Source organism: Pinus tabuliformis, chromosome J, assembly GCF_031772625.1.
Source record: "Pinus tabuliformis cultivar Carrire ecotype Pingquan chromosome J, CPIR1, whole genome shotgun sequence".
Classification (NCBI taxonomy): domain Eukaryota; kingdom Viridiplantae; phylum Streptophyta; class Pinopsida; order Pinales; family Pinaceae; genus Pinus; species Pinus tabuliformis.
The window spans coordinates 316,230,854-316,302,942 of record NC_142295.1 but is presented as its reverse complement, the minus strand read 5'-3'; positions in this window follow the sequence as shown (position 1 = coordinate 316,302,942).

Genomic DNA, 72,089 nt, shown 5'->3' with positions numbered 1-72,089 from the left:
ATTTTTTTCTCAATTTGATAACCTATTTCCATACAACATTCCTTTTGAAATGCTAGACTAATATTTGTCTTATCCCCGCCACATTTTTCTTCAAATTCATTATGAATGAATCTAACCCTTTGGATGAAAGTCATAGACACCCAATACTCATTATCTATATTATGATCCCATGCCAATAATTTTTCTTCTGTATTTGATAAACCAACATAAATGATACATTTCATTGTTTCAAAACGTGGGTTATTAAGATATTCCTCCATCAATTGCCTTTGAGCGTTTATGGAATGGTTCCTCCCAAGTACATAATATTTGTATTCAAAATATTTTGACTTATCAAATGTTTATTTGTTGGGAACTTGAATTGGATCAACAAGAAGCACATGATCAACCACATGAGCATATGGATTATACCTCGTAATGGCTTCAAGTTGTGAATATGTAGGTGGTGTGGCTTTCTAATTTGATATTTAAATTCTCTTTCATTTGACTTATAGATTTAGCTAACATTAAGTTGAAATGTACGACCACCCTCAATTAAATTTGTATTTGTCAAGTGATGTCAAATGGAATTTTGTTTTGTTTTAATAATATCATCCTCTAAATCAGCTCCTCGTGTAATGATTTTAGTGCTTCCTTTTGCGTTTTAACTAGGATCTTCACTGTTGGTCATGAATTTTTGAGAATGATCAACTTTTAGTTTCTTCTTCCTCTTGGTTATCATATTTTCTTCTACATAAGTAACTTCCACATCATCAACTAGAACATAGAAATTCTTGGACATTTTTCCTTTTAGTATTTTATGACTCTTCTCCTTTCTAACATCAGTTCTAATCTCATCTTCAATAATGCCAACATATTCTTCGGCTTTAACTTCAGTTTCAACTTGCTCATCTTAGAAAGTAACATGTCTAGCTTTGCTAGATTTATCCACTATAGGCATTCTTTGTTGATCCCTTGAATGTAGTCTTGTAGCATCATGAAGTGATTTTTTTTGTTTGTTTGCCATATCTTCTTTGACCCTGAGTAGAAACTACTGAAAACATTCATAATATCTCACTCTATAAAATAAATTCCTCCCAAAATAATTGAAAGACTTTCAATACAATTCTGTCAAACAAAATATCATATGTCAATAAAAACTAAGTTATAAAAAATATAATGATACAGTTGCAATAACGAAAAACACATACATATAAATAACAATACTTTCGATATCTTGTGCAATGTCACTTATGATTTGTTTACACATTTTTGTAGAATCATTCGTCATGTCATACATTGATAATGCAAATTGATATCTGATATTGTCATGTGACTTGAGTGGTTTTATAAGTACATAAACAACTTCAGTATCTAGTATCAAACACATGTCTAGTACTTTTCCCAGCACCTCATAACTTCCACCATCGTTAGGGATATTAGAATATAAATATATCTACAGATCTTGTTCGCCTTCTCTATCTTTCACAAACCATACAAGTTTTGTACACTTCACTTCTTGTGATTTCTTCCAATAAGAAACCAACTTCTTATCCTTAGAGGCACTTTCTAGATTTGTAGTTATTAGTTCTAGTCGGGTTTGTTCAACAATATTTTTTTAGGATCCGCCTCCAACTTTAGTTGTCTTTGGTCTAGAAAGATTCGCAGAAATCTTCCTTGATGCCATTTTCTGCATAATATATATATCAGTAAATTACAACAAAACCAATAACATAAGTAAGCAAACAAAACAAAACAAAATTTAAAAACAAAAAAAGACCAGAAACATGCACATCGACCCCCATGACAAGTTTGTTTTTAGGTTCATAAAGATTACCCAAAAAAATGCATTCCTTAGAATATTTTATTTTTTTTATTTTTTATTTTTATTTATTTATATATTTTTTTACATTTGTCCCCGGTCCCTTGGCAGACTAGGGGTTGATTTTGAGAATCAAGCCCCTGGCAGGTAGGGAGCTGATTCTCAGAATTGACCCCCTGCCTACTAGGGGTTGTTGTACCTTAGGCGAGTGGGTCCGCCTGCGGCACAGCGGGTTGCGTCACGGGAAGGCATGCTTATGCCTGGGCACCCCTGCCCATAAGCATAGGATCCTACACGCCTGTTGTGTTGTGGGTAGGCACACCCACAGCTGGGCGCACATGCCCACAAGCACAAGATCTTGCATGCCTGTTGTGCCGCGGGAGGGCATGGCGAAGGCCGAGCGCGCCCGCCCACATGTTGGGTTGTGTTATATTCTTTCCACGGCTAGCCCACATAGTTAACCGGGGGGTTAGAGGGGGGGCGGAACACCCCCTTGGTTGCATTGATTGTGTAGCGGGGGGGTGGGTCACAAGGGGTTTGAGGTGTACCCGTAACCCCACTTTATGGGGTCCGGGGTAGTGCCCCAGAAAATTTTGGTTTTGGACCCTATGTTAGGTTGGACGGACCCACCTATGGTTTTGTGCATGATTTTCGCACATGTTTTTTGGACGCGATGGTTTTCAGTCCATGGTATTGGACGCAATGGTTTTCGGTCCATGGTATTGGATGCTTCGACATGTATAAATATGCATTATAACATTGAAAGGAACATAATGAAAAATCAAGCTGGTAGTCCCAGTTTTAGGATCCAGGGGAAAATCTCTGTGTATATGTGTTTTATGTGTTATGCTCTCGCATTGTTTATTTTCTGTGTTTTAGAATTCGTATGCGGGTAATTTCTATATGGGGTTAAAACCTACATTTGGTATCAGAGAAGATTTGGCTTCAAGGGGATGCCTTTGTTGCTGAGGGGTTTTGCTCAGGCCTGTGGTAGACCATGTTCAGTGGGAGATCTGCAAGATCGATTCTGGTGGTGAAAGAAGATGGCAAGTAGTGGAAAGATAGAGATCGAGAAATTTAATTGTCAGAGTTTTGAGTTGTGGAAACTCAAGATGGAGGATCTGTTGGTGGATAAAGATTAGTGGATCGCGGTAGATCTGGGTACTAAACCAACGAGAGTGTTCGATTAAGAATGGAAGAAGTTGGATCGGAAGGCAAAGAGCACAATACGATTGTGTGTCTTAGATTCAGTATTGATAAATGTATCAGGGGAAGCTATAGCGAAGGCTTTGTGGGACAAGTTAGGGACTTTGTACCAATCTAAGTCTCTGGTGAATAAACTGTTCCTGCAGAATAAAGTTGTATAACCTAAGGATGAAAGATGAAGACTCGGTGACAGAGTATTTGAATGCATTTAATACTGTGGTAAGTCATTTAGCACCTATTGATATTAAAATTTCAGATGAAGAAAAGTGCATCAGTTTGTTGTGTTCTCTACTAGATTCGTGGGATAGTTTGGTTATTGTAATAGGTAGCAATGCAACTGCCTTGCAGTTTGATGAAATAGTCTCAGCCTTGCTGACGGAGGAGATGAGATGGAAAAATATGGAGAGCCGGAATGGTGATGCCTTGTCTGTACGAGGACGGTCCCAAAACAGAAACAAAAATAAGTCATTGAGTGGGAGATCTAAATCTAGAGGGAGATCTAAATCTCCAGGAAAACATGTAAAGGTGGTGTGCTAGAAATGCAGAAAGGAAGGCCACTTTAAAAGGGACTGTAAATCTAAAGCTCCTGGCAAAGGAAAGGGATCTGATGAGGCTCCTTCTGCAGAGGCGAAAACCACCTCAGATGAAGTTGGGGATGTGTACTTGGCTTCTTCAAGTACACATGTAGTTCATGAGGCAAGGTTGATTGACTCAGGTGCATCCTTTCACTTCACTCCCCATAGAGAGTGGTTTTACGAGTATGAGAAATATGATGGTGGTGATGTATTCTTGGGGGATGATAGGAAGGCTAGAATCATTGGTCGCAGAAAAGTAAAGTTGAAGTTGCAAGGTGGAAGGGTTAGAACGCTTCCAGGTGTTCTACATATTCCTGCATTAGCCAGAAATCTGATTTCTGTAAGCAAGTTGGATGATGCAGGTGTAAAAAAAGTGTTCGAGAAGGATACCTGCAAAATGGTTCGGGGAGCACTGATATTGATGTGGGGAGTTCAGATTGGAACTCTGTACAAGCTGCAAGGTAGCACTGTTATTGATGGGTGCAATAATTCTAAGGTTCCTGAAAGTGGAGCAGAAAATCTAGTGGTCTTTGGAGAGAAGGCCATGTTGTGGCATCAAAGGCTTGGACATATTGGAGAGAAGGGCCTTCGAATACTTCAAGGTAAAGGCATGGTAGAAGGTATGAGTAATGGCTCTCTGGATTTTTATTTATATGAAAATTGTGTATATGGGAAGCAGAATCGGGTGAGTTTCCCCTCTGGTGGTAAGAGGGCGAAACAAATATTAGAGCTTGTGCACGGTGATGTGTTTGGACCTGTGAAGGTTCCATCACTGGGTAAGTCTGTGTACTATGTATCATTTATCGATAACTTCTCAAGGAATACATGGATATATTTCCTTAAGAAGAAATCTGAAGTCTTTGACAGGTTTAAAGAATTTAAGGCTCTGGTGGAAAACTAGACAGAGAAGAAGATAAAGGTGCTGAGGACAGATAATGGTGGAGAGTTTTACAGCAAGGAATTTGAAGAATTCTGTAGGAAGTGTGGTATATCACAGTAGAAGACTACTCCTTATACACCTCAACAAAATGGAGTTGCAGAAAGAATGAACAAGATGTTGATGGAAAGGGCAAGAAGCATGCTCAGTGGTGCCGGGTTAGGACAGGAATTCTGGGCAGAGGTGGTGGACACTGCATGTTACCTAGTCAATAGGCCACCTTCATCAGCGTTGGAGGATAAGGCTCCACAGGAGCTATGGACTGGTAAGAAACCCTCTCTTTCACATCTAAGGGTATTTGGATGTGATGCATATGTACATGTTCCAAAGGAGAAACAAACCAAGTTGGATAGTAAATATAAAAAGTGCATCTTTATTGGGTATAAGGATGGTTTAAAGGGTTATAAGCTTTGGAACCCAGTAACAAGGAAGGTTGTGTACAACCGAGATGTGGTTTTCAGAGAGGTGAAAGATGTTATTAAACATGAAGTCCAACCAAAGGAACCTGAGAAGATAGAGTTTGAGCTAGAGGAGGAAGAATCCGACTCTATAGCAGAGGAGGAATCAGAAGATGAAGAGCCACAAACTCCAGCTGTGAGATCAGTTCAAGAAAGAAGGCAGCCAGAAAGGTATAATCCATCTACTTTCTGTTCAAATTTTGCTTTGTCTGTTACTGATGATGACCCAAGAACTGTGAAGGAAGTAGTGGATTCAGAGGATGGAAAACTCTGGAAAGAGGCCATGGTTGATGAAATGGCATCTTTGCACAAAAATGAGGCTTGAGATCTATTGGAGTTGTCGGTTGGAAGGAAACCCATTGGCAGCAAATGGGTGTTCAAGAAGAAGACAAATGCAGAAGGAAAGGTGGAGAAATACAAAGCTTGGTTGGTAGCAAAAGGTTATTCCCAGGTGCCGGGAATTGATTTTGGTGATATTTTTTCTCCTGTTGCCAAGGTAACTTCTATTAGATTACTTTTATCTGTTGCTGCTGCTTTTGATTTTGAGGTAGAACAGATGGATGTGAAGACAACATTTTTTCATGGGGATCTGGAAGAGGAAATATAAATGAAGCAACCTGAAGGCTTTGCGGTGAAGGGTAAGAAAGAACTGGTATGCAAGTTAAAGAAGTCTCTGTATGGGTTAAAACAGTCACTAAGGATGTGGTATCAGAAATTTGACACATTTATAAGGGGACTTGGCTTCACCAGAAGCAAAGCAGATCACTGTGTGTATTTTAAATTAATTGGTAACCGTGTTATTTATCTGGTCTTGTATGTGGATGATATGTTGCTGGTTGGAAATGATAAAGAAATTATCTAGGATTTGAAGACCCAATTGTCCTCCAAATTCGACATGAAAGATCTTGGTGCTGCAAACTATATTTTGGGCATGGAAATTAAAAGAGATCATACAAAGAGGAAGCTCTGGTTAAACCAGAGGAAGTATGCCGAGACAATACTGTAGAGGTTTAATATGCAGGATAGTAAACCGGTGAAGGCTCCTATTCCTGTAGGTGTGAGGTTATCTGCTGAACAGTGTCCCAAGACACAAGAAGAGGAATAGGACATGTCCCGTATTCCATATGTAAGTGCAGTCGATAACCTGATGTATGCAATGGTCTGTACTAGACCAGACATTGCACATGCAGTGGGAGTATTGAGCAGGTTTATGTCAAAACCAGGGAAGGAGCACTGGACAATAGTGAAGCGGGTTTTCAGGTATTTGCGTGGCATTAGTGATTATGGTTTGTGCTACCAAGGAAGACCGGGATTAGACAGAGTGTTGGATATTCATGGCTTTGTTGATGCAGACTGGGCTGGAGATCTGGATCAGAGAAGATCTACAAGTGGGTATGTGTTTAACCTATTTGGAGGTGCAGTCAGTTGGATGAGTAAGAAACAATTTGTAGTGGCACTATCAACTACAGAGGCAGAATACATGGTAGCCACTCATGCAAGCAAGGAAGTAGTTTGGTTGCAGAGATTGTGTTTAAGTATGGGGTTAGTACAAGAAGCTATAAGGATAGACTGTGACAGCCAAAGGGTAATTTTCTTGGCAAAGAACCCTGCATATCATTCAAAGACAAAGCATATTGATGTTCAGTATCACTTTGTAAGGGATATGATAGAAGACAAAAAGGTGTTGCTGGTAAAGGTGGACACTTTGAAGAATATTGCAGATGCATTGACAATATATGTGAGCTCTGAGAAGTTCTCTTGGTGTAGAGAAACAATGGGCATTTCAGGGCTGGAAAAATGACTAAGCTCTCTTGTGGCCCCCTGTGGAAAGAAAACAACAAGTGGCAGAATGTTGGGTTGTGTTATATTCTTTCCACGACTAGCCCACATAGTTAACCGGGGGGTTAGAGGGGGGTCAGAGCACCCCCTTCATTGCATCGATTGTGTAGCGAGGGGGGGTCACAGGGGGTTTGAGGTGTACCCGTAACCCCACTTTATGGGGTCCGGGGCAGCGCCCTGGAAAATTTTTGTTTTGGACCCTATGTTAGGTTGGGCGGACCCACCTATGGTTTTGTGCATGATTTTCGCACATGTTTTTTGGACGCGATGGTTTTCGGTCCATGGTATTGGACGCAATGGTTTTCTGTCCATGGTATTGGATGCTTCAGCATGTATAAATATGTATTATAACAATGAAAGGAACATAATGAAAAATCACGTTGGTAGTCCTGGTTTTGGGATCAAGGGGAAAATCTCTGTGTATATGTGTTATGCTCTCGCATTGTTTATTTTTTGTGTTTTAGAATTTGTATGCAGGTAATTTTTGTACGGGGTTAAAACCTACACCACAAGCACATGAACCTACACGTCCGATTTTGTCGTGGGTTTTCCTGCTTGCGGCACAACAAACATGCAGGTGCTTATGCCTGTGGGTGGACGCACTTGCTTGGGGCAAAGCACCCCCCTAACAGGCCAAGGGTCCGATTCTAGGAATCGGCCCCCGGCAGGCTAATTAATTGTCAGAATCGACCCTTGGCAGGCCACGGGGGCACTTTGACCCAGGCTGGCATGCCAGTCCACAGGCACAGGTCGTGCCCAACCAAGCGTGCTCGCGTACCTGTGCTTATGGACTAGTGTGCCGGATTGTGGGCATGCCCACCGGCGACATAGCGGGCGTGTTACAGAATCAACCTGTGCCTATGGGAGGGCACGCTTAGCCGTCAGTGTGCCAGCCCGGGGCCTGGCCAATTTCTGTGGGCAGGCGCACTCATCCATGGGCATGCTCGCTCGGGGAAGAACGACCCCTTGGCTTGCCTAGGTCAAAGCGGCCCACTAGCAATTTTTCCCACGACCGGGCTCACTATACCCAATGGTGACATAGTGGCCCCCTACCTGCCAGGGGGCTGTTGAGTAAGCTTGACTCATGTGAATTTTTAATTTTTAAAAGGAATCTATATTTTGTTAATTAAATGTTAATTTTTTTTTTTTTACTAGATTGTGTTTTTTGTCATGTATCCTGCATGAACATAACAACCCAACTGACACATAACTACTAGTAAATCTTTTAAAGAAACCTTGAGAAATATTGTTGAATGTGTTGTCGATGACAATGTAGCTACTCCACAAAATCGATCCAAATCTTTTAACGAAACCTAGAGAAATCTTGATGTGATGTGAGGAATAGTGATAACGAAATTTATTATATAACGAAGATTATGGAATTGTTTTATCGCTTCTTGAATGTGGTATTAATTTTTTTTTTATAAAAACTTAATATATAAATCATTTTATAGCAATATAGTAATTTATGTTACATGTGGGATAAAAAAAGAAAAAAAAGAAAAAGAAAAAAAAGAAAAAGAAAAAAGAAAATCAATTGTCTAGTAAATGCTATATAGTTTAAGTAAAATATTAATTTAGGTAAAATATTTAGGTCAAAATTTTAGTTTAAAAGATTAATTTCAAGAGAAATCTTTTGTAGAAATTTTTTAATAAATTGTAAAAGAAAATTTTGGAGGGAAATACTTCAAACAAATTTTTTGGAGGGAAAATTTTCGGCGAAATTTTTTGGAGGGAAACTTTGGAGGGAAATTTCCATTCTTTAAGCTATATATTATCATTAGGAGAGAGTGCATTTTTATCGTTCAACCTTTTCTATTTGAAAGACATGGATTCTTCTAATAGTGAAGTTTCTCTTTATGAAGCATCAACATCTTCATCGCGTAACAACTCTATTCATATTGATTAATATAACGAAAATTCTTTCATTATGAATAGAGAGTCAAATCTTCCACTTAGTCGTAATCCTAAGGACTATGAGAGCAGTAGTGACAAAGGACATGATGAAGAATTTCAAATAAATAGAGAGTCACGATTTCCACTTAGTCCTAGTCCTATGGACTATGAGAGCAGCAGTGATGAAGGCTAGGATGAAGAATTTCCAATAAATCAACAACCACTTAGTCCTAATCCTATGGACTATGAGAGCAGCAGTGATAAAGGTCAGGATGAAGAATTTCCAATAAATCAAGTGTCACATTTTCCACTTAGTCTTAATCCTAAGGACTATGAGAGCAGTACTGATGAAGGGTAGGATGATGAATTTCTAGTAAATAGAGAGACACATTTTCCACTTAGTCCTAATCCCAAGGACTATGAGATCAGTAGCGACGAAGGGAAGGATGAAGAATTTCCAGTAAATAGAGAGTCACATTTTCCACTTAGTCCTAATCCTAAGGGCTATGAGAGTAGCAGTGATGAAGGGTAGGATGAAGAATTTCCAATAAACAGAGAGTCAAATTTTCCGCGTAGTCCTAATCCTAAGGACTATGAGAGCAGCACTGACAATGCACATGATGAAGAATATCCAATAAACAGAGAGTCACATTTTCCAGTTAGTCCTAATTCTAAGGACTATGAGCGTAGCACTGACGAAGCACAAGATGAAGATGATGAAGAATATCCTCCAAGTTAGTATTTCAAAATCACAGATGATGGTAATGAAAAATTTCCTGCAACTAAGGATGGTAATGAATATTTTTCAAACAACGATGGTGATGAATTTCCTAACTATGTTCAAAATTATCATAGTGAGGATAATATTCCTCCTAATGATGATGAAAATGCTTATACATATGATGATGATGAAAATGTTGGAGACATTTCCAACAAATATTATATCAAGGAGTAGGAGCAGACATTTTCATATAAATCCAAGATGTTCTAGTTATACAAGGGGTAGAGCAGAATATCTCACGAGAATAAATTATATTAGTGCTCTTATTTTAAGTGAATGTTGTCAAAAGGATTGCTTGAAACATATGGATTTCAAGTTTGCATTGGAGAAAAGGAAGAGATATTTGTCAATGAATAAAAGCATGAAAATTTCATATTTAGTGGGGTGCATGCAATCTACATTGTCAGGTTATGATTATCGTATTGGGTCTTTATTTATCTGTAGAAAGGCTTTCAAAATGTTTCATTCAATTGGTATTTTTTGTCTGTTAAGAATCCAAGGAAATTTGGAAAAGGATCCCACATTTTATTCAAAAATACATCATAAATGGGAGTTTGGGCCATTATCAAATGCTGCAATGTCATGGATGATAGACTTCTTTTCAAATCATGGAGAGTGTATTCCAAATATAGACACAATACATATTCCAGATAATTTCTCAAGATGAGAAATCTACAACTTATAAAAAGAATATGCAGAAGGTGTTGAAGGAAATGGTCGATTTATTACATATCAATATTTTGTGAAGATATGGAAGAAATAATTCAACAATGTTTGTATTCATAAGAAGAAAAGGATGGGGGTTTGCAATACATGTGCTTCTCTTAAATAAAAAGGGATAAATGTCAAGGGGCAGAAAGAGGTAAGCATTCATAACATTATTTTTTTTAAATGTATAGTCATCAACTAGGAAAATGTATTTATTAATGGTGTTCTTTGATGTTATGTGTAGATTCCATTGTCAAAGCGCTTCAAGAGCATCACGATCAACAAACAAGTGAAAGGAAAAAGTTGTACAAGCATCGAAAGAAGTGTTATGATAATCCAAAATAAATATTTAGGTTTTATAATTGATGGTATGGGCTAGAAGAAAAAACTTCTACCACATTTTGTTCGCACACCCAAAAATTTACAGGAGGAAAATTTTATTCAGTTTCACTTGGTTGGTTGTATGGTCTTCAATGGGAAAATGTTTCCAATGGCATACTTCATAGCTCTAAAAATTCATAATGATGCAAGTCTGACAATAACCATAATTCATGATGTGCTTTCTCATTGGTCTGGTAATCTTCCTGAAGTTTTGTATTTACAATTGGACAACATTTGTCGTGAAAACAAAAATTAGTTTGTTTTTGGATATCTAAACATTCTTATTGAATTGAGAAATTTTCAGAAGGTAAAGGTTGGTTTCCTTCTTGTTGGGCACACTCATGACCATATTGATCAGATGTTCAACCGTTTTTCAATCACATTAAGGAGGAAGGATTTTGGGAGCTTGCCATCATTATTAAGAAATCATACACACTAGAGCCTATTTTTCATGTGTTGGAAGAGACTGTTGACATGCGAAGGTTTATTCTGGGATCACATGGTGAGAAGAAATGCATTGGACAACTTAATGATGTTAGCTTCCAACATCAATTTCGTATAAAAAAAATTGATGGGAAAACACTAATATGGGGCAAGAAGTATTCAAGTGTTGCAGAATGGGCATCGTCATCAGGTTTGGAATTTTTGAAGTTCATTCCAGATCATCCAATATTTGCGTCAAATATATTAATATTACAATCATTTGTTGAAGTTCATAATGCACGCAGGCAGAAGAGAGATATAAATTATTCTGATTGCATGGAAGAAATTAAAAAATGTATTAGATATATTTATGAGTACTTTGATATTGTTGATTCAGTTTGGTGGGAGTCTTTTTTCAATAATTAGGGTGAATCATTTCAAGAACAACTAATGAAGATATACTTTTGAAAACTCCATTTATTTGGCCACAAAATTTGTCAAATGAACATGAGGAAAGAATCATTGTTGAACAACAACAATCTCAAGGTATTATTAATTATTCATAAGTAGAGGAAAGAGAAATGTATATTGGTTCCAAAATATCTCTTGTACAACGTGAAGCCATGGAAGGCCTTTACAGGGGTTTTGTATAGGATATTAAGGAGAGTTGCTTGATTGCAGTGCTAATAGATGGAGGTGCTAATGGCTATCCATTCTGGGTTGCCAAGGTTATAAAGGTAATTACAGAAAATGAAGATGTTGCAGGTGTTGAAGTACATTGGTATGCCACAAATACACACCCATCCAATGGCATGTACAAGACAGAGATGGTAATTGATAAAAAAATTGGCAGAAAGAGAAAAATAAAGGGTACAAATATAAATCATCGTCGCACAGACCTCTTAAAATTGGAGAATGTCGACATAATTGTTTATGACTTCAATTTAACAAAGAGAGGAACTATTCGCTTCAGGACGATAAATTCTGAAGAGACCACTACCATACGAAACAATGTTGAGATGAGAGTCTATTGAACCCAATCGTAGATCTAGAAGAATTTTGAAACCTAAAATGGTGGGCATGCATGTTGATTCAGATGGGGCACTACTTGATGAAAGAGAAGAATATGGAAGATCTTCATGTGCATCTTGTCATTCATCTGAAGATGTGAATCTGATGGTGTGCAAGAAGATATGAGTGATTTTGAATAATTGAAGACAATTTATATAACTAATGTTTGCATGGTATCTGGAAATAAAATTTTGATTTCCATATGCTGTTACATGAAGTTACGAGTCATTTTTATGTTTTTTGGATTATATGTTTTAATGATGATGAATTTATTTGTTTAGAATATCCACAATGCAATAATAACTTAGAGATATAATTTCTGTTTCATTCAATCTACAAGTATTGATATTTTGATTAATTTAGTCATGTAATTTGTTCATAATGTCATGGTTTAAATGTGTTGAAAACTTAGAGTTTTTAATTCTTTGGTTGAAAAGTTTCCAATTTTTATTTTTATTTTTTTATTTTTTTATTTTTTATTTTTATTTATTTATTTTTTTTTTTTTTTTTATTTTTATTATTTTTTTTTATGTTATGATTGAAAACAATTAGAATTTTAGTTATCTTTAGTGTCATGTTATTATATGTTTAACGACATGGATGAAAAATATTGGAATTTTAATGTGTTTTGGATACCATTATTTTATCTTTAACTCTATTACTAAAAAATGTTGAAATTATACCTAGGAAAGAAAAACGTTATTCTACCAAAAACATTAGTGTGTTTTTTTCATTTATTTTTTGCAAAAAAATTGTTTTACTACCACTTTTTAAATATGTTGAAAATTAACCCTAGAAAAATAAAAATCGTTCTAGAATACACACTTTTCATTTTTTGGACTGCTTTTCATGTTTTTTTTTGGGTTTTTTGGCTAGAGTTCCCGTTTTGAGTTTACAGTTCCCGTTTCAAAGTTTACATTGTTCACATTTTAAAGAGAATGTAACCATAAGATGCATATACATAAACGAAATGGAAATAAACAACAACCATGAGAAGAAAAGACACAACAAGTTGATAATGGAGGTCACCCAGTGTGGGCTACGTCTTTAGGCCCTGCTCAATGTGGGGAGGCCTCTTTCATTAATATTCAGCGAAAACCAAATTAAATGCATATACAAAAGACACCTTATACCTCCACTTCTGAGGATGGCCTAAAAATGCACACCTCTGATGAAGAAATAAATTGCACCATTGAATTCCTTGCAAACAATCATGAAAAATGACCGTAAACTTGACCCCTTTATGCTTTGTGTTCGAAAATTATATATTACAGAGCAATGGAACACATAGAATATTGCATAAATATAAACACAGAAAACGCATAAAACTAGAGAGACACAAATATATGGGGTTCACCCAGTTTGGGATATGTCCACCCCGAACAGCCAGTCCTTCCTTTCTATTATCCAGCAAAATGAAGAGACACAACCTACAACAGATCCGTTGTAATATCTATTGTTTTCTCTCACAGTCTCACCTCTCTGTTTCTCGCTCGGAGAATACACAACTATATCACAACCTCAATGCAATGCCCTCATACAGAGAGAGGGGTTTCCTTCTAGGGCAAAAAAGCCTAAACTAAACATAAGTTCTACCGTTAGAGCATCTGCCTAATGAACGGCCCAGATTGACTAGAAATTACTATACTTTTACAAGGCAATTTTACATCTGTTTTTAGCTTCAGGGGCACTGCCCCCGAAACCCCTGTCGGGGGACCGCTGGCCCCAGGACCCCCCAGCCAGGGGGGGACCGGCCCCCCCGAACCCCCGCGTGGGGGACAAGTCCCCTCCACACCCCCTGCGTGGAGGGGTGTACAAACTTCCTGGGGTATACATCTGGTTGAAACAAAGACCTCTAAATAATCATGCTCCACACCCAACACTTTGATCAAAATTTGGACCTTTGGGAATCTCAAAGATTCCCTAAAGATTCCTTCTCACTGGTTGACTGGAATTCTGCTTCTTAGATGACTTATCTGACTTCACCACTATGCTCCTTGCGAAAAAATGAGTAAAATGAGTATAAAATCGACATGGTTCCAAAACTGTCAAAATTTGGCCCTTAGGGAATCTTTTAGATTCCTCATGATTCCACAAAGATTCTTGTCTGCAAGTTGACTGGAGATCTGCTACTCAGATGGTAAATATGACTTCACCACTGCGCTCCTTGTGAAAAACTAAGTAAAATGAGTATAAATTCGGCTTGGTTTTGAAACTGTCAAAATTTGGCCCTTGGGGAGTCTTTTAGATTCCTGGCATATTACCCTGCGTAAGGGTTCCACCTCTACATTGGGTTTCGTGCCCCTATTCCCTTGTGGCAAATATGAGTTTAAATATAAAAAACTTGCTGTTAATTTTTAACCCTGCCTTCCTGACGTAATGGTTGGTAGTATTAATTTGTTGGGCCATTGGCCAATTTTAATTTTTTTGGTTATATTTTTAAAAAATATGGACAAAATTCATTGGCCAAAATTTTGGGCTCACTAGAAAAATTAAGTGGGCAACAATTTCACCAGTTCCGGACTCCGGAAACTAACACCATAAAGTGCCAAACTATTGCCTCATTAATTTCCACCAAATTTAGCAGCTTAGCCAGATTTAGCCGAGCTTCCAAATTTAGTTGGTGCTTCGCTAACTTTAGCCAAGGGCCCTAGTTGACCAAAACTTTGGGTGGGCATAACATTTGCATACGACGTCGGATTGAGGTTTCGTTTGCACTGTTGGAAAGCTTGTAATGAGATCCTTGACTAGACTCTAGTTTCATGGTAATCCAAGAAATTTTATTTTTGAGTCTTTCATGAGCCCTCTTTGATCACTAATTCTTTTGGGAGCCACCTCGATCAACTGGATACACAGAGAACACAACTTAAATTTGTCATTACAATAGATATGGAAAGGATAAATATAAGAGAGGAACCTAGTGTAGAGGTCTGAATAAGCACAAAATCCTATGTAACAAATCCCAGTAGAATCATGAAAAGATAAAGGAATGGAGTGTAGAAATTATGGAGCACATTTTAAGGCTTTCAATTCAATATCTCATAGGTATTCATTGTTGTTTCATAACATAGGTAACTCCACGATTTCACATGTACCATCTGCTATTACATAACATAGATAAATCTACAATCTCACAGGTTCCTTCTGTTAATATCACATAACATTGGTAAATCAGTGACTCAAGAGTGAATCTAACAACTGCAATTACATAATTTCTGAAGAGGAAAATACACGTATGAAATGACATACAGAGAAATAACACATATTGCATATCCCAAATGCTTGGAATCACCAAAAATTCCTCATTAATCTTCATATAAATAATAACAACCTCAAGAACAAGAAATTAGAACCAAACTTGGAACCTCCTCTGAAAATAGAGTTCAGAACTCTTGAACACAAACTTCGGAACCTATGAGAGAAGAATTTGGGAACCTTTACTACTGAGTTCCTCTTCCCTTTTATAGAGAGAGAGAGATATCAAACAATAGTTACAAAATATCTTCAAAGTGCTACAACTGTCTGAACTACTAGTTGTTTGAGCATGCAAATGTTCTAGTTTTCCTAAGGATTAGATAAAATATCCTATTCTTTTCTTGAAAATGCAAAAATTAACAAAATAACAAAACATGAGAAATGGGAGGTGTCATGATTGACACAACAAAATATCTCCATGTCGATTCCTTTGATTTCCTTAGGCAGAATCAAGCTCTAGTGTTTGGATTAGTGGTGGGTTGATGATCTAGCCACACTTTTGTTATGATATTCCTCCATAATTATCGACCAATTCACCTTTCATTTTCTTTCTCTAACTGTTTAATTTCCCATTTTCGAGATGGTTGTGATCAGGTGTGGTGGCGTTGAAGGTGCCCCATGACCTATTTCTGACCCATCCGCCTCTTTATTACTTTTGTGGTACATTATCGGAGCCTAATACATCTCTTAACATTTTCATAGTGCAATTTCGAAGCTGAAGCGCATTGTAACTTTATTTAAAGTGACATTACGAAAACACAAAGTTTTGATGCCTTTAGCCCTTCTGTGCTTAGCTCCTGATTTTTTATTCACCATAGAACCACTACCTGAGACCGTTGGTATAATATTTATGCTCTACAATATCAGAGCCTTTATCGATCATAACTCTCTTTAGAAAGTTCTTACGAATTCACAGAGTTCTGATGACTTCACCCCCCTTTGAGCTTAGGCCCTTTATCATTTATCAATCATATGACCGCTTTCTGTGACCACTGCTATAACACTTAGAGGCTTCGGTATTAGAGCCTTCGTCCATCGTAACTCTATTTAAAATAAATGTTACAAAATAAAAAAATTTGATGCCCATAGCTCCATTTTTCTTAGCCCTCGTATTGTGATTTCGCCATAGAACTAGGTGTTGTGACCAACGGCTTTGCACATGGGTACTAAAGCCTTTGGGATCCTATCGGGGACCTATCTCCCTTTATATTTTCTCTTCTACCCTTGGTTCCTTTAAGTCTCCCACAACCACGAGCCATCAACACATCAAAGCTCATTTCATCAGAAGTTCTTCGAATTGAAATTAAAAAAAAGTTACGATGTCTTCCTCTTCTAATGATATTTATAGCACTTAGGTGCTTATCCCTAGTCCACGCCCTTGGTCTTCTAAGTCCTCGTAACCAAACGCCAACAACACATTGAAATCCCTTCTCATTAGGACTTTTTCAAAATGCAATTTCAAAGGGGTTCTGAAAACTCCAACATATGATATTCTCCATAGCACCTGGGTGCTCCACCCTTTCTACGCGCTTGGTCCTCTAAGTCCTCATGACCAAATTCCACTTAAGATTGGAGCCCCTTCTTCAGATTGACACTTTTGATAAAGCAACTTAACATGTGTTACGAAAAATCCATCCTCCAAAAAACTAACCTCTGAAATGACATCACGCTAACATCATCATCTCCACATCTCCACATGGTGCCTTGTTAGTGGTGACATGTGTCACCTATATTTTCCCCAAAATGCTGAAACTGATTGCCACATGTCCACCACATGGCCACGTCTTGCTTATGTCATCTACCTCATCATCTTCTCAAGACCAATCACCAGCTTCCATGTGTCTTCTCGGAGGAGAGAGAAAGGGTCCTTGGGGTCCTTGTTTTTGCGATGATTTCCTTTGTATTTATATTCTCCTCACACTTTGACGCTTATAACAGAATTCCAATGTTTAAAGTGTTATGAGGTTTCGATTCCTGAAGCTCTGAAATGACCGACCCTCTAAAATTCGGGTTCTGATGTACTTTCCTTCCGACTACCTACTCTGACATTCACGTTCGGGTCTACATTTGAAATAAACCGCTGAGGTCCCTTATGCTATGACCTCTGATATCCCAAAGTACCAATATGCTACCTAACTGTCCTTTCGGTATCGAGTTCTGATATGATCAACTCCCTAATTTCATCCCTACCATTTGATTTTGGCTCCCAATTAAATATCGCCCCCCCTTCTGATTTCGACCTTCGATATTTCTGCCTTCCTTTTCATTTCCCTTTAGCATATTTAGATAAAATTTGTCCTTCTCTGCACCAGGGATGAAAAATAGGACCAATTAACACAAATATAAGATGGTATGATAGGTGACAACATTGAATCCAATTAGGGACAATGCCTTATTGGAAAGGTGCTGAGAACCTGTAGACTAGTAGCCTTCACCATTGGGCATGGAGTAAAAAATATATTGAACCTGTAAAACCAGAAAATCTCCCTGGAACTTTATTTTTTAGGAGTCCTCTCCTCATAATACTTGAAATGCAGAACTACAAATTCTAAAAACTGGAAATTAAACACTCACATAGTGAGCTTATTTATGTACAACTCCTACTTATGTCCAAGGCTCAATTCACCCAAGTGAAGTCAACCTTCCAATGATACCAGCCCAACATCTGAGTACTAGACCTTATTCCATTGTTCTCTAGAAAGTTAGCAATTAAAACATGCATGCACCATGTGGAATTTTCAGGTAAAACATTTAATACATACCCCATAATTGAGACCTATTTCTGGCCAAAGAAATATGCCATATAGTCAGCTACTAGATCATAGAACTGATGAGAAAAATTTACAACAACCTCTCTTTCTTGAACAATTTCCAGGTAGGAATCTTTCTACAAAAGGTAGCCACAGACATTGCTTGGCTCTTCAACTTTGGGCTCTTATTGAAGAAGTTGTTGATGGTAATCTTCTCCCCAATTTCTGGTAAGCAAATCCATTTGAAAATTTGCAACAATCTCATCCTCCTCTAAATCATATGAATCATAAATCGGAGAATCTTCATCAACTTTATTGCTAGCTTCTTGAACTTCAAAAACACAGGTAGGTATAAACATGGGCCAGTAAAACTAGTCAACAACCGTTGATATATGCTCAGAAGAAGAGTTTGTTTATTTGTCGAGAATCATTTTATTCTTGTGGTTGTCTTGGGAATATTCTTAGACCTTGTTTTCCATCTAAAGGATGTAAATCATCAACTGGAGCCTCTTTGTTAATCCTATTTTCAGCTTCCTATTTTTGCACAAGTTCCCATGACTGGAGTTGTTTTGGTTCTGCAGCAGCTAACTCTCATCTAAGTCATACAAATCATATAAAGGAGAATCATCAAGTTCATCAAAATACGATCTCTAAGGGTTTATTTGCAACTTAACAATGTCTCCTTCTTCCTTTTCTTGATTGTTGGGTAGTGCTTCTTGATGCAAGTATATGTTTTCTTGGTGTTGAGCTCCACAAATATATTCAACAACATCATTATTCTTGGAACGATTTTCAACATTAAAATATTCATAACAATCTTTAAACAGAGACGTTGGCGGATATAATCTTTTGTAAAAATCATTATACACTATGTGAAAGCTCTTAAAAAAAGATATGTTTCCATGAGGTAGCGTTCTGTACCAAACCCTAGCATCTATATCCAAAGAATACATGAACAATTTCATTTTCACATCTTCATGAACAATATCCTATTGGTTCATGCATTCATGAACGTCCTTAAGGTGTTGATTTGGGCTTCCACTTGTGCTTCCATTGAATCTAGGAAAATAGGAAAACCATTCTTTAAATGGAGGAACATAATGGGGTAACTAATGATGGAAGAAAAATCTAATGGGGAAAATTTGTTAGCCAAGAATGCAGGAAGAACCATTTTGAAAACCCCTTTAGATCTCAAGGTCAAATTCAGGGGGGTTTTTCCGTTAAGAAGTGTCAAAGCGAGTATGAGTACTTTTGAAAGATAGGATGATCAGACGAATATTTAAACAGTGGAGTTGCTAAGGTGAAATATATTCAACCCACACCCCCTCTTTCTCACCTAACCGAGGGGTGTACAATTGTCGTACCCAGGCAAAAATATTTTGATTCGTTCCCTGACAATGGTGCCAGAAGATGTTGTAGCTCCTAGAGACAACCCCCAAGTTGAGGAGGGGCCAGTGCCTAGGAAAACTTGGTGTCTCTTGAAGATAACTCAATGTTTCTCAATAGATAAATAGAAAATGACTTAAATCTAGTTCAATTTCCTTTCTTAGAGACAGATACAATATGCATATAAACAATACATCATCCCCCAAAATAAATGTCTCAGGTCTAGTGGCCAACACACAGAGAACAAAACTTAAATTTTTCGTTGCAATAGAGATGGAAAGGAGAAATATAATAGAGGGACCTAGTGTAGAGGGATGGATAAACACATAATATTCTGTAACAAATCCTAGTAGAATCATGAAAAGATAAAGGAATGGAGTGCAGAAATTATGGAGTGCATTTTAAGGCTTTCAACTTAATATCTCACATGTACTGTCTGTTATTTCATAACATATGCGATTTCATAGGTACCATATGCTATTACATAACATAGATAAATCTACAGTCTCACAGGTACCTTCTGCTATTACATAACATAAGTAAATCTATGACTTAAGAGTGAATCCAACAACTACAATTACATAATTCCCGAAGAGGAAAATACACCTATGAAATGACATACAGAGAAAGAACACATACTGTATATCCAAAATTCTTGGAATGACCATAACTTCTTCATTAATATTCCAGAATGAAAATAGATCACAGGCCCAGACTGGAAAAATTTTCAAAAATAATAACAACCTCAAGAATAAGAAATTACAACAAAAATTGGAACCTCCTCTGAAAACAGAGTTCAGAACTATTGAACACAAAATTCAGAACATTTGAGAGAAGAATTTGGGAACCTTTACTACTAATTTCCTCTTCCCTTTTATAGAGAGAGAGATCAAAAAATAGTTAGAAAATATATTCAAAGTGCTACAACTATCTAAACTACTAGTTGTCTAAGCATGTATATGTTCTATTTGTCCTAATGATTACATAACAGATTCGATTCTTTTCTTGAAAATGAAAAAATTAACAAAATAAAAAAACATGAGAAACATGAGGTGTCATGATTAACACAACAAAATATCTCCATGTTGATTCCTTTGATTTCCTTAGGTAGAATCAAGCTCCAGCGTCTGGATTAGTGGTGGGTTGATGATCTAGCCACACTTCTGTTATGATATTCCTCCATGATTACTGACCAATTCTCATGTCACTTTATTTCTCTAATTGTTTAATTTCCCCTTTCGGAGTTGGTTGTGATCAGGTGTGGTGGTGATGAAGGTGCCCCGTGACCTAGTTTCTAACCCATATACCCCTTTATTACCTATGTGGTACATTATAAGATCCCAATACATCTCTTAACATTTTCATAGTGCAATTTCAAAGTTGAAACACATTGTAACTTTATTTAAAATGACGTTATGAGAACCCAAATTTTTTATGCCTTTAGCTCTTCTCTACTTAGCTCCTTATTTTTATTCACCATAGAACCATTGCCTCTGATCGTTGATATAGTACTTAAGCCCTATAGTATCAGGTCCTTTATCTATCGTAACTCTCTTTAGAAAGGTCTTACGAATTCATAGAGTTTCGATGACTTCAACCCCCCTTTGAGCTTAGCCCCTTTATTGTTTATCGACCATAGGACCATTTCCTGTGACCACCGGTATAGTGCTTAGGGGCTAAGATATCGGAACCTTCGTCCATCATAACTCTATTTAAAATAAATGTTTCGAAATAAAAAAGTTTCAATGCCCCTAGCTCCTTTTTCCTTATCCCTCTTATTGTGATTCCACCATAGAACTAGGTGTTGTGACCAACGGCTTGGCACTTGGGTGCTAAAGCCTTCGAGCTCCTATTGGGAGTCTATCTCCCTTTATATTTCTCTTCCATCCTTGATTCCTTTAAGTCTCCCACAACCATGATCCATCAACACATCAAATCTCTTTTCATTGGAAGTTCTTCGAATTGAAATTAAAACAAAGTTACAATGTCTCCCTCTCTCAATGATATTTATAGCACTTAGGTGCTCGGCCTTGGTCCATGCCCTTGGTCTTCTGATTCCTCATAACCAAACACCAATAACACATTGGAAGCCCTTCTCATAGGGACCTTTTCAAAATTAAATTTCAAAGGTGTTCTAAAAGCTTCGACCTCCGATATTCTCCATAGCACTTGGGTGCTCTACCCTTTCCACGCCCTTGGTTCTTTGAGTCCTCATGACCAAACGCCACTTAACATCAGAGCCCATTCTTTGGATTGACACTTTTGATAAAACAAATTGCCAGGAGTTACGAAAACTACATCCTCTGAAAAACCAACCTCTGAAATGATGTCACGTTGATGTCATCATCTCCAAGTGGTGCCTCATTAGTTGTGACACGTGTCAGCTATATTTTCCCCATTGGCCACATCATGTTGACATCATCTGCATCACGAGCTTCTCATGACCAATCACCAGCTGCCATGTGTCTTCTCAGAGGAGAGAGAAAGGGTCCTTGGTTTTGTGATGATTTCCTTTGTATTTCTATTCTCCTCGCACTTTGGCGCTTATGACAGAATTCCAATTTTGAAAGAGTTATGATGTTCTAATCCCCGAAGCTCAGAAATGATCAACCCTCTGAAATTCAGGTTCGATGTGCCTTCATTCCGACTACTTACTCTAAAATTCACTTTTAGGTTCTCCTTTTAAATAGACCGTCGAGGTCCCTATGTTGCAACCTTCGATATCTCGAAGTCCTGTTATGTTGCCTACCGGTCCTTTTGATATCGGGTTCTAATATGATCGACTCCTAAATTTTGGCCCTACCATTTGATTTTGGTTTCGAATTAAATATCGATGTCCCTTCTAATTTTGACCTTCCTTTTCATCTTCCTTTAGCATATTTAGATAGCACGTCTCCTTCTAATAGAACCTGTCCTTCTCTGCACCAGGGATGAAAAATAAGACCATTTAACACTAATATAAGATGGCATGATAGGTGAATTTTTTTTTCTTGAAGCATGTTTGCGGTTGGAAACCAAAACCCTAAACACATGTGCAAGCTTCAGGCCCTGCAATATTGGACCTATATGAACTAAACTTCGTGACCCAGCCTCAGACTTGTGCGAGCCAAACCAAAAGAAAGAAGAATGATCATAATGATGATGATGTTCAAATGAGGGTCACTTGACTTATATTTATAGCCATCCATGTCTAATTCCTCTTTTGGGTTGACCCGTCCTTTTGTGCACATGTGGGATTTTATTCAAAAATACACTTTCCCTTGTCCAAATTGAGCACTTCAATAGACAAAATTTGTCCTCTCGAAAAGAGGAATCTAGTACCATGATTGGAATTTGTCATTGAGTTGACAAATTAACACTCCCTCTCAACTAGGAAGAAATTCCAACTGCATCATGTAGTTATCACAAGTATCCTATCATGAAATCATATCCTATCTCAAGTCACTCGTCATCAAATGTCAACACTATTCATCTGCTCATCTAAGCTCATTTCAACTTATCCCTACTTATCTCTTAATTGTCTCTTCTCATATGCTAAACATTCTCAAATCTAAAAGAAGAATAGTTGTCATTGGAGGGGATTCCAAGCTACCACCCTCTATTCATTGGGGAGCCACTGCTACCACCCAGAACCATCTGTCAGCGGGGAGCTCAATGCTACAACCCAAGAATCATCAGAGAGATTAATATCAGGGAGCACATCTCAACTTGAAACCATATCAGGGAGCTTAGACTCAACCCGAAATCTAATAACAACGAGGAAGGTCCTATTGGATACTCTCACCCTAGGTCATCTCATAGGGTAGAAAACATCTTCCACCCTATGTTGAGCAATAGAAGTCATAGCATAGGGGAGCAAACATCTTCCACCCTATGTCGTTCAACAATATCTCATCCATCCTAGTGTCCACTGATCTTACCAACAATGACCCTCAAGAGTCATGTGGTAGAACACCTACATCATAATGAGCTTGGGTTGCAAACCTCCAAGTACTCTCTCAACTCATTGGTGAGATAGGGAGTGGTATTCCCAATAAGCCCAACTTGTGGGTATGATGCCAGCTAGGGTATACTATTCATAGACCAAGATAGAGGAGAAACATCTTCAACCCTATGGGTAACGGATAGGGTTGATACCCTATTTTCTAGAGATCCATCAACCCCAGGAGCCCTACATCTCAATTCCTCACCCTAGGAGCTCAAAAATGAGGGAAGAGCTTCCTTAGTGTCTTCGATCAGTGCTACTCTATGTATATTAGAAATATATCAATGTTCTCATATTCGATACTTGCTTAAACATCATATATTATCAAGAGAAGTAGTATCTGTCTTCATGTTCATGCAGGTCATCAAATCAAATATCATATTAAAACAAAATACATATCATAAAAATGATACCTTATTCATCCTCCCTCTCACGGAGGCAGCAACCACAAGCCTAAGCTTGTATCATATATCAACATTGTCTCAATGCATGATTTTAGCTTAGTCCCATCAATACATGGGATTTTCTACCAATTGGATCCCACACTTTATTGTCTCAATGTATCACTATCATATCCAGAATCTACTCGAACATCTCTCCAGGTAGCTTCCTTAACCAAACTGTCCCACAATTGTCCTTGCTAGAAACAATGTACTCAACCTCGGTCGTGCTTAAAGCTACGAACTTCTATTTCCTGCTTGTCCAAAATATCATGGAAGATATAATATTAAAGTAGCACCCAGTTGTGCTCATCTTATCAATAGTGATCCCAAACAATATCAGTGCATCTATGTAGTCATATATCACGGGAATAATATCTCAGATCAAAATTTATCGTCTCATGAAAATATCCAAAAAGTGTTTGTCGACAACCTAATGTGGATGAAGCGACTTAATCATGAATTGAATTAGGTTCATAGCAAAACATATAACCGGACATGTGTTCCCATGGAACATCAATGTTTCAATCAACTGTTGCTTTCCAAGGCAGGTTCAACAATATTTTTGCATAATTTCTTGAAATTCCATTCCATTGGAGTGTCCAAGGATTTGCTTATCCATTTTCCAATATCTCTCCAATAGCTTCACGATATATTTCCCTTAATTGAACTTCAGAGGCCAACTCCCTCTTACTTTGATCATTAGATGCTTATTAGCTATCAAGAAAAGACCATCAACATATAAAACCAAAATCAAAGGCATACCTTGGACCGTTTTGAAGTATATGAATGGATCGACACATCTTTCAAGCTTCACCAGGTAACTGTCAATGCAGACATACCAGGCTCTAGAAGCTTTCTTCATACCATACAATGCCATCTATAAAAATTATACTAATCAAACCAATATACTCAACCTCACACAAATCAATACTGTGCAACCAAATCAACTAAGTCAACTTATCAAGCCTTAGATGCCAAATCAAACCTAATATCAAAGTCATAAATGTTTATGCTAATATCAATGTGATAAAATATTCAAACCAAGTGTCAGGTAGAGCTTACATCCAAATACCAAGTTACAACCTTATCTATTGTCATGTCAACTATTTTTATTTACCAAGCAATATCAAGCCATCCTCGTGATCATAATATAAATATTTTATGTCACTAGATACAAATGCATACACCAAGGATAAGTCATATAAGTTTCATCCATTGATTGTGATATCATTGCATACTGAATTACAATTGTTTATACTGCAATTAATGTGCCAAATTCCAAAGGTGCCAATACAAAATCAATTATGAATGTTGAGAGTCGCTATGCCCACTAGGTCAAGCAAGTCATAACACTGTCATATCAAAGTAAATTTCCATTTTCAAGTACCAAATCTTATGATAATCATTATTTGTTATCATTTTGAATTCAATCAACCCAAAACATATTTATGAACTATCAAAAATCATGTCAAAGTTATAAGGCTCTCATCAACTATCCAAGCCAATATTGCTCATCTATATTAAATCAAGCCAATAATCTAGATCTTGTTAAGCCCTTGCAATTGTTACCAAATAATGTCATATACTAGCTCAAGTGATCAATTCAAGGCAAAAGACATATTGATATGCATATTTCAGTTCCCTTCAAACACAAGATTAGCTAGGAAATTCACATTCTCTATAATAAGTCAAACATTATGTAAAACTTCCCTGCTCATAGAACATTCTATCATCTGCTCCATGTCTGTAAGATTTTCACACACCAAGTACATTCTTAGCCTCATGCATAAGTATTTAGATTTTGTATCCTACAGACTCAACTACACCCATAAGCCTTCTTCCATGTGGTTGAGAGGCTTATAACCACATGTTGACGGTGTTGGACCCGCCAACATGTCAAGGGGATCTCCCCGGTAAGAAGTCCCACTTAGACCTCAGACCGTTTGGTGCAGGAGTCCCAACAATGGGTTGTAAGGTAATGCCTTGACTGCGATGTCGCACAGAGGCAAGTAAGATAACTCTGTCAATAACAAGGGTGTGACTGATGCAGAGAGTCAAGGAATGTGTACGAGAGGTTCCAACACATTGAAGGGAGAGGAAGGTGAAGGTGAGTTCCAGGTTGAAAGGGATTAGTCCCAACTCGGCTAGGAACACACCACACGAAGGACATGCACAGCTTCCGGTGGAGCAGTCCTCTTGGATGCAACAGTCACAACATACAAGGTAAGATAACACAAACAACACTCATGGATTGGTCTTAGACGAGTGTGATGGTTGATATAACAAGGTTCATGAGAAAGGTCTGTCTGATATTTGGCACAGCAGTCGACACGGACGGTGACAACATTAACAACATATGCAACACATTAATAACAAGATTCATATAATTTCATGCTAATCAATTCATATACAAGTACTTAAGTTGAAAAACATATATCATTAAGGCAACCAGAACAGTCCAACTACAATAACAACATATGCATGAAAATGTGTTGGCTCTTATTATTAAATAAGTGTAAGTCACAATCATACAATACACCATGTAAACCTGCTAGCCCCAACAGTGGAACGTTACAGCCACATCTGCCTGCTCCTCCAAAGAGATGTACTAGCTCCGTGCAGTGGAGAAGCCAAGGCACGTTACAATACTGTCCAAGCCTTCTTCAAGATAGTCTTAGTAGAAGCTTGGATGACCAAAAGCCTCTACAATGAGTTATGAGGGACTATTTATAGCAAAGGGTGGGGTGACCCTTGACATTCCCCTTTGTGACAATTCAACTACCTTCATGACTCTTCACCTACTCTATGACTGTTACATCCAACTGTTGACACTTGACTTACACTTGACATGACTCAACATTACAATGCACATGTACTCATGTGAGACAGCATGGCTTGAGAAAGCCTTGCAAGACATCATTGACACTCAGTCCACTGTGGTGAGACCAACTCTTTGACATGCTTATGATGGTGAAGCTAGTGAGCTGATGCCAAGCTTGGTCGTTCGTGATGGTGTGCATGCACCTCATGGTGATATCTTGCTGAAGCGAACTCTTTCTTTCATTGCAACCGGTGCATTGGTTAGGCCCATTCATCCAACTCGTCTACTAACATGCACATGGTCTTCTTGGGTGCGGTTGAACCGGCAGCACACTGATGCATAGTGTCCGTGTTGATCTTCAAGTGTGTGCTGGTGGTCATGCACATCAACTTGCCGAAGTACCTATTTGGCTCTAGTTGGACTTGCTTCTTGTATTTACCTTGGTGAGTGTGTTGAATGGGTTGAATTGCATGCGTGCGCACAATGACATGCATGATGTTGAATCCCTTGCATGCGATCAACCACACTTCTCACCATGTCTGCTCTGTGTTAGTTGCTGGGATGGATCTTTAACTTGTCCGGGCGTAGTTTCATCCGTGAGCGCACATTGCGGCCACTGTTGTTCCTGATCCTATTGAGTGTGTTGAATGGGTTGGATTGCATGCGTGCGCGCAATGACATGCATGATGTTGAATCCCTTGCATGCGATCAACCACACTGCTCACCATGTCTGCTCTGTGTTAGTTGCTGGGATGGATCTTTAACTTGTCCGGGTGTAGTTTCATCCGTAAGCGCACGTTGCGGCCACCCTTGTTCCTGATCCTGTTGCAATTCATTCATCTGTCTGCACAGCTTCATGTTCTTCCTGAGTTTCTGCTTCAACACATGCAACTCCTTCTTTGTTACATCTTCTACCTTTGCGTGATCTTCATGTCGTGCCGTCACTCCATAGCCGAAGTCTCCAAAGTTGATTTCATCATCAATGGACCTGCTTGAGCTTGCAACCTTGTTCTGCCTCCGTGTTGTCAACAACCCTCCTCGTGTATTCGTTGCATTTGGTATGCTGTCTTCAGATGTTGTTCATGATGCTGCTCGTTGTGATGCTACCACTGGATGTCCTTGTCTATGAACAACTTGATGTCTTCGTGAGTAGGCAAGCTCATAGACACTTGATTGATTGCATTGCCAAGCTTGCTCTAAATTATGTCCTTGTCTCTACTCTCCTAGAAACCATTGTACCTATACTACTGAGAGGCAGATGAACAGCTGCGATACCTGGAGACATGGAAACACTCATAGCAAGCAATCTGTCAGTCGAAAACCAAAATGAACATGATAACTAACTTGCAACATACCTGGTGAATGATCTTGAGGGTTACACAATTTCGGTCGGGAGGTTGGGAGACCGACTGTCTGGGCTGTTGGGAGACTGGCTGACTGTTGGAACTGCGCAATGCACAATCCATTCTGGTTGTTGACTGCTGGGATTTTGCAATGCACAATTCCAATTGGGAAGGACTGCTAGCCTAGGGACAGATCTGCGCAATTTCTTGGGCCAAGCAGCCACTGTCCTCCAGAAATGTGCAAAACAGTCCTAGAGGCCAGTGTCGGGAAGGAATGCGCAATTCTAGAGAGGAAGGTGAGCCTTCCTTTCCTAGATTGCGCAATGCAGCCTTGGTGAAGGCAAAACCCGAGCCAAGGTTGACCCGACTCGCCGACGAGCGACTGAAAGAAAGTAAGTCAGTGAATGCATGGTGACACTAAGTGATAACAGAAGTGATTGACAGTGCATGCAACATATGAATGAATGATTCAACAAATAGATCAACATGCATGTGGGTGAGGCAATTCGCTGGTTGGTTGAACATCTGTGCAATACAGTTTCATGCATGCGACAGCAGTGAGATAGCAACGAAAACTGAAACAGAGCTAGGACAAGCTAGAATATATGTAAATGACAAGCAACGTTCAAAGAAATCAAGAAAACAATACTCCTACAAACGAAAACACAAAAAGCAACAAAAATGCAGCACAAAGCATGGGAAGCGGGCTTACCCCAAAACAGCTAAGTTGAATGTGCTGGGTGCTCCTAGATGTGATGTGGGATGTTAGAGCTGCAAGGTTGATGTGAGGAATGAGCTTTGCAACGTTCCATTGATGAGTTTTGATAAAATCGAGGTTGTGACGCACATGCCATTAATCTAGGGGAAGCGACACTTGGTGGGAGGTTTCAGAATTTCTCCTTGCATGTAACCTCCAACTGCTAAACATAGATCCCTGAAACAAGGGATGCCTTTGCATGCTGCCTTGGGAGAAGAAACCCATGCATGCAAGCCTATTTTGCTCAATCCCAGAGCGAACCGGTCAACTCAGTTGCACATGCAAGAGACTGCTCGAATGTTGGAGAAAAATGCGCATTTCTGGATGGGAGTTGGGCTGACTGCCCAAGAGGTTTGTGCAATTTCTAGATTTGCGCAAATACTGGGCTGAACAACTTGCTACCTGGAAAATTTGCACAAATCTTGCTAGGAGGGTTGACTGGTAGGATTGCGTAATTCCTGGAGGGAAGGATTATTTCCCTCCAGAAATGCACAATTTTCAAGGGGAAGCTGCTCAGCCTGCAGCTATGTTATGCTCTTAACCTGCAAAATGATACCCAATACAGAATATGCGAAGAAAAGATACCCAGAACACAGAATAACAATGATTTTATTATTCAGAGAGTAATGTTCACTTGCCTCTTCGAGGGGGCAACCTCCAATAGAGCAGAGCTCGACTACAATATAAGACACGATGCTCCTCGCAGGGAGTCTCTATCCTTTATATATGACTCATACATGCAATACCATGGGCCAATACCGTGGGTTTTATTAATACCATCTATCTAATACTACGGCCCATTTGCAACTAACTGTGGTTCCGTCATTAATTGCAGATTAACCACTTACAATTATTAATATGGGCTTTATTGACACTTGACTATGACGTGATCCCATTACATAAATATGGGGGTTAGGGTGGGACCCTAACATGCCCTCCCCCTTAAGACGATCCTTGTCCTCAAGGCTGAAGCTGCGGAAACTACTGAAGAATAGTGGCTGGTTCCCAAGTTGCATCTTCCGGAGAGGTGTCTTTCCATTTGATGAGGACTTCCTTAATCATGCGGCCGCGCAGTTGCCTGTCTCGTGTGTCTAGGACCTGTTTGGGTTGAAGCCAGATGGACCCTTCTTCGTCCAATTCAGGTAGACTGGTCTGAATTCTACAATTGTTCCCAATCACTTTCTTGAGGCATGAGACATGGAAAACTGGATGGATTTTTGCAGTAGGTGGCAAGGCCAACTTGTAGGCCACTTCTCCAATGCGCTGAAGTACTTGATATGGTCCGTAGAATTTGGGAGAGAGTTTCTGACACCCCTTGTCCTTGAGTGATGTTTGCTTATATGGTTGTAGCCGTAAAAAGACCTGATCCCGTTCTTGAAATTGGCGCTCTGAGCGATGTTGGTCTACCTGTTGCTTCATGCGGTTCTGAGCTTGATGAAGATTCTCTCGAAGATGGGCGAGCATGGTTGCGCGGTGTTGTAGGAGTTGATCCACTGCTTGTACTTTTGAGCGTCCCTTGAGATACGAAGTAGGTGAAGGTGGGAGTTGACAATATACTGCTTCATAGGGAGTCATTTTGGTGGTGGCATGATAGTTGGTGTTATACCACCATTCAGCCAGAGGTAACCACTGTACCCAAAGGTGTTGCTTTTCTGAAGTGAAACACCTAAGGTAGGTTTCTATACATTTGTTGACGGCTTCGGTTTGACCATCTGTTTGCGGATGATAGGAAGTACTGAGTTTGAGTTGAGTGCCTTGTATTCTGAAGAGTTCTTGCCAAAAATTACTGGTGAAGATCGGGTCGCGGTCAGACACAATAGAAGTGGGCATGCCATGCAATTTGAAGATCTGATCCATGAAAGATTGAGCAACCAAAGTTGGTGTAAACGGGTGGGGTAGGGCGCAGAAATGAGCATACTTCGACAGTCGGTCCACAACCACCATGATGACTGACTTTTTCCCTGACTTTGGAAGACCTGTAATGAAATCCATAGAAACCTCCGTCCAAATTGAGGCCGGAATGGGCAATGGTTGTAATGTGCCTGGTGTGTTGACGGTTTCCCCTTTGTGGCGTTGACATACATCACATTCTGCTACGAAAGTAAGGATGTCCTTTTTCATGCCTGTCCAAAAAAATGATCTTCTGGTGCGAGCATACGTCTTCTGAAAGCCCGAATGTCCTGCAATGGGAGATGAGTGCAATTCTGCCAAAATGCGACTTTTGAGGGTGGATGTTGGTGATATTACGACTCTGTCCTTGTAGTGAAGAATATCATCCTGCCACGAGTAGCCCTTGGTGGAATTTGGATCTACCTGCAATTGAGAAATGAGTTGGGAGAGCCCGGGGTGTGAAAACCATTCCCTGCGAGCCTCTTCAATCCATTCTGGAATGGGGAGGGAAATTGCTAGCAGAGTGCTTTCCTCCTCAAATTGGCGAGATAATGCATCTGCTACACTATTGTCTTTCCCTTTCTTGTAAATGATCTCATAATCATATCCCAGCATTTTGGCTAACCATTTATTTTTTTGTGGGGAGGATAGGTGTTGCTCCAAAAAAAATTTAAGACTGTGATGATCTGTGCGGATTTGGAAACGTCGCCCCAATAAGTAAGGTCGCCAGGTCTCGACTGCATGTAAGATGGCCATCATTTCCTTCTCGTAGGTAGATTGGCCTAGATTCCTCCCACTGAGTTGTTGGCTTGTGAAGGCCAACGGTCGCCCTTCCTGCATTAAGACCGCCCCAATACCTGTACCCGAAGCATCACATTCAATGATAAAAGATTTGGTGAAGTCAGGGAGTGCTAAGACTGGAGTGGAACACATGGAATTTTTGAGAGATGTAAAGGCCTGTTGTGCTTCCTCATTCCAGAAGAATGAATTTTTCTTTAGGAGTTGGGTGAGGGGCTTCGCTATGCGACCATAGTTGCGAACAAATTTACGATAATAGCCTGTGAGACCCAAAAATCCTCTCAAGCTCTTCAAAGTCTTAGGTTGAGGCCATTCCTGCATTGCCTGGATCTTTTTGGGGTCCACCTTGACACCTTCACGCCCCACAATGTGGCCCAAATACTCTACTTCTGCCATGCCAAACGAACACTTGGACATCTTGACAAATAATTTATGCTTGCGGAGCAGTTGCAAGAGTATATCTACATGCTGAAGATGTGCGGCCCAAGTGCAACTATAGATGAGGATGTCATCGAAGAAGACAAGGAAAAATTTCCTAAGATATGGTTTGAGAATGTGGTTCATAAGGCTCTGAAAAGTAGAGGGGGCATTACAAAGACCAAATGGCATGACCAGGAATTCATAATGGCCTTCATGAGTTCTGAAAGCAGTCTTGGGGATGTCGACTACCTTCATGCGAATTTGGTGGTAGCCTGAGCGAAGATCTAGCTTAATGAAGAATTGAGCCCCATTGAGTTCATCTAGCAAATCATCAACCAGCGGGATGGGAAATTTATCTTTGACTGTCAACTTATTGAGGGCCCTGAAGTCGGGACACATCCGCCACTCCCCATCTTTCTTGAGCACCATGACCACTGGGGATGAATAAGGACTAATGCTGGGACGAATTTGGGCTCCTTGCATTTATGACATCGGGAGTATTTTTCATCACAGTAGTAACATAGTCCTTGCTTTCTTCTTTCGGCCATTTCCGCAGGTGACACCTTTTGGACCTTGAGTGTTTGAGTCGTGTTGTGAGCCTGTGGGGGGCGACCTTTAGCGGACAATTTTGGGCGACTGTATTGGGCTGCTAATGCACGTTCCACGTTACGAGCTACCTTGCAAGCCTCCGTCCATGTGGGAGGGTGGTGTAGTAGGACTTGAGCTTTGATGGCTTCTTTAAGACCGCTGATAAAACATTCCGTGTAGAATGCATCTGAGAGACCCCAAGTGCGAAAGGCTAAGGCTTCAAAAGCTGTAATATATTCATCCACTGTACCAGTCTGTCGGAGCTTAGTAAGACGACCCAAAAAAGAGTCCTCCTGTTCAAAGCGGCCTTGAAGAGCTTTTGTAAATTGGGTCCAAGTCCTAAAAGGTCCATTGCAACGTTGATGCCATTCCCACCATTGCCACCTTTCATTGTCCAAGTACATGCTCCCCAACATAAGTTGAGTCGCATCATCTAAGATACGATTTAGTTTGAAATACTGGTCCATTTGTGTTATCCATGCCGACGGGTGAGAACCGTCAAATTTATGCATATCCAACTTGGGAGGTCGCTGACTGGGTGGTTGGTGGGTGTGCCAGACGTCAGGAGAGTGGCTAGACTCACCCTCATTATATCCATTTCCATTATACGACTCCTTGTGGGCTTGCTCCTTGTCCTTCGGGATGAGTTGCACGACCTGGTTACTTAGTCCGTTAAGCTGAAGGGTGAGGGTGTACATGGATTCTTCAAGTTTGTCGATCCTTTCATTGGCCATCGCTTGAGCTCTATTTTCTACCATACACCAACCTGATGAAAAGTTGGGACCGCCTAAAAATTTTCACTAATAACTGAATGGTACCACCGTGCTCAGCTCGTCGTCCAAATTCTGATGGGCTAGATCACCAATAAGCGCCCCGGAAGATCTCAGACTCAACTAACTGTGGTTCCGTCATTAATTGCGGATTAACCACTTACAATTATTAATATGGGCTTTATTGACTCTTGACTATGACGTGATCCCATTACATAAATAAGGGGGTTAGGGTGGGACCCTAACAAGCTAGACCAAGTCCAGGTGAGCAGCCTGTGAGGGGAATGGATCAACTGTGATCGACAGGCTACCTTTGTGCGAGGAAAACACTTAAAGCTTGAGTACTTGACGAAGCAAGACAAAGTGTTGTGTAAGGTTGGTAGGGAGGCTCCAAAATAGGCTAAGGAAAAATTTTGGAGGGTGTTTGTAGCCGTTACAACACCACATCCTTAATCCTTTCTCCTAGCAGTTGGGGCTTGGACTAGAAGAAACCTTCTTTGTTCATATCAGAACTTGCCAAAACCTTTTCAACAACATCAGATGGTTATTTATGTCCAGAATCCTTCCTTTAATAGTTGAGTGTCTTCTATTCAGTTTATGTAATTAATAGTAGGTGTAGATATCTCATGGAGAGTTTCTCCCTCTAAATGGGAAGCCACATTAGTCATCATCATTCAAGACATCAACCTATCTATCATAATGTTGTCATGCATCAACAAAAACTATTAGATCATAAAGTCAAACTACATCAGTTTTTCAATCATATATGAATCATATTCGTAGCATATCAACCTCAGCTACTTCATCATCACATTACTCAACCATCAAGTCAGGGTATCCAAATTTACAACATCGTCAAATTTACTAGTCATATCAAACCTAACCAAGATAAAAAAGAATATCTTGAATATCAATCTTATTGTTCTACTTTTATCATCAAGGTTACCATGTTTATCATAAGTGTTAACAATAAAGTCAAGACACCATATATCAAAGTATCTAACTTAAGGAATCCATATAATACTTGGAAAATATAAAATGCACCAATATATCACATGTACCATAAATCAAACTTACTTTCATATGCATATATGAATCATTGAGGAAGGTGATATTGTCATCATACCTTAGGGATTAATGTTATTCATTAAGATTACTCATGGTTATATACATGAGGGAGTGACTATTGGGTTTCACCTCCCGATGACTCTTTATTTTCCATTATTTACTATTTATATAATTTACAAGTATTCACCCAATCCCAATGATTAGGTGTCAACATTCCCCCCATTAATATGAAGGGATGTTGGTGAGTCCAAGCATCATTCTGAATCTTTCAAACTTTTATCTTCCAAGCGCTTTGGTGAAGATGTCTGCAATCTTCTCATTAGTGGAACAATGGCATAGATGGATTGCCTTGGCCTCAACATGATGTCGAATCAGATGGTATTTTGTATTGATGTGCTTCAGTCAATCATGGAACTTTGGGTTCTTGGCAAATTTTATTGCAAAGGTGTTGTCATTCATGAGTGGATTTGAATGTACTTGTTTTACCTACAAATATTCCAGAATTTTCCTGAGCCGCACAATTTATTTTGTTGCCTCCGCTGCTGCCACATATTCTGCCTCTGTTGTGGATTTTCTGGAACTGATTGTTTGTGTGATCTAAGATAGCTCTTGATCCAAGACTCATAGAATAACCTGAAGTAGATATCCCAGTTTATTTGTCATCAGGATCATAATGTTTGAAGTTGAGTTTCAGAAGATGCTCAGTTAACTTTTCATACCAAGCTCGTGGTGCTTACTTGAGGCCATACAAGGATTTCCCAAGTTTGCATACTTTATGTTCATGTCCCTTCATAATGAATCCTTCTAGCTGTGACATAAAAACATTTTCTTTCATATCTCCATTCAAGAAAGTTGTTTTTACATCCATTTGATGGACTTTCTAACCGTTCTGAGCTGATAAGGCAAAGAGTGTCCGGATGGTAGCCCATTTTGTTGTGGGGAAAAAGGTTTCCTCATAATCGACCCCTTCCTTCTATGCAAAACATTTTTCCACAAGCCTGGCTTTGTGCTTTTCAAGTGAGCCATCAACTTTATACTTGTTCTTGTAGACTCAGTTGCAACCAATTGGTTTGGTTCCCAATGGAGGATCAACTAGCTTCCAAGTGCCATTCTTTATCAATGCATCATACTCTTGCATCACTTCTTTCCATTCATCATGAGATGTGACTTCTTTGAAGGAAGTTGGTTCAAAATCTATAGACAATTTCAGTTCATAATCATAAGAAACATCCATATCAACGGGTGAATTAGAATCATCTACATCACCTCCATTTTTCCTGGCTGAATTTCTTGTTCCTGTCTTTCCAACCTCATCAGGATGAACACTTTCAGGTGTCTTTGTTAGCCACTTTGGGGGACCTTTCTGAGATGGTCCAGACTGCTCAGTTGATTGAGTTGGGACTGAATCAAGATTGAGTATCCCAATTCTGTCAATCACATCACTCAAAGTATCATCAATGGTTGGAGTTTCATGTGGGGGAGAGAGTGCTTTATAAGAAGATTCCATAGATTGATCCAGTATAGGAATCCACCCTTCAAGATGTGGAATCTGATTATCAAATTCCTGAAATGATTTTGTTTGCCCGAATCTATCCAAGCAATCAAGTTGTCGCTCAACAACATTGTCAGCTTTGGAAGATTCAAGAAAGATTACATCTATAGATACAACAAACTTTTTATTAACTTCATCATAAAAACGGTATGCTTTGGAGGTGTTTGAATACCCCAAGAAGATACAATTATGACTCTTTGCACCAATTTTGTTTCTATGTACCTTTGGTATCAAGGCATAATAGGTGGAACCAAAGACCCGGAGATGCTTTATCGAAGGAATGTGGCCACACCACATTTCATAAGGAGTCTTGTTTCTAATAGAATTAGATGGACATCTATTCTTTACATATACAACACATAGAACTGCATCAGCCCAAAACATCAATTTTACATTCTTGAAAAACATCATGGAACGTACCATATTTAAGATTATCATATTCATTCTTTTAGCTACTCCGTTCTTTTGGGGATTATAGGCACAGGTGTTTGATGTTTGATCCCATGCTGGCAGAGATAGTTTTCAAATTCATTTGAAGTGTATTATTTTCCATTATCAGTGCGAATAGAGCCAATATGAGATTGTGCATCATTTTCAATCCATGTATGAAAGTTCTTGAATGTTTGAAAAGCATCAAATTTAATCTTCTATAAATAAACCCAACACATTTTGGTGTGGTCATCAATAAATTTCATCATATATTCATTTCCATTTGCAGAAGGAATAGGCATTGGAACACATAAATCTGAATGAATGAGTTCAAGTTTTCTATGTGCTCTAGAATGTGAATCATGAAAATATGGTTTGTTATGCTTTCCTAGAATACAAGCATCACTTGCTTAAGTTTCCTAGGAATTGTAGGCAAACCAGTAACACCATTTTTCTTCAACAAGTGAAGACTGTCATAGTTCAAGTGTCCAAGTCTAGCATGCCATAAAAGACTTGATAGAAATGTACCTTCATCATAATGAGAAATTTATGAGAAATTTTGTGCACGAGCAGAGGTACCTTGCAGCTTAAAAATTATTTCTTCTTCTATCCCCATCATGACAAGTGAGTGATCTGATTCTTTTCTCACCTCAACATTTCCATCAATCATATGAATGGAGTGTCCTTTTTGGAGGATGTGAACCAAGGACAACAAGATTCTCCTCAATTGTGGGAGATATAAAACTTCATGCAGAAAAAAGTCAGGAATACCAGGAAATTTGAGCCTGATTATGCCAAGCCCTAATGGTTTGAGTTTTGATTTGTCTGTAAAGTATAATGCTCCATCAACACTGTTAGTAAATTCTTCAAAAAATCTCTTCTAAAATTCATGTGGAAAATTGCTCCTGAATCAAGCAACCAATCATTTTTCCAAGAAGAAAGTGAAGCATTAAACAAGTCTTCATTTACTCCAATATTACAATGTGCCACTACATAGTGAGCGAATTTAGGTGCTTTACCTTTCTCCTTGTCATTGATTTTACCTTTTCCTTGATTTCTTTCCTACTCAATTGTGTCCCAAGGAACCTTGCATGTGGATGCATCATGTGATCCATCTCTATTGCAACGTATGCAATGAAGATCAGACTTTTCTCCTTGAGAGTGTCTGCCCCCCCTGCCTTTGAAATTTCTTCTTCCTCTTCCTCTTCGACCACCTCTTCCTCTGGAAGAATCTTGAGCATGATTCTTCTCTCTATGTGCAAGACACACAACTTCTTCAGAAGACTAAGGAGCTGTCTTCTTCCCAAAATATTTCTCTCTCAGCAAATTTATTCACAAGGGAGTCAAAGGTAATCTCTTTGAGGTTTCCATTTGCTTGCAATGACTCAAGATAATTTGAATAAGTGGGATAAAGTGCCTTGACAAAAGATATAAGAGGAATGTCTAGTTCAACATTAGTGACTTTGATATCATGCATAATAGATTTTACTTCTAATGCAAGAGAAAGAGGACATCATTTTTTAATTCAAGACTGGACAATTTAATCATCAATTGGACCACTTCAAGCGCAAAGTGTGAGTCATAGAGTTCCTTCAACTTCTGTAAGGATTCAAAAGAATTTGAAAATGATGAAATATGGTGACTCACCTCTTCATTTACAAATGCTGCAATCAAGTCATAAGCCTTGCTATTCTTATTTTCCCAAATGGAGAATTCCTTGTCTGAGGTAGGCTTTGCAGGTTCATTATCTCCTTCTCCTACATAGAATCCTTTCCACAACTCATTGAAAATGAAAGTGTGTTTGATCTTCCGAGACCACTCAGGATAGTTCTCCTTCCCGGTGAGAACCACTCCCATAATAGATATCAATGAATGAACTTTAAAAAATTACTTTGCTGCCAATATATAAAAAATTTGCAGTTATGGTGGTAAAAAATGCAGTTCTGGTGGCAAAAAATGCACTTCTGGTGTAAAAAATTACAATCTCCTTCCTCTTCCCCCCCTGCCTCTGAAATTTCTTCTTCCTTTTCCTCTTCGACTGCCTCTTCCTCTAGAAGAACCTTGAGCATGATTCTTGTTTGTATGTGCAATACACACAACTTCTTCAGAAGACTGAGGAGTTGTCTTCTTCCCAAAAGTCTTCTCTCTCTAAGAAAATTTATTCAGAAGGGAGTCAAAGGTAATCTCTTTGAGGTTTCCATTTGCTTGCAATGACTCAAGATAATTTGAATAAGTGGGATAAAGTGCCTTTACGAAAGCTATCAAAGGAATGCCTAGTTCAACATTAGTGACTTTCATAGCATGCATATTAGATTTTACTTTTGATGCAAGAGTAAGAGGATCATCATTTTGTAATTCAAGACTAAACAATTTAATCATCAATTAGACAACTTCAAGCGTAGTGTGTGAGTCATAGAGTTCCTTAAACTTCTGTAAGGCTTCAAAAGCATTTGAAAATGGTGAAATATGGCAAATCACCTCTTCATTTACAAATGTTGCAATCAAGGCATAGGCCTTGCTGTTCTTGTTTTCCCAAATGGTGAATTCCTTATCTGAGGTAGGATTTGTAGGTTCATTATCTCCTTCTCCTACACAAACTCCTTTCCACAACTCATTGAAAATGAGAGTGTGTTTGATCTTTTGAGACGACTCAGGATAGTTATCCTTCCTGGTGAGAACCACTCCCAGAATAGATATCAATGAATGCATTTTAAAAATGTACTCTGCTGCCAATATATAAAAAAATTGCACTTATGGTGGTAAAAAATGTAGTTATGGTGGCAACAATTAACTTGCCTTCCAATCTTGCAACTAAATCATAACATTGAAATAATACACTATACATACCTCATCGTATTCAGATACCTTGTAACTCTTATTTTTCATTAGCAGTTGTTACACTTATAATTTCCGGATGCTACTTTCAAAACCTTTTCATCAAGTACGACCAACTCTTTTCTACTTGCACTAGCTCTCTTTTCCTGCACCTTAGGTGATCCTCAAGAAGTATATACTTATCACAACTCATCTAAAGGTTATCAGTATACATATATTCAAATATTCATGTAGGAAGTATAAGCAACAATCAAATCAATAAATCTAAACAAGAATAGAGTAATAAAGAAGTAACATAAATCTAAAATATACTTATCTTCAATGAGAGGTGATCATCTCCCTCTTGGACCAGCCTTTAAGATTCATGACCATCCATTATCCATATAAAAATGTTACCTTCAATATAGACATTGACTTCATCAGTAACAAAGGCCTAATTGAGACTGACCCAACTAGGGTTATGATGAATCTGTCATAAGTGCTAGAACAACTCCTCATTGATCATGTTATGGTTTCTAGACTATAAAACTCAAGACTTTATCATATTCCAGGGTTTATTCCAAACCCTAACCTCATGATATCCATCAAACTCTAATAATAAAATTTCATAGGGTTTCCTTCAAACCCTAGCATTTTTTTATGTCTCCTCCACCTTCTCTTGTTTCCATTAATGGTGTCATCATAAGGGTGATCTTCAATGACTTTTCTTCAATCCGACTATGATACCGTGTTATTTTTTCTTAGGGATATATATATATATATTTATTTAGATAATTGCATTTCATTATTTACATATTAAGTTCACCCCATAACATAATAACATTTTTAGTTTTACAACATTATTGAGAAACATATGCAATTATATAGAAAGAACAATATCATAATCAATGCAGTGAAACATAAAGGAATAATGAAAGAAAATAATTCACACATAGAGACACTAGTATTGGTCGGAGACCAGGGAAAAAACCACTACAAGGAAAACCATTTCAAATTCTTCTTCTTATTATATTGTCATTGAATGATTCAACAAAAGAGAGTACAATGATCCATATCTTCAACCATAATCCTATCCAGAAAAATCAACTAAAAACATCCATGAGATAAATCTAACAATGCTAATAATAAAAACCTTTTTTTGAATAATGTGATCAACTGTCACTGTCTACAGTAAACTATCGAACTCTACAATCAACTGACAAAATTTGTGGTCAACTATAAAACTCAAACCTTAACTTCCAAAGGCACGCAAAGAGAGATGTGTGTGTAACTGAAACCCTCCAAAAACATGCATGAGCATAGAAAATTTTAGGGGCAAATGTTCGCCCTTTGGCGAAATTAAAGGGTTTTAAATTTTTAGTGGGCGAATATTTTGTATCATAGTACATTTTTACAAATCACCTCAAATAGCCCACCTTATTTTAAGGGAGAGGGTAAAAAAGGTAAATTTAGCCCTTGAAATTAGGAGTTACAACCTTCCATTCACCCATTTTCAAGAATAGGTTTTATTTAAGTGAATCAATTCGCCCATTTTCAAGAATAGGGTTTATTTAAGTGAATCCTATGGGCCAAAGGCCCAAATACCATATTTATAAAAGAGGTATGGTAAATTAATAAAAATATAAATAAATGAGAGGTATGGTAAATAAATAAAACATTTTTTATATTTACTCCATAAGTCACCTTATATACATGCAAGGGTGTAAACAAATAAAAATATAAGTAAAGTGGAGGTATGGTAAATAAATAAAACATCTTTTTATACTTACTCAAAAGGTATGGTAAATAAATAAAAATATAAATAAACTAGACGCATGGTAAATAAATAAAATCTCTTTTTATATTTAGTCCATAACCCTCGTTCTATTTATGAAGGCTCAAAAAAGAGGTTTTATTTAAGTGAATCCTATGGGCCAAATACCATATTTGTAAAAGAGGTATGGTAAATTAATAAAAATATAAATAAACGAGAGGTATGGTAAACAAATAAAACATTTTTTTATATTTACTCCATAAGTCACCTTATATTTACGAACACTCAAAAAATGCTTTATATTTAGGTGAAACCTATGGGAAAAATACTATGGGACAAATACCATGGACTAGATTGTTATTAATACCATGCAAAAAAACATTATTAACCCTAATATTAGTATTAATAAAAATAAAAATGGCACATGGTATTGACCTATGGTATTCACCAAAATGGCACATGGTATTGACCCATGGTATTCACCTGGAATGTGGCCTATTTAAATGGGGGAATTAAACCAGCATATATCCATCTTTACTTTGGATCTACTAACCCTGAGAGGTATCAAGATCTCATCAAGAGTAAAAATGGATGTTGTAATTTAATGTATGTTAAAGATTTTAGCTTGGATAAAATAAAAAATAAAATAAAAATCAACTATTAATTTTATTAATTTTTATAAATTACTAATAGTAATTTTTAAGCTCCAGGTTTATGATAACCCATGGTATTGACCCATGGTAATACCATGGTATTCGTGTGAGCATAGACTATTTAAAGGGGAAATTCTATCATCTTAGATCCATCTTAATTCTGGGTCTACCAAGTGCTTAGAGGGATAAATAGATTTCATCCCCCTAAGAGTGGTAGATGTGGAGTTAAGATGGATATAGGTTGGTTTTTATGATAATGAAGATATTAAATAGACTTAGGAAATTATATTGTAAAAACATCTTAAGGTGAATGGTTAAAGCATAGACATTGGACAAGTATATTTGTATACTTCTGTTTTAAACTGAAACAAATCCAAGGCTAAAAGGAATGGATTGATTGCACTAGTCATCCTTCTATAACTTTCCAACATATGCTGGAGTAAACAGATTGTAATTTGGATAATTTTTCTAATTGCAAATAGGAACATACTTGTGTATGTGTATTAGCAAGGTGGTTACGAGGTCCCTAGAAGTGATGAATTTGGATTTTTCTTGGTTTTATATATAGTATTGGGTTTTTTCTCATGCTTTCTATGAATGGCACGGGTGAATTTTATCCTACACCCACTAGGTCATCGATATGTAATTTCGGTAATTTTGATTTCAAAAGATATTTTAAAGAAATGCAATGATTTCATATGTGTATTCAATAAACACAAGATTTTATAATTGAGTAAAATATTCGCCATGCCTGGTGAGAGATTCGCCAAAAAATTATATATACATATCATATTATTGATAAAATCGCCTTCCATTTTTCCTATATACCATGGATATTCGCCCATTTATTATACATGTAAATTTAGGGGGGGTTCTTAAAATTTTTCTTGAGTTGTTGCACTTATAATTTCCGGATGCTACTTTCAAAACCTTTTCATCAAGTACCACCATCTCTTTTCTACTTGCACTAGCTCTCTTTTCCTGCACCTTAGGTGATCCTCAAGAAGTATATACTTATCACAACTCATCTAAAGGTTATCAGTATACATATATTCAAATATTCATGTAGGAAGTATAAGAAACAATCAAATCAATAAATCTAAACAAGAATAGAGTAACAAAGAAGTAACATAAATCTAAAATATACTTATCTTCAATGAGAGGTGATCATCTCCCTCTTGGACCAGCCTTTAAGATTCATGACCATCCATTATCCATATAAAAATGTTACCTTCAATACAGACATTGACTTCATCAGTAACAAAGGCCTAATTGAGACTGAACCAACTAGGGTTATGATGAATCTGTCATAAGTGCTAGAACAACTCCTCATTGATCATGTTATGGTTTCTAGACTATAAAACTCAAGACTTTATCATATTCCAGGGTTTATTCCAAACCCTAACCTCATGATATCCATCAAACTCTAATAATAAAATTTCATAGGGTTTCCTTCCAACCCTAGCATTTTTTTATGTCTCCTCCACCTTATCTTGTTTCCATTAATGGTGTCATCATAAGGGTGATCTTCAATGACTTTTCTTCAATCCGACTATGATACCGTGTTATTTTTTTCTTAGGGATATATATATATATATATTTTATTTAGATAATTGCATTTCATTATTTACATATTAAGTTCACCCCATAACATAATAACATTTTTAGTTTTACAACATTATTGAGAAACATATGCAATTATATAGAAAGAACAATATCATCATCAATGCAGTGAAACATAAAGGAATAATGAAAGAAAATAATTCACACATAGAGACACTAGTATTGGTCGGAGACCAAGGAAAAAACCACTACAAGGAAAACCATTTCAAATTCTTCTTCTTATTATATTGTCATTGAATGATTCAACAAAAGAGAGTACAATGATCCATATCTTCAACCATAATCCTATCCAGAAAAATCAACTAAAAAACATCCATGAGATGAATCTAACAATGCTAATAATAAAAACCTTTTTTTGAAGAATGTGATCAACTGTCACTGTCTACGGTAAACTATCGAACTCTACAATCAACTGACAAAATTTGTGGTCAACTATAAAACTCAAACCTTAACTTCCAAAGGCACGCAAAGAGAGATGTGTGTGTAACTGAAACCCTCCAAAAACATGCATGAACATGTGTGCCTGTGGTTTCGATTCAAATTTTCTTGAAGCACACCTGCGGCTGGAAACCAAAACCCTAAACACACGTGCAAGCTTCAAACCTTGCAATCTCAGAAATGTACGAACCAATCTCCGTGACCAAGCCTCAGACTTGTACGAGCCAAACCAAAAAAAATAAGAATGATGATAATGATAATGATTTCCAAATGAGGGTCACTTGACTTGTATTTATAGCCATCCATTAGTGTGTAATTTCTCTTTTGGGCCAACCTGTCCTTTTCTGCACATGTGGGATTTTCTTTAAAAATACACTTTCCCTTGTCCAAAGTGAGCGCTTCAATAGAAAAAAATGGTCCTCTAAAAAAGAGGAATCTAGTCCCATGATTGGAATTTGTCACTAAGCTACCAAAATAACATTTAGCAGGTCCAAAGTGCTTCCATTATGCTTTGACCTGCTCTATTATTCTATTCTAGAGTGTGATTTTCCTCTGACCTAAGATGCATAATGGTTTTGGTTAAAACTTTCCCTCTACTTCCACTTGTATCACAAACCAATCAATGATATGATTAGTGTCATAAATATATTTCCTAAGCAAGGAAACATGAAAAGAATAGTGTATTTTCACTATGGGTGGCAAGGCCAATCTATTGGCCACTGGCCCCACTATCTCTAAGATCTAAAGTTGTCTGTTATATCTAGGTTCCAACTTGGCACATGAGACCATTTTTAATTATATTTTCTTTGGCTTAATATGGAGATAAACATGCTCTCCTACTTGAATCTCTTTATGTAGCCTTTATAGGTCTACGTAACTTTTCTGCCTATCCCGAGCCGCCTTTAAATTTTGCTCGATCTTCATCATTTCCTGATCCATTTCTTTCAACAAATTTAGCCCAACAATTCCTTTATTTATTTGATCCTCCCAATTGATAGGGGTATTGCATTTTCTACCATAAATTGTCTCAAAGGGACTCATTCCCAAGCACTCTTGATAACCATTATTGTATGCAAATATTACTAGTGGAAGGTAGTCTTTCCACTTTCTTGGTTGATGCATCACATACATCCTTAGCATGTCTTCCAATATTCTATTTACTCTCTCTATTTGACCATCAGTCTAGGGATGATTAGTTGTGCTCAAGGCTATTCGGGTTCCAAAACTAGCAAAAAGTGATTTCCAAAATTTTGATGTGAAGTTGGCATCTTTGTCTGATATTATGTTTTTGGGTACTCGATGTAACTTGATTACCTCTTTCATGAAAATATGGGCTATATCCATTTCTTTATGAGTACTTTTAACAACTATAAAGTGAACCACTTTGATCAATTTATCCACTACCACCATGATGCCATCATGTTGTTTAGATGTCTTAGGAAATCCTGTAATGAAGTCCACGGATATGACCTCCCATTTCCATTTTGAAATTGGGATTGGTTGTAGCAGTCTAGCTAGATGTATGCATTCCACCATCACTTGTTGAGATTCCAAACATTTTGAAAGGTAAAATGCAATATATTTCTTCATTTCTAACAAAAAATATGTCCTCTTCATCGTTGCCATCATCTTTTGATATCCAGGGTAACCTGAGTAAGGTATTTTATGAAATTCATCCATGATAAGATTCCTTCAATCCTTGGAATTGGGTACATATTTTGGGTTCTTGAATATTAGTATTCCATTGTCACCAAGTTGGTAACTTCTACTCACTAATCCATCTAGTTGTTCCTACCAACACTTCTTCACAAATTGACAATGTTCATTATTTATCACTCCTTTAATTCTCTCCTTGATGTCAAATGAGAAAATTATTATGGCTACTAGGTGGACCTATTTCAAACTTCTACTGAGTGCATCTACCACCTTATTCTATTTTCCTTTGATGTTCTTAATTTCAAAATCAAAATTGATCAAAGCCAACCATCTAGTTTGTCTAACATTTAGTTTGGGCTAGTCGAACAAGTATTTCAATCCACCATGATATGTCATCAACACAAATCTCCTTCGCAATAAGTAATTCCTCCACGTTTTTAGTGCATGCACAATGGCTGCCAGATCCAAGTCATGAGTGACGTTGTCCCTTAAGAAACCAATTTCTTGGCTATGTAGAAATTGTGCTTAAGACATTAATGTTTATTATTCTTGTCACTTATTTGTTGGATGTATCCTCAAGTGAAGGGCCTGAAGGACCTGAATTTTAACCCTTAATACTTAGGTGATATGAAAGTCTTAGAATGCCATATGATTGTTGAATATAAATGCTGAGTGAAGAATGATTTGAGAAGTTAGAGACAATATGCTGTTTTTCACAAAAACTATTATCTGTAACACTTTGGGAAGTTAAAGACAATATGTTGTTTTACACAGAAACTGTTATCTGTAACTTAGAAGAAATGTAGAAGTAGGAACTTTAAGTATAGGAGTGCTCTTTTAAGGAATTTTAACTTCATTCACATAAGTAAACAAAGACCTGCAGCTTCATTACCATACTTAAAGAAAGGAAGATACATGATGACACATAACAGAGAAATCACAAATCATACCCAACAATGTGTGGAAAACTCCTGATTCTTTCATTAATCATCAGTTTTATCAAGAATCCAATAGCCTAGTCTCCAGGTTCTTCAAAATTCAAACCCTTTTTCTATAATTTTGCCTCTTTTTATACATCATGAGATAGTTGGTAATCACCAAAACTGTCAAACTGCTTAACTATCTCCTAACTGTCTAAGGTAAAAGTCATTACAGAATATTACATTGGAGGGTAAAAGACACCTCATTCTTCTCAAGAAAACAAAATAACAAGAAGTAACAGAAATTAGAAGGTGATGGTTGCTCGTTGTTCGAATATGTGGCTTGACTGTTGATGAAGTTTCTCTGTAGATGTTCTGATGATAGCTAGACTATCTTAACACAACAAACTGCATGGCCCACGTATATATCGGAAATGTTCTGATTAGCGGAAACGCAAAGAAACCCTTATGGCCCACGTATATATCGGAAGTGTTTTGATTAGCGGAAACACAAAGAAACCCAACCAATCACCGTTCCTTTGGAGTTTTGGTCATCCACCTCTAACTTTAGTTATTCTGCTAAACCAACGGAATTGGTTGATTTACGTGGAATATGGCAAACCTTCAATTACCACGGAGCCGAAAGGAAACAAGACTCCTATTCATAATCTTATCGCGTTCGCCTTTTCCACAAACCTTTTCCTTCCCCATGAAACCGAGAAGAAACAAAACTGCAGTTCATAGACTTCTTGGGTCGAAATTTATAATAAAACCCTTTTTAACGCAATATCCGTCGGATCTTGTCCCTTTTTGATGAGCGGCTATGATCAATTCGGAATTCAATGGATTAAATTACATTCCATAAATCATCGCATCTGTTTTCTGAATTAAACCTCGTCCTTGTTAATCATGCAATTACCGTTGGATCTGAATCCTTCAAGTGGATGGCCCCAATTAACTGAGGTTTTAACTCAATTTTATAATTTCTCGCATCCGATTTTGAATTAAGCCTCGTCCTTTTTAAACACGCGATTACCATTAGATCTGCTGCCTGTTGATCGAACAACTTAGATCTTCTCCTAGGTTTCTCACGTTCGCAAGCCATCAATAACATAAAACAAATCATTTCTTTCAAATTTCTGCATTCTCTTTTATTTCCGTTATAACATAATATTTGATTTTTTTTAATTTTTGTGATAAAACTAAAAATAAAATTAAAATGACAATGGATGCTACAACATCTGGCTAGACCTAGGCATAGTGCTTTTGCCACAGAAGCACTAAGAACTGCAAATCAGTGCCTTCACCTTGGGCATGGAGTCATATATTTCTTAGCCAATTTAAATTCTATGGAATTTGTACAATGAATTCACTCTAGTATCTACAATGACAGGATGCTTATGCTTCAGAACTGGAAATAATGTTTGAGGTACTACCCATTGACAGGCAGCTGTAAAGATTCACCATCAAGATTCTCTAGGAAGAATGTATTATTTTCCCTTGCTTCTATAATTCTGAATGGGGCATACCAGAGAGGATCAAACTTCCCATGTTTGCCCTTATCATCTTTTCTAGTATCTCACCTTAATACCAGGTCTCGAACTTTAAAATCAATTTCTTTGGCCTTTCTGTCAAAAATACCCTTCATCTTTAATTGATACATAATCAAATTATCTCTTACCATATCCTTGCTTTCACTCATCTCTACTACCTTATGCATCCTTCTTATCAAAGCATTGGGCTCTTCTTTTGCCTCCTGAATCATTGCAATCTCAGGATTCACAAGTTGACTAGGGAACAGAGTTTGAGTTCCATACACTAACTCAAAAGGTGATTTTCCTGTAGATCTTCTTGTAGTCACTCGGACAACCCATAGAGAAAACTTTAATTTAGAATCCCAATCTTTCTTATTCTCTGCAGTAGTTTTCTTAAGGATCTTCATCAATGTTTTGTTAGTGGATTCAACCAATCCATTTCCCTGTGGATGATAAGCTGTTGAATGAGATAAAATAATATTATACTTATGACAAAAAGCAACAAAATTACTTGAACTTAACACTTGAGCATTTTCTGTTATGATTTTGACAGGGAATCCAAATCTATTGAAAATATTTTCCTCTAAGAACTTCATCACCACCTGGTCATTTGCCCTTTTAGTAGGTATAGCTTCTAACCACTTAGTGAAATAATCAGTAGCTGTGAGAACCCACTTGTACTATCCACTTGAAGGTGGGTTAATTTCTCCAACAAAATCTAGTCCCCATTGTCTGAATGGTTCTTCTATGAAGACTGGGATCAAAGGAAATGGAGCTAGCCTCTTCTTCTCAACAAAAAGCTGACACTTCTGACAGCTTCTGACAAACTTATATGTATCACCAAATAGGGTGGGCCAATAAAACCCTGCCTGGAGGATTTTATGTGCAATAGCCTTCCAACTATAATGTCCACCACATAACTTCTCATGATAATCTTTAATGGTCTCTGTAAATTCATCCTTTGTTAAACATAGCAATAAAATTCCCACAGGATCCTTCCAATACAATTTGCCCTCAACAATCACATATGGTTGTGCTTTGATTTTTAATGCTCTATATTTTGTTATATCCAAAGATTGAGGAAAAGAGAGAAAACATAAATAATGGACTATGTGCTTGTACCATTCTGAACATAAAAATTTATATTGGATCTTCATACCTAGGTTTGATTTTTCTTCACCTTCTTCAATTACTTCCTCATTTACAGGTGTTACCAAGTTGATTCCCAATGCTTGAATATTTGACTCTATCAACATCTTTGCCAATCCCTGGCCTTTCACCAGCTTTGTGGGCTTTATGTCCAGGTCATACTCCTGAATCTTGCCTATCCATTTTCCTCTTTTGTCTTCCACCTCACTCTAGACTAAGACATCCTTTACTGCAACATTTGGCACATAAGCAATGATCTGTGACTGCAGCACATAAGTCTTGAAGTCTTTTAGGGATTTTACCAAGCATATACCTATTTTTCAAGAATATTGTACTTTAGTTCAACATCTCTGAGAATCTTGCTAAAGAAAGCAACCGGCTGCTCCTTCTCTTCATCATTTTTCTGTAACAAAACAATAGTTATTGAATTAGGTGATGCAAATGAAAAAACTTGAAAAGGTTTTTGATAATCAAGGCTAATTAAAAGTAGAGCTACTTGTAATGCTTCTTTAATCCTGGAGAATGACTCTCTGGCTTCCTTGGTCCAATACACTTCATTTTCCTTCTTCAACATATTGGTAACTTCTTTTACAATTTCAACATAATTGGACACGAACCTCCTTAAAAAGTTTATTTTTCCCAGAATTTTTTGAATGTCTTTCTTACTCCTGGGCAGGGGTATTTTTTGCACATCTTGCACCCTTGTTGGATCTATCTTCACTCCATCTCTAGAAACAATATGCCCCAACAGTTTTCCCTCTTCTAGAGCAAAAATAGACTTCTTAGGATTCAAAGAAAGCCCAAATTTTCTACATTTCTCAAAAATGTTTTTAAGATGGTCCAGATGCTCCTCATCAGACTTAGAGAAAATAGTGATGTGAACCAAGTATATCACTTCAAACTTATCACCTACAAATGCAATGTCTATAGCCCTCTAAAATGTTGCACCTGCATTCATCAACCCAAAAGGCATTCAAACATACATGAAGGTTCCCCAAGGAGTTGTGAATGCAGTTTTTTTCTGGTCTTCTTTATCAATAGCCACCTGGTTATACTCATAGAACCCATCCAGCATTGACATTTTGAATGATCCTATTACCTTCTGCAGCACATGATCCATTTTGGGTAATGTTGGAAATAATACTGAGAGGGGGGGTGAATCAGTATTATCAGATCAATAATTTAATTTCCCAAATAGATTTGTATATGCAACTTCAGCTAAGTGAACTAGTGTGTATACGTGACTGTACTTAAGGCAACCAATGTATATGCAGAGAACTTTTGATTTACCCAATATATCATGCATTGAACTTTAACCAGTATATTAGAGATCTATTAGACATTGCAGTAAAAGCAGAATAAAGAATCACAGATAAGCAACACACATGAACACCAAGATATAAGGTGGAAACCCAATGTGGGAAAAAACCACCTACTGCTGTCGTCTCTGTCTTCTTTTAATAATAAGAAAATCTGTTTACAATCTTGTACTGGTGCAGACTTATACTAGTATGCAGGCTTCTACCTGCAGAAGGTTACAACCTTCTCTCATTATCTAGCTTCTACTGGAAGGGAGCTACAACCCCCTAAATCTTGTACTAGCCAATATGTTTACTAGTACGTATGCAGCGACCTACATAAGGCTACGACCTTCTTTCTTCCTTCAAGGACCATGTTTCATAAATTTTCAGACTGGATCCATCAACAACATCATAACTGAAATTCAATCATCAAATACATCTACATCTACTAATCACTAAGACTCAATCATCACTTTATGAATCAACCACAAATGAATCAATCAATCACTTTGACAACCCATTGTTAAATCACAATCAATCTGATCCTTCAGAATACTGTCACCAGAATATAGTAACTAGAACTCAAACTAGAACCCAAAACTCTCCAACAGCAAACAGAAACAACTGAAACATACTTTATAAGGTGTACGCTACTTCCATGTGTCAAACCTATGTGTATATGCGCTTTTATCAAAGAAAACCAGTGTATACATCTGCAAATATTAATTCATAATTCTGCAACTATTCCAGACTTCAGTTATACCCAGAGCATAATATTTACAGAATAACAGATGTGTCAGTATTCAGATCTAGACTATACATATCAAACCACATAATGATAATTCATTTCAAGCCTTAAGATCCCGATCCATCATTAGGCCTTATCCTTCGTCAACCGCTAAGGTTCATCTTTGGTTCAGATCAAGCACAACACCATAAGCCAATAACCTGCATACTAGATCTTACACTTGATCAGATATTCGATACTTGCACACCATGGCCTAATGATCTTCTCCTCCTTATATAGTTTTAGGCCTTTCTCAATACCATGGATCAAAACCACTTAGGACCAATACCTTGGACCAAATACCTAGGGTCAATACCTTGGACCAAATACTTTAGGCCGATACCATGGATCAAAATACCTTGGACCAAATACCACAGACCAAAAGCTTAGTTTTCCAACATATACACACTTTTCCTTCTATGAAAGTATGTGTGTACGTATACGCGACTTGTATTCAGTGAACATACATGTATACACAGCTTGGTCAATGTGAACCTGCGTATACCTCTTTTTCTTCATTCTTTGTAGTCTGATCTGTAATTATTTGCTGTTGTCATGTTGCACCGTGATCTTTCATCTAAGTGAGTTGCCATCAAGGACAACACCTATACCATAATGCCAACAATATCCCCCTTTGGACTTGATGGCAAAAACAACAACACCAAGTCACTCTCCCCTTTGACATCAAAGGGTGAACCAATATATTCTCTCCCTTTGACATACATTATGTTTTTCATGCTCCCCCTGAGTACATGTTGAAATCTCTGATTGAGCTCCCCTTTTGTACATGCTGAGATGCATTGAAACCATCCATGCTCCCCCTGAGCATAAGCAGAGTCTGCAAAAATATTTTCCAAAAGAATAACATGACTCTATAACTCAACTATGTGAGGATGACCTTCCTATCACCAATGACACATACATACATCCATCTCCCAACCAAGTGGGGATATACCAAATTTGACTCATCCACCCAACCAAGTGGGGATATACCAATTGTTTATACATGACAGAAACAATAAATATTACATCATCCATCCCATGTAAAGTGGGGATACAAATTACATCATTTGTCCAAGAGGACTCATTCAAATGTATGAGAAGACATATCACACCCTAGACTTTTACATGACTTAAGCAACAAATGATATAAATATCTGAAGCCATAGCTAGACTCAGCAACCATAATGCCAACAATGCTGAATGTACGTGAAGGCTAATGCTCCCCCTGAACCTGTGCTACCAATGATCAAGGCATCTTTGTTAGTAAGATAAAATTAATGAACAAAGCATATAGACATTAATCATTAATATCAGTCAGAGCAACCATATTAGATCTCGCCCCACTGTTTTTCTTGTCTGAAACACATATATGCTCTTTTACCCATAACAACCCGCGTGTGTATGCGACTCTACTTTATGAAACACACGTATAACAACCTTTTTCTGAAAAATTGGATTTAACAGTAGGATGATGCAACAACTACTCCCAACTTTTGTTTGAGATATTCAAGTATCTCTTTAGGAAGTGGTTTAGGGAATATTTCAGCCAACTGTTCTTTGGAGGGAACATACTCCAATTTGACCTTTTTTTCAAGCACTTATTCACATAGAAAATGGTATTTGATGGGTATGTGCTTGGTCTTGGAGTGCATGACTGGGTTCTTTGAAATACTGATGGCACTTGTATTATCACATAGAATGGAGATGGGTGGAGTACAGGTGATCTGAATGTCTTGCAAGGTTTGCATCATCCAAAGTAGTTGTGTGCAGCAAGATGCAGTAGCCACATATTCTTCTTCAACTGTAGATAGCGCAATTGAACTTTGTTTCTTGATGAACCAAGACACTAACCTGGAACCCATATAGAATGCACCACCACTAGTGCTTTTTCTGTCATCAACACTTCCTGCCCAATTTGCATCTATATTTGCATGGAGAGTGAGATTTGTATCTCTAGGATACCATAAACCAAAGTTCTGTGTTCCTTGAAGATATTTTAAAATCCTTTTGATTGCCTGAAGGTGTGATTCCTTTGGATTTACTTGGAATCTTCCAACTATTCCTACTACATGCATGATGTCAGGTCTTGTAACTGTTAGATAAAGCAGACTGACAATCATGGATCTGTAAGTTGGTTGATGTACTGTTTTTGATTCATCATTTGAGCTGAGACTGCATCCTGTTACCATTGGGGTACATACAAGTTTAGAATCTTCCATGCCGTACTTTTTCAAGATCTATTTGAGATATTTGGTTTGTGAAAGAAAAATACCATCTTTATCTTGTTGAACTTGTAGACCAAGAAAATAGGTAAGTTCACTAAGCAAGGACATTTCAAATTCTTGCTGCATTACTAAAGCAAAATTCTAACTCATGGATTCTTCATTTCTACCAAAAATGATATCATCAACATAAACAACAATTATTAGCAATTTATCAGTGTCAATCTTTGTATATAGATTGCTATCTGTTGACCCTTTTGAAAAACCCTGTTGGTGTAGATATTTGTCAAGGAGGTAATGCCAGGCCCTTGGAGCCTATTTTAGACCATAGAGAGCCTTTCTGGGTCTGCATACAAGTTTTGCATCATTTCCAAGAATGAATCCTTTTGGTTGTTCAATATAGACTTCTTCTTCTAAATCTCCATTAAGGAAAGCAGATTTTACATCCATTTGGTATACTTTGAATTTTTGAAAGCTAGAAAGAGAAAGAAACATCCTTATGGATTAAGGTCTAGCAACAAGTGCAAAAGTTTCTTCAAAATCTATACCTTCTTGTTGAGCATACCCTTTACAAACAAGTCTGACCTTGTTTCTAATAACTTCTCCATTTTCATTCAACTTGTTTTTGAATATCCATTTAGTTCCTATGATATTTTTATCATGAGGTCTAGGAACTAATTCCCAAGTACTATTATTTTCAATTTGCTCAAGTTCTTCATTCATGGCCTTGACCCAACATTCATCTTTGCATGCTTCATTTACATTTTGAGGTTCGGTGGAGGATAGTAATGCTAGATAGCTTGAGCTTTCTGTAATAGTTCTTCTTGTTTGTACACTTGCCTCTTTTTCCCCTAAAATTTGAGTTTCTGGATGATTTTTCTGAACATACCTGGACAGAATCTTTTCTTCTACCGTTATCTCTTCTTCTGGTGTTTCATTGGTTTCTTCTTCAGAATCATTGTGATTTGATGTGGGAAAATAATCCCCATCTTCTTCATTTTCATAATATTTGATTTTTATCTGTTTTGGATTTTTGCATGCTTCATCAACTACAACATCAATACTTTCAACAATTTTCCCAAGTCTTTTATTATAACATTTATATCCTTTACTTCGGGAAGAGTAACCAAGAAGAATACCTTCATCTACTCTGGGCTCAAACTTACCAAGTTTTTCATCAGTCCTTTTGATATAACATTTGCTTCCAAAAACTTTAAAGTATTTTACAGTAGGAGTCTTACCATACCAAAGTTCATGTGGAGTTTGAATGTTGTTTACCCGTACATTTGCTTGGTTAAGAATAGTGACGGCGGCGAATGTAGCTTCACCCCAGAAGGTTGCAGGAGTTCCAGATTCATCTAGCATAGCTCAAGCCATTTGTTGAACAATTATGTTCATTCTTTCTACCACTCCATTTTGCTGAGGAGTCCTTGCGGTGGAGAATTGCCTTTTTATTCCATGTTGTTCACAAAAGTCAAAGAATTCATCTGAGGTGAATTCTCCTCCTTGATCATATCTGAGGCATTTGATTTTTTTCAACCAAAGCTTTGAAGGCTTTAAACTTTTCAAATGCTTCATCTTTATGCTTTAGAAGACCTATCCAACACATTCTGGAAAAATCATCAATGAACAAAATAAAGTATTCTTCTCCACGAGGTGACTTTTTCCTTGATGGTCCACATAAATTAGTATGAACAAGTTCAAGAGGCTTAATAGCTGACCCTCCTTTTTCAATGAAGTGAGATCTGGTTTGCTTACCGAATTGACATGGTTTTTATATTATATTTTCAGGAATGCTGATATCTGGAAGATCAGGAACAGCCTGGAATCTGCATGCTTTTCTTATTTGAGAAAAGCTTATATGTCTCAATCTTCTATGCCATAGTCAGTTTTCATCATTTTTGCTTAGATAGCACTGTTGTTGTCCTCCCTTGAGTATATACAAGTTTTTTGGAGTTCTTATTCCTTTGATCACAGTTTCTCCTGTATCAAGCTCATGAACAACACATCCGTTTGATCGAAACACCACTTCACTTCCTTGATCACACATTTGACTGACACTCAATAGGTTATGCTTTAGACCATCTACATACATAACATTCCCAGCTTTAACCTTTTCTTTCAAGAAAACAAAGCCTTTACCTTTTATGACAACAGGAGTGTTGTTTCCAAATGAGACATTCTTTTCCTTTTCTAAGGCATTATATGAGTGAAGTTTTTATTTGTCACCTGTCATGTGTTTTGCGCATCCACTGTCGATGTACAACTGATTTTCTTGTCCTTTTGCATACAAGGCTATACCACATCTTTCTGTTTGAGGTTCTTTCCTTCTCCATATCTTGGGATTTAATGAAGTTTGCTCCTTTTGAGATGTTTGCCGAAATTTTCTCTTGCATTCAGATTCTTCATGGCCAAAGTTGTTACAGATTGAGCATTCTATTTCATTTTCAAGAAGAGAAAAGTTATTATAGGAACTTTTCTTGATCCCTGTCACATTCCTTTGATTTCGTGCTTCTCTAGTCATGATGGTTTTGTAAGCAACACATTGAGTAGCTTTGTGTCCAAAATTATGACATGAGAAACATTGACCATTAAAGAAGTTCCTGCGATTATCGAATCTATTGACCTGGTGATTGTAGTTTCTATTGATATTCATCTTTGGAGCAAATTGAGTATGATTTACCTGAGGTTGGTTGTGGCTTCTGTTCATCCTTGAAGCAAATTGAGCCTGATTTACCTGGTGATCTGCTTTATGCCTTTGCTGATGATTGTCATACTGTTCACTGTTCTTTGTTGCATCAAGATAGCTTTTAGTGGAGGTTGACGGCTTTTGTGATTGAGATGCTTCTTCAGTATATCCAAGACTTGTCTTTATCAGAGGAGAATGCTGCACTTTGATAATTTCATTTAAGGTTTCTGATCCTTTAGCAAATCTAAGATTGAGAGATTTTGTTTTCTCAAGATCCTTTCTTAGACCCACAATTTCACATTCTAGTTTTTCATTATGTTTTTCTTTTTCAGCAAGTTGGTATGTTAAGGTATCTATAATCATATTCTTTTCTTCTAAACAAATTTTGAGTTTAGAGATTTCTTCATGAAGGTCATCTTCTTCTAAAACATCCCAAAAATTATCATCGTCATAAGCCATTAGAAGTCTATAGTCATTACTATTTTCATCTTCATCACTATTTGATAAACCATCGCTATCTTCATGAGTATAGTAACTCTTTTTACTTACACTTTGTTTTCTATTCCATTTTTCACATTCCTTTCCTTTATCATATTTATCTTTATGAGGACATTTGGCAGCATAATGACCAACTCTACCACAGGCAAAACATTTAAAGGGTAGGTTACCTCTAAATCTTTCGGAACCCCGTTGAAGCTTCTTGACAAAGTTTACTTCATCCTCTTCTTCTGAAATATGTCCTGATTCATTGAGTTCTTCCTTTCCTTTTGCTGAAGCTTTAAATGAGGCTTCTCTCATATCCGATGGGCCTCCTTTTCTCATCTCAAAGGCAGTTAAGATTTCGTGAAGCTATGTCATAGTGATAGTCTATAGATCCTATTTTTCTTCTATGGCAGATACTTTTGATTCAAATTTAGCAGACAAGGATCTTAAAAATTTCTCAACTAAGGTAACTTCCTTTATATCTTCACCCAGATTCTTCATACAATTGACAATCTCATCTATACGTAAGAAGTAACTAGCTATACTTTCATCATTGTGCATCTTAAGAGTTTCATATTGAATTTTGAGAGTTTGAAGTTTAGCACGTTTTACCTGAGAGTCTCCTTCATAGCTCAGAATGATTTTGTCCCATATTTCTTTGGATGATTTGAGCTGCATAACTTTGAAAAATCTGATTGTGACAGACTTCCCAATAGTGTATTGATAACCCTGGCATTGTTTTCATATTTCTTTTTACCTGTTGTATCTGTAGGAATTGTTGATGGAAATGTATATCCTCCTTCCACAATTTCCCAGACATCTGTTCCAAGTGATTGTAGATAGGTTGTGGTTCTTATCTTCCAATAAACAAAGTTGCTCCCATCAAAGATTGGAGGTATGATGGATCCCACACTTTCTTGATTACTCATGATGATGGATCTCCCTTCAAGTGATCAAGCTTCTTCTGAAGGACCTACTCTGATTCCAATTGTTGGAAATAATACTGAGAGGCGGGGGGGTGGGGGGTGAATCAAAATTATCAGATCAATAATTTAATTTCCCAAACAGATTTGTATACGCAACTTCAGCTAAGTGAACTAGCGTGTATACGCGACTATACTTAAGGCAACCAACATATATGCATAGAACTTTTGATTTACCCAATTTATCATGCATTGAACTTTAACCAGTATATCAGAGATTTATTAACAAGGATAATTTTAGGGGCGAATGTTCGCCCTTTGGTGAAATTAAGGGGTTTTAAATTTTTAGTGGGCGAATATTTTGTATCATAGTACATTTTTACAAATCACCTCAAATAGCCCACCTTATTTTAAGGGAGAGGGTAAAAAAGGTAAGTTTAGCCCTTGAAATTAGGACTTACAACCTTCCATTCGCCCATTTTCAAGAATAGGTTTTATTTAAGTGAATCCATTCACCCATTTTCAGGAATAGGTTTTATTTAAGTGAATCCTATGGGCCAAATACCATATTTATAAAATAGGTATGGTAAATTAATAAAAATATAAATAAATGAGAGGTATGGTAAATAAATAAAACATTTTTTTATATTTACTCCATAAGTCACCTTATATACATGTAAGGGTGTAAACAAATAAAAATATAAGTAAAGTGGAGGTATGGTAAATAAATAAAACGTCTTTTTATACTTACTCAAAAGGTATGGTAAATAAATAAAAATATAAATAAACTAGACGTATCGTAAATAAATAAAACCTCTTTTTATATTTAGTCCATAACCCTCGTTCTATTTATGAAGGCTCAAGAAAGAGGTTTTATTTAAGTGAATCCTATGGGCCAAATACCATATTTGTAAAAGAGGTATGGTAAATTAATAAAAATATAAATAAACGAGAGGTATGGTAAACAAATAAAACATTTTTTTATATTTACTCCATAAGTCACCTTATATTTACGAACACTCAAAAAATGGGTTATATTTAGGTGAAACCTATGGCCAAAATACTATGGGACAAATACCATGGACTAGATCGTTATTAATAGCATGCAAAAAACCATTATTAACCCTAATATTAGAATTAATAAAAATAAAAATGGCACATGGTATTGACCCATGGTATTCACCAAAATGGCACATTGTATTGACCCATGGTATTCACCTGGAATGTAGCCTATTTAAATGGGGGAATTAAACCAGCATGTAGCCTATGCTAAGATTCACTAGGACTTTACAAAGTTTTATTATTTAGTGAAAGACTCACCAAGATCTTACAAGATTTTATAATTGAGTAAAATATTCGCCATGCCTGGTGAGAGATTCGCCAAAAAATTATATATACATATTATATTATTGATGAAATCGCCTTTCATTTTTCCTATATACCATGGAGATTCGCCCATTTATTATATTTATAAATTTAGGGGGGTTCTTAAAATTTTCCCTGTTTATTAGACAGTGCAGTAAAACAAGAATAAAGCATCACACATAAGAAACACACATGAACATCAAGATATAAGGTGGAAACCCAATGTGGGTAAAAACCACCTGCTGTTGTCGTCTTTGTCTTCTTTTAATAATAAGAAAATATCTTTACAATCTTGTACTGGTGCAGACTTATACCAGTACACAGGCTTCTACCTGCAGAAGGTTACAACCTTCTCTTGTTCTCCAGCTTCTACTGGAAGGGAGCTACAACCCCCTAACTCTTGTACTAGCCAATATGTTTACTAGTACATAGGCGGCGACCTATAGAAGGCTACGACCTTCTTTCTTCCTTCAAGGACCACATTTCATAAATTTTTAGACTGGATCAATCAACAACATCATAACTGCAATTCAATCATCAAATAAATTTGCATCAACCAATCACTGAGACTCAGTCATCACTTTCTGAATCAACCACAACTGAATTAATCAATCACTATGACAACCCATAGTTAAATCGCAATCAATCTGATCCTTCAGAATACTGTCACCAGAACTCAAACCAGAACCCAAAACTCTGCAACAGCAAACAAAAACAACTAAAACATACTTTATAAGGTATACGCTACTTCCATTTGTCAAACTTGCGTGTATATGCGCTTTTATCAAAGCCAACCAGCGTATACATATGCAAATATTAATTCATAATTCTGTAGCTATTCCAGACTTCATTTATACCCAGATCATAATATTTACAGAATAACACATGCGTCAGTATTCAGATCTAGATAATACATGATCAAACCACATAATGATAATTCATTACAAGCCTTAAGATCCTGATCCATCATTAGATCTTATCCTCCATCAACTGCTGATCTGAAAATGAGATCTTAAATAAATATTAAGGTATTATAGACTCACGTGCAGGAATGCATATACTATTTAGTGCAATGGATTGAAGATAATATTGCGAATAATACAGACATTTAATAATCAGAAAACATAACAATTCAACACATCAACACAGTGAGTAATCAAGGAGTTCACCAGACTTCCTGGCTACGTCTCCTGGTCCAACTTTTAGTGTTGACCTCTATATTATGTCTTCAAGAACAGAGTTTACAGGTGTGAGCTCAATCAGAGCCATAACACAACAACAGTGATATTACATAGGGATTTCACTCGAAAACCTCGAGTTTAAAGAGTACACAGACTCTCCCTCTTAGTGCCTCTGATCAACTGTTCGTAGCTACGTTTTCTTTGACTCTCTGTCTCTGAGACTGCTTCTCTGTCTCTGTCTCTGTCATTGAGTGGTTTTTAAGCCTCTCGGCCTTGTCCGTTCACCTTCCATTTCGGGCTCTCTTCCTCCCGGCCTTTGTCCCTTCAACTCCCTGTCGAGCGTTAATCACTCATTGCAAAATGCTTAAGGAACATAGGCAACCGTTCACAAACGGAAAGACCTTGAGCATGGGTGAAAATCCCCTGAAATTACACTTCTCTGTTTACGTAGAGAAATACTAGGAAAACACTAAAAACACAGGAAATCTCGACCGAAACGCTAAAGCCGGAATTCAAACAATATAAAGTGCACCCCATAATCCTTTCACGTCCACACTTGATCTCTATCACAAGTCCACCGTTGATCCACAATCTCCCAGTCTGACGGTTGACAGTCATTTTCGGTGGCCTATGTGCATGGAGATTACCCGCCCAAAAAAGTTGTTTTCACTCTCCTGCGGCGTGTTATGTGTTGGTCAGTGTATGGGATCGGGTGGAGCCTCTCCAATACCACTTACTACCTGAAGTCCGCCTAAAATACCATTTACCTCAGAACTTAAATAACATAAGGCCGCGTTTATAAACCTTTTGGGTCCGCCATTCTATCGCAATATCGCATTGTATGTGGCCAAACATCAATACACGGGGAAATACAAAGAAATCCGGAAAAACCAGACTTCAAATATATTTAAATCCAACCTATAATCCTTATCGGGTCCAGGCCTATCGCATGTCGAATATCGCAAGTCTTTGTATTGTTTCCAGTCCACTCGCCGATCGTTGATCGCCAATATCAGCGTATCACATATCGGCCCTTCGCAATGCCATCGGCCATGGTCCATTCCCATATATTGTTGCGATGCGATATTGCAATGCTATAATCACAAATCGCATATCGCATGGTCTTCGGTAAGTCCTTCCCTTTTAAATCTGTGATGCGATATACATGATCTCCATTATTGATCTGCGCGCTGATCCGATGGTCCACGTTATATTGCTGGATCGCAGTCACAACTTGCTCAGGGTTGGCGCCGATATACCCCACTGACCTCTGCCGATGCAATATCGCTGATTTAATCTAGGCTATTGATCTGTCCAATCCGAAGGCCCTTGTGCAACGTTACTTCAACCTTCGCTTAGCTCTATTTTCCGTCTTTCTTCTTGGTTTTTCTTCTACGATAGTGTTTTCTGATAATATGTATATGAAGACTTAGAGGTTTCAAGATCCATTTTGGATTACACCTTCCCACTGAAAAGATTTTGGACCACCAAAAGTTGGTTTTTAGGCATCGATCAAGTGAGGATACAGCTCCCTCACTTGTCCAATTTCTATCCATCGTGCCTTGCTTGGATTTGAACCTTTGAGCCCTACTCTCAAGTACTCAACATCCCCTCGACGCGTAGTTCTCACCTTCCTATCCAGAACTGTGTCTTCCTGTAACTCATTGAGATACTCAGGCAACAGATCCTCAATAGAAGGCAACTGACTTTGCTCTTCAGGATCTTCAATCAATGAAGGTTCATACAATCTCAAGTTTTCTGCATTAACGACTGAATAGATCTGCATATAAGCTGGAAAATCAAGGTGAAAAGCATTTTCACCAATTTTATCAAGTATTTTGAAAGGTCCATACCTTATCGATTTTAGCTTCTTACCTTCACCTTGCATTATGTCTTTGCTGATGTACAGCTAGACTTGATCACCAACTTGAAAACTATTCTCAACTCGATGCTTGTCATGTCTTGTCTTGTACTTGGCTTGACTTCTTTCCAGTTTCTCCTGTACTGCCTGGTGAATTTCCTGGATTTGTTCAATGAACTTGGTTGCTTTGTCCACATCACTGTGTACATAAACTGATATGTATTTACCAAAGACAAAATCCAAGGGAGACTTTGGTATAAAACCAAAACAAGTCTCAAAAGGAGATCTCTGACTAGAAGAGTGCTTGACACGGTTGTAAACATGTTGCACATAACACAAATGCTCATCCCAAAGCTTGGGATGCTTGCTACAATAGCCTCTGAGCAACTGGATCACTGTCCTGTTGACCACTTCTATCTGACCATCTGTTTGTGGATGAAATGTTGTGCTCTTCTTCAACCTGGTGTCCATCAACTCCCATAGATTTGACCAAAACTTCCCAACAAATTGAGAATCTCGATTATATACAACAGAAGTGGGTAACCCAAAATGAACCCATACATTCTGAAAGAACAACTTTGTTATTTGTTCAGCTGTAACCTACTTGTTACATGGTATCAAAATACACATTTTACTGAACCTATCCACAACAACATACAAATAATCATGACCTTTTCTAGATTTTGGCAATCCCCCAACAAAATCCATGGAAACACTTTCCCAAGGACAAGAAGGAATTGGAAGTGGAGTGTACAAGCCTAATTTTCTATTACTGGGCTTGCTTGTAGCACACATAGTACACCCTTTGATATATCTAGAAATTGTCTCATGCATTCTTGGCCAATAACAGAACCTTTGCAATTGTGCAATTGTCTTATTGACACCAAAATGACCTGATATAAGAGAAGTATGTGCTTCTCGAATTATGTTAACTCTTTCAGTTTGTGGAATGCATAATTTTCAAAATGATATAAGAGTTGGTCCTTTACATTATAATCCAATTCTTCTACTTGCTTGCCATGAATTAAAGTTGCATATACATCTTTAAAATCTACATCTTGAGCATATTGTTCAATGTAACTTTCATGCATTACTGAGTTATGCTTAAGTATAGTAGATGCATTTATGATTGGTCTTGACAACATATCTGTAACCTTATTGTGTATTCCCTTCTTATATCTGATGACAAGATGAAATTGATGTAGAAACCCCATCCACCTATAATGTCTTGATTGCTGCATTTAGTTTGTGAGTGCAAATATTGAAGTGGTTGATGATATGTGTGTATGATTGTTTCCTTACCCATTAGGTAATGTTTCCACTTTTTCACACTTTGTACTAATGCATACAATTATTTATCATATGTGGGATAATTAACTACTGCAGAAGTAAATGTCTTAGAATGATAGCATATGGGTTTTCAGTGTTGCGTCAACACTGCCCCCATGGCATAGTCACTGGCATCTGTCTCAGTCTCAAATGGATGTTGAAGATCTGGCATTGCCAGTACTGGTGCTGTACTGATTTTCTCTTTCAAGGTGTCGAAGGATTTCTGTTGTTTGCCTCCCCACTTAAACACCTGTTTCAATCGTGTTAAAGCATGTAATGGAGCTGAAATCAAAGGAAAGTTAGCAATAAACTTTCTCCAGTATTGTGCTGCCCCTAGGAAACTCCTAATCTCTGTAGCAGATTTGGGTTTAGGCTAGTTCACAATGACTTCAACCTTAGAGGGATCTATCTTCAATTCACCACCCCCTACAATATGACCCAAATAATTTAAAGATGTTCTACCAAATTCACATTTTGACAGTTTTACATAGAGATTTTCTCTTTTTAAAACATCTAAAGTCTGCTTTACATGCTTTACATGGTCTTCCCATGTCTTACTGAAAACAAGAATGTCATCTAAATAAACATTTACAAAATCATCAATAAATGGTCTGAGTACATCTTTCATAAATCTCATAAATGTAGCAGGAGCATTAGTTAAGCCAAAAGGCATAACCAACCATTCATACAGTCCTTGCTTTGTCTTGAAAGTAGTCTTCCATGCATCTTGTTCTGCAACTCTGACCTGATGATAACCACTTCGCAAGTCTAACTTAGAAAAGTAAACTGCTTCTTTCAATTGATCTAATAAATCATCAATACGAGGAAGAGGATAACGATTCTTGATCGTTATTTTATTTAGTGCTCTATAATCAATGCACATTCTCCATGAACCATCTTTCTTTCTCACCAGCACGATTGGAGATCCACATGGTGATGTGCTTGGTTGTATAAACCCTTTATCGAGCAACTCCTATACCTGCTTCTTTATCTCTGCATTCTCTAAAGCTGACAACCTATACATTCCAATGTTAGGTAATGGAGCATCTTGCTGCAAATAAATATCATGTACTATTTCTCGCTTGGGTGGCAGACCTTTTGGTTCTTGAAATAGAACATCATACTCTGAAACAACTTTAACTAAATCAACTTTCTATTTAGAATCACAACCTTCAAATGCATTGGATTTTTCAGGATCCTTTGCCTTTACAACAATTAGTAAAAATTGCTTACTTGAATTCACAATTCTTTTAATCTATCCTGAGTTTATGAGATCTTACAGTATATTCAATTCCATCTTTAGTGAGTTGATACCTATTCTCAACTCTATAGAAAATAACTTTCCTATCATACAAGTATGGACTTCCCAAAACAATACCACATATATCCAATGGAACTATATCTAACTCAACCTCATCTAAAAATGTTGATCCAATAGCAAACCTAAGTTTACATTGTCTCATTACTTGTAGCTTTATTTTATCACACACCCAACCTAATGCATATGGATTCTCATGAGGTTTTTTGTAATCCCAACTTCTTTACAATTGTTTCAAAAATCAAATTTACTTGTGATCCACTATCAAACAAAGTATCAATCTTATTGTGCTTGGAAATTACTCTAATACGAAAAAACTCATTTCTTTCCCTCTCATTATTTTCATTATCAACAGATTGTGCAGAATTACTTGTGGATGCTTCAGAATCTTTACCTTTAATACCTGTGGTTGTAACTGTTGTTTCATCGCTTGAATTTGATCCCAAGTCCTGCTGAATAGCAGCAACATTCTTTTTCTTCCTTCCACCGAACTTCTTAGGTCTCCTTTCTGGATGCAAAAGACAACAATGTGCCTCATCATGTCCTTCTTTCTTGCAATGAGTGCATGAAGGTTTATCCTTATGTACAATGTTTGCTTTCCTCTCCTTCCATTGCAGTTTCTTCTTTTCCTTACTCTTGCTTACAAAATATTTAGATGATCCCCCAACCTTCGGGTTTACATTCTTACCTCTAGATTCTAGATGTGTGGCTTGAACTGATACATCATCTAAGCTAGTGGGATTAAACATGAGAATGGTATTCTTTAAATAGCTATGAAGACCACCTATATACTTCAATAAAGTCTCAGGTGAGTCTAACGATATACCTAGAGTTAAAGCTCTCTTTCTAAATTCCTGAGTATAACTCTGTACACTCTGACCCTTCAACTGACGAAGAGTTTGCCAACTCATCATTGCCTGCTGCATGTCAGCTAAAGGATAGAATTTCTTTTTGATAGCAGAAACAAATTCATTCCAAGTAGAAATGATTTTACCATGTTTTTGCATATCAGCTTGTGTCTTGCCTTCCCACCATACTAGTGCAGTTCCTCCAAGTCGAAGGCTATCCAACTGAATCTTCTTTCTTTCTGAATCAACGTTCTATACCCTGCAATATACATCAATTTGCCTTATCCAATTATCTAGCTTTTCTTCATTGAGTTCTCCATCATAAATTGGCAAATCAAACTTCACATATAATTTGATTATGGAGGATTTCTTCTTCTTCTTAGAAGAGCTAGAAGATGACGAGGATGATGAAGGTGATGATGGAGGAGATGGTGGAGGAGGCATTCCTCCTTTTCCTTTTCCTTTTGGAGAGGCAACTAGACAAGGTTCCTCAGCTCCTTTGTCTGGTTTAGGTGTTGAAGTGCTTTCACCTCGACCCTTCTTAAACTCTAGATACATCTCCTCCACCATGGCTTGGAGTGTCTTAAAACTTTCTATAAATTGAGATTCTGATCCCAATGGAGTTTCTTCTGCCATTCTACTATGAGAATAGACTCTTCCAATCTCTAGATTAGCCTCAACAAGTTCTCCTTCTCCTAGTTTGAGCTTTAATCTATTTAGCATTCAAAATCCAGCACAAGCTTGTCTAACCTTAACAAAACCAAAACCAAAACCAAATGCTCTGATACCACTTGATCTAAAAATGAGATCTTAAATCAATATTAAGGTATTATAGACTCATGTGCAGGAATGCCTACACTATTTAGTGCAATGGATTGAAAAGATTACGAATAATACAAACATTTAACAATCATAAAACATAACAATTCAACACATCAACACAGTGAGTAATCAAGGAGTTCACCATACTTCCTGGCTACGTCTCCTGGTCTAGCTTTCAGTGTTGACCTCTATATTATGTCTTCAAGAACGGATTTTATAGGTGTGAGCTCAATCAAAGCCATAACACAACAACAATGATATTACATAGGGATTTCACTTGAAAACCTTGAGTTTAAAGAGTACATAGATTCTCCCTCTTAGTGCCTCTGATAAACTATTCGTAGCTGCGTTTTCTCTGACTCTCTGTCTCTGAGCAACTGCTTCTCTATCTTTGTCTCTGCCATTGAGTGGTTTTTAAGCCTCTCAGCCCTATCCGTTCACCTTCCTTTTCGGGCTCTCTACTTCTTGGCCTTTCTCCCTTCATCTCCCCGCCGAGCGTTAAACACTCATTTCAAAACGCTTAAGGCACATAGCAACCATTCACAAATGGAAAGATCTTGGGTGTGGGTGAAAATCCACTGAAATTACACTTATCTGTTTACATAGAGAAATACCAGGAAAACACTAAAAGCATAGGAAATCCTGACCGAAATGCCAAAGACGAACTTTAGACGATATAAAGTCCACCCCATAATCCTTTCAGGTCTGCACTTGATTGTTATCGCAAGTCCACCATTGATCCACAATCTCCCAATCCAATGGCTGACAGTCATTTCGGGTGGCCAATGTGCACGGAGATTACCCACCCAAAAAAGTGTTTTTCTCTCTCCTGCGGCGTGCTACGTGTCAGCCAGTGTATGGGATTGGGCAGAGCCTCTCCAATACCACTTACCACCTGAAGTCCGAACGAAATACCATTTACCTCAAAACTTAAATAACATAAGCATGCGTTTATAAACCTTTCGGGTCTGCCATTCTATCGCAATATCGCAATATCGCATTGTATGTGGCCAAACATCAATACACGGGGAAATACAAAGAAATCTGAAAAAATCGGACTTCAAATATATTTAAATCCGACCTATGGGTTCGGGTCTATCACAAGTCGCATATCACGGGTCTTTGTATTATTTCCAGTCCACTCGCAGATCGCTGATATCGGCTTATCACATATCGGCCCTTCGCAATGCCATAGGCCATGGTCCATTCCCATATATTGTTGCGATGTGATATTGCGATGCGATAATTGCAAATCGCATATAGCATGGTCTTCAGTAAGTCCTTCCCTTTTAAATCTGCGATGTGATATATGTGGTCTCCACCGTTGATCTGCGCGCCAATCCGACATTCCACATTATATCGCTAGATCGTAATCGCAACTCACTCAAGGTTAGCGCCAATATACCCCGTTGACCTCCACCAATCGAATATCGCCTTTTTAATCTAGGCTGTTGATCTGTCCAATCTGACGGCTCGTGTGCAACGTTACTTCAACCTTTGCTTAGATCTGTTTTCTGCCTTTCTTTTTGGTTTTTCTTCTGCGATAGTGTTTTCCAATAATATGTATATGAAGACTTAGAGGTTTCAAGATCCATTTTGGATCAACTGCTTAGGTTCATCCTTGGTTCAGATCAAGCACAACACCATAAGCCAATAACTTGCATACTAGATCTCACACTTCATCAGATATTCGATACTTGCACACCATGGCCTAATGATCTTCTCCTCCTTTTATATTTTTAGGCCTTTCTCAATACCATGGATCAAAACCACTTAGGACCAATACATTGGACCAAATACCTAGGGTCAATACATTGGAACAAATACTTTGGACCAATACCATGGATCAAAATACCACGAACCAAAGGCTTAGTTTTCCAGCATATACACGCTTTTCCTTCTGTGAAAGTGCATGTGTACATATATGCGACTTGTATTCAGTGAACCTGCGTATTTAATATGAACCTGCGTATACCTCTTTTTCTTCATTCTTTGTAGTCTGATCTGTAATTCTTTGATGTTGTCATGTTGCACCGTGATCTTTCATCTGAGTGAGTTGCCATCAAGGACAACACCTATATCATAATGCCAACAGGTAGTGGGTAGTTATCTTTTAAGGAAGCCCTATTTAGATTTCTAAAGTCCACACGTAGTCTTATTTCTCCATTTTTCTTCCTTACAGGCACTAAATTGGCCACCTAGTCAGAGTACCTGAGTGGAACTATTATCTTGGTATCAAGAAGCTTTTTGACTTCTTTCTCAATCAATGGTAAAAGCAAAGGGTTTATCTACCTGAGTTTCTGCTTAAATGGTTAAATCCCTTCTTTCAAGGGAATCTTGTGTTGAATAATACTTACATCATATGTTTTGAGATCCTCATAGGACCAAGCAAAAACATCAATATAGTCCATGAAAAGCTTAAGATATCTCTCCTTATAATTAAGTGGAACTCCATTAAATAATTTGACTAATTTGGGCTCCTTCTGGGTTCCAATATTGTAATCATGAATCTGTTCATCCTGTGGAATTTTCTCGAACTAACAGCTATATCATTGGAGTTAAAAAGTCTTTCAAGCGGGACAAGCATCCTTGGTAGAATATTATCTTTCAATTGAATAATTTTTTGATTAACTATATAATTTTTCAAACCACTTACTTCTGCACCTTTTGTTATTTCATCTTCATCTTGATTAATCTCTGTGCCCTGAAAATCTTCAATCATAGTCAAGAATTCCTTAATTTTCTAATCATCTTCAAAAGTCTGCTAGTGTTTTATATTATCCGGAACAGAAGGCTTGTGCCTCATTTCAACCTCATATATTAGCTTTGGATTTATGGGAAGCTTAAAAGTACTAGAAGCCACAACCAAAGAATCTGCTAATCTGTTCCCATCTCTTGGAATGAACTGTATGTTGAAAGCCTAAAATAAGTTCTCAACTAAATCCCACACTTCATTTCTGTATGCCCTAAGCCTAGGGTGTTTTGTTTGACAATGGTTCTTTATTTTCTTTATAATCAGCTCTGAATCTCCAAAAACAGAAATTGACTGGACTCCCATTTGTTTTGTTGTTTGTAAAGCAATGATCAAGGATTCATATTTTGCCACATTATTTGTTGCTTCGAACTCCAATTTAAAAGAAAAGGGGATCATATTACCTCTAGGTGTAATTAGAAGGAAACCAACACCTGTTCCTTCTTTAGAATAGGCTCCATCAAAGAAGCACTTCCACACCCCTTCTGTTTGTAGCTCTATATTTACACTGGCTGAAGTAAGCTGCCTCTGGTTATCTTCAACCAACTCTGCATTGTCATGTAACACGAAGCAAGAAAAGTCATCTTTCTCTTGGTTATATATAGGTGAATTACTTGCTCCATTCTTTGTGATTGTTTTTACAAATCTTGTTTCTCTGTACAACCTCCTTTCTTCTCCACCAAAAATTGGTATGACAACATAAGTAAAATCCAGTTTCAAAACACCACCCAATTTAGCCCCCCATGACCTAGATAGTAACATTCCAAACCTAGCAGGGATATCTGCTACCACTACATCCATTACCAAGCTTCTAGCTGGGATCTGGGCTAGTGACACCACCATATCTTTAATGACCCCCAAACACTTGACTTTATTTGAATCAAAAGAATACAGGTCTCTGTAAGGTTTAGTAACTTGTAGGTTTAGTTGTTTCATCACTGATAATGGCATAAGGTTATGTGAAGCTCCTGAATCAAACATACAATTATGCAAGAGGAAATCATGAATCAATAAAGAAATGTAGAAAGGAGGTGTTGAAGAATCTACCTCCTCCACATGTGGACCAAAAACCACTATTGGTTTATCTTCTTGCAGATTCACAATGTCATTTATATTCACATTCTTTTTTAGATTGATAGGCTCAACAATATCTCTTTGATAAACTGGTGTTTTGACCAACTCTGTGAGGGGCACTTGAATTCTAATTTTTTCTAATTCTTTAGTAAGACTAAACACATGGACCTATTTAGTATTCCTTTCATTTTCATCTTCACTTTTCTTCATCACTGAAATCTCTTGTGGAATGGAAACAAGTTTTTCTAAAGGAATTTTATCACTTTTGTCTTGAGAAGACTCACCTTGAAGTATTTGAGTCTTGCTATTTGTATTTTGTTGTTGCTTTCCTTTATTTAATTGTTTTGCAGGCTATGGTTCTTATGGAGTTGCCTTTTGTAGGGGAGCTGGAACTTGCTGCTCACCTTCATTTTCTTGAACTCTAGATCTTTTCCTTGATCTCAAGTCATATTTCTTATGTAATTCTGCTTCCATAAAATCAGAAAACTGCTTCCAATATTCATCAATTTCATTCTCATCATTAATGGCATATGTTTCAGTATATTCATATTCTTCTCCCTCAATGCCTAGTTCATTTTCGTCTACCGCATACAATGTATAAATATGATCAACATGGTCCCTGGAATGCTCTGGTACTTCATCAGGATCTGCCTCTAAGTAAAGTGGTGCTTGAACCTGATCTTGATCTTTTCTCTCCTTCTGCAAAATTTGCAGAGGTTGTCTTCTATATTGAGGATTAAAGTTTCTGTTATGTTGTGCTTGCCTCTGAGAATTCTTACTCTCCAATTCCAATTTAATCAATTTATTAGACAAATTTTTAATTACATTATTCATATCCTCTAATGTTTGACTTTGAGAGGATTCCACTTTAGCCTTTCCCTTATCTTGGATAGGCTGTGTCTCTAGTGCTTTACCTGCAGCCACCAGATTTGCTTCTATTTCTAAGGCATCAGTTTGGATCTGATCAAGGGTTTTGGATCTTCTCTCCCTCAATGTGAACCCAAAATCTGATTCAAATGCCCCTGCAAAAGTTATTTTTGCACTAGCAAGAGGGGGCTTAATCTCCACTAGAAGACTTTTGTACAGTTTATTAAACCTTCTAATGAACTCAACAACACTTTCATTAGATTCTTCTTAATAGCATTAAAATCTGTGAGTGAATACCCATGGTCTCTTTTCTCTCCCCATCTCTGGGTGAATAGGCGCTCCATATCTTCCCATGTAGGAATAGAGTTATTAGGAAGCCCTCTAAACCACTTCCTTGCTTCTCCATTCAAGGATTGCACAAAAAGTATTAAAACAACATATAAGTGTTCAACATTGAGATTTTTTGCAAAATTACAAAACACTACTATATGCTTCTCTGTTGTTTGTTCATCCTCCCCTGAGAAACAAGGAAGAATCTTCAAGTATTCTTGAGGCATTTGATTCAACTGTTGTGGCAATTGAATAGGTGCATACATATTCAACAAGAATGCAGGTACTACCATGTTTTCTCCTGAACTTACTGAACTTTGAGTACCAACAGGTGTAGAACCTATCTGAGGAGTAAATGGAGTATGGAAAGGTGGTAATGTAGTTATAGGTTCAGGTCGAATAACTATAGCAGATACTGACAAAGAAACACACTCTAAAGACTGTTCTTGACAATTGGGTTCTTGAAATGAAGTGGATGTAAAAGGTAGCTCTTGGTCAAACAAAGGTGAATATTTGGATGAAAGATGTGTTGAACTACTACCAGGTGTAGATAGTGTAGGACTTGGTGTAACTGGAGTTTTTGGCCTTCCAACCCTCTTGGAAACTAGTCTCTCAGGGTTTGAAAGGGCTTGAACTTTTTGCTGTGAGGTATCTGACCTCATATGAGGCCTCTTTGAAGCTAGAGTTATTATTTTATGTTCAATACAGCCAAATATTTCCTCCTCACTAAACAACGAGAGGAAAATATTAAAAACCCAGGGAAACGTGTTCTTGACTTCATTCCCCGACAACGACACCAATTAATGTTGTCCCTTAAGAAACCAATTTCTTGGCTGTGTAGAAATTGTGCTTCAGACATTAATGTTTATTATTCTTGTCACTTATTTGTTTGATGTATCCTCAAGTGAAGTGCCTAAAGGGCCTAACTTTTAACCCTTAATACTTAGGTGATATGAAAGTATCAGAATGCCATATGATTGCTGAATATAAATGTTGAGAGAAGAATGCTTAGAGAAGTTAGATACAATATGTTGTTTTTCA